Consider the following 71,896-nt stretch of genomic DNA (forward strand, 5'->3'; position numbering starts at 1 on the left):
ATAAACAAATGGGACGTAGTTACACCTATCAGCTTTTTCAAAGCAATAAAAACCATAAGCAAAACGAAAAGACAACCTATGGATTGGGAGAAAATATTTGCAAAAGATGAGACTGAACATGGCTTAACTTGTAGACTATAAAATTAGTTCATACAACTTAATAAGAAAAAAAAAAACCCAATCCAAAAATGGGCAGAACAACTAAACAAGCAATTCTCCAATGAAGATATACATATGACCAATAGTCATATGAAAAAAAGGCACAATATCACTAATACTCAGAGAAATGCAAATCAAAACTCCAATAACTTATCATCTCACACTACTCAGAATGGCCACCATTCAAACATCCACTCACCATAAATGCTGGAGAGTCTTGGAGAAAAGGGAACACTCCTACATTATTGCTGGGAATGTAGTTTGGTGAAGCCAATGTGGAAAACAGTATAGAGATTCCTCAAAAGACTAAATAAAGACTTATCATTTGATCCAGCAATTACACTCCTGGGCAAATATCCAGAGGGAACCTTAATTTCAAAAGATACCTGCACCCCAATGTTCACAGCAGCATTGTTTTCAATGGCCAAGACATAGAAGCAACCTAAACGCCCACTGACAAATGACTGGATAAAGATGTAGTATTTAGATATAAAAGAATATTACTCAGTTGTAACAAAGAACGAAATAATGCCATTTACAGCAACATGGACGGACTTGGAGATTATCACACTAAAGTGAAATAACTCAGACAGAGAAAGACAAGTATCATATGATATCACTTATATGTGGAATTTTTAAAAAAGATACAAATAAACTTATTTACAGAACAAAAACAGACTCACAGACTTAGAAAACAAACTTAGGAGTTTGGGATTAACAATTACAAACTACTATATGTAAAACAGACAAACAGCAAGGATTCACTGTAGAACACAGGGGAAAATGTTCAGTATCTTGCAACCTATAATGGAAAAGAATCTGAAAAAGAATAGACTATGTATATGTACAACTGAATCATTATGCTGTATACCTGAAACTAAGAAAACAGCTGTATATCTGAAACTAACAAAACATTGTAAATCAACCACATTTCAATTTAAAAAATGATAAGCTCTAAATAGCTGTATTCAAAGAAAATCTTCAACTCTTACCTCCTACAAAAAGCAAAATGGGAAGCTTGAGCAGGACCAAATTATACTGAATGAGAGGTTATATACCTTCTCCAGAACGTGACCCATGGTACACACCCATCGTGTTTTCCTTCAGGTAAGAATGGCCCTTACTGCCCAGGGAGCGAGTCCTGCTGGGACAAGGCCTCTGTGGCAGTGGCCTCCTTGTCACCGCTCCATCTCACCAGAAGGCCAGGGTTTTCAGAGGGGAGGGAACACAGAGCTCATACACTTCAGATATATTTCCTGAGAAAAACTGTGGAAAGATCAAATTCACCTGCAGTGCAGGAAACATGAGCACGGCTCCTAAGCAGACTGACAAGCCCGAAGCAAGACGGCCCGATGTTCACATCGGAACCAGAACAAAAACCGTCTGGCCCCAGTTAAACGATCACCATCTCACCTGCAATGATGTCAGGGATGTTTCTGTTGGGACTTGAGAGATCAAAAAAGTCAGACCAGGGAATCCGGACCTGGTGGATGTCCAGGCTCTGCCAATGGTAGAGGCGGCCCTAAGGGGGTATCACCAGCACCAACTGTTCCATTTTCAGCAGAGTCTTCAGGAGGAAGGCGATGTGGATACAGACGCCCCTACGGAGGCTGAAGCCCTTCGGAGTGTTGACATAACACAGAAGGTACCTGGCAGGGAGCAAAGGAGAGCGAGTCTTCAGGGCCAGGACTCTGCACAGGAATCCCGGCTTAGATAGAACAGATACAATGGGAATCTCTGCACAGCACATGGCCTAGACTCAAGACACGTTCAGCAGCTTCTGGTTTGTATAGTGGAGGTACTGTCCACCGATCTCTGTGTGGCCAATTATTTCGAGTCCGGGAGCACATGCAGAAGATATCTTGGCATCTGTCTATCAACGCTAAGCACCTGACTAGTACCTGAGCACCCGTTCTCCAGGGGCTCTCAACCTTCTTGGCCTAAAGACCCCTGTACACTCTTAAATAATGAGGACTTCAAAAGGCTGCTGTTTATGTAGGTTAAATCTATCAATAGTTCCTGTGTTAGAAGTTAAATAAGAACTTTAAAAAATGCTTATGAGTTCACTTAAAAATAATAACAACCTACTACATGATACCATTAATACTCTTAAGCAAAAAATAAGTATATTTTTCTAAACAAAAATCATTAATGAGAGGAATAGCAGTGATTTTAATTTCTGAAAATCTCTTTTGGACTGGTGAGAGCTTAATTCTATCTGCCTCTACATTACCTGTTTTGTGATATCACAGACCAGGTTTTCCCTGGAAAACCCCACAGGAAACTCGGGAGTGCAAGAGTGTGCAAAAGGCAGGTGACTTTCCGGCGTTCCTATGAAAACAGTCTTGCATCTCAGGGGCCTCGGACTCACTTTGATAACTGCTGCCCTACCCTAGGCGAGACTCTCCTACACAAGAGCCAGGCAAATGTCCTGGCTTCTTTAATGAGTTACCGCAGCAACACCCCTCCCTTCTCTGTGTTAATGTTTCCCACAACCTCCATTACTGCAGATGAGGATGTAATCCTCAACTGAGGCCTCTAATCCCAGAAGAGTACCAATCTTGAAAGGGAGGGCCCATCTACCATCTCTACACCCCGCACAGTCTATTTTGAGTCAAGCCCTAGATAACTGCTAATTGACACTGACCCTTGTCTTACTCCTGAGTTTTATCGAAGGAGCCAACATCTGGATGGAACTGAAATTTCCCTGCTGATATACAAGGCTGATAAACCACCCTATTCCAACATCTGATTCTGGGGCTCTTCAAAACGCGGGTAAGGCCCCGCTTCATAAAAGACGGGTCCTCCACCTGCACTTCCCAGGGGTTCTGGGAGGCCGCGGCCACGCAGGGCTACCCGGACTCGCGGTCCAAGCCCCAGAGCCCGAGGGGGAGGAAAGCCGGAGGCTGTGCCCCAGCCCTGTCCCCCCCGCCCCAACACGCTCCCCGGCACCACAGCCCTCCCCGGCCGCCACACCAACCCGGATCCCACCCCGGTCCATGTCCACTGGCCCCGCCAACGGCGCGGCTGTAAGTTTACTGTCTGTGAGACGCCGCCCCAGAAAGGATGTCGGTCGCCGACTGACGCGGCCAGAACTAGTGGCCCGGCCAAGCAAGCCGCCATCCCCAGCAGCAAACACCGCCATGGTCCCGGGCAGCTGCACACTTCCGGAGCCCGCTGCCTGCCCCAGAAGCGCACGCCGGCCCGCGAGGAGCGCGGCGTCTGTATCCATGGCAACGCCGCGGGGCCCTCCCCTAGCGCTTGCGTCTGCGTCCTCCAGAGGCTAGACGTGCGAGGGCAGAACTTTCGGAGCCAATGGGAGCCAGGACGCGGCCAGGACGGGGGTGGGGGGAGGCTTATGGGGCAGCTGGGCGGGGCCGGGGCGGGCGAGGCCGCGCGGACGTCCTCACCTGCAGGTGGCACCGGCCGGAGGCTGGGGCAGTGCTGCCACCAGTGGGCGGGGCGGCGGGGCGGCGGGGCGGGGGCACCCTCACCTGTCTCTGTGCGGGGCTCAGCCTGGGCTCCGGGGCCTCCGCTTGCACCGGAAGTGGACCCAGGCTACCGGTGGGCAAGATAGAGGACTGAGCCCAGGCAGGCACGGCTGGCCAGGTAGGGCACCTGAAGTGCAGATCCGCCGGGCCGGCTGCCGGCCTTGAATACGCCCTGCTAGGCAGTTTCCAAGAAGACGGGATCTGTCCCAAGAGGGGAGGTAGGGCAGGGTGCCAGATGCCTGGTTGGGTGCGGTCTTACAGGAGAGCCTCGTTGAGAGGGTGCAGAGCAGCCCCTGTGTTGGCGGGGCTAGGAATTTGGGGTATAGGGTGGGGATGATGTTTGCCATGCCCTGTGGTCTCCCAAAGAACTCGCACCCCCAAGCAAAGGACCCTGCTCCCTCCACCCTTCACTGCATCCCCTGCCTTCCCCAGCACCACCGCCCCTGCCCCCGGAGTGTCCCATGACCTCTCCCCACACCAGGCACTGTCCCTGTTACAGGTACTTATCTCCTGGTGGTTCCAGCCCAAGGGTGGGGGCTGTCTCTGACCAGTTAGGATGCCTGGAGCCTTTGTGTGAAACCTCAGACTATAATGCAGGCGTGCACAGAGGCCCCTCAAACAGGATTCCCTGCATTCCCTCCCCACCACGCACCCACAGCGCAGCTGCCACACCAGGCCAAGCCTGCCGGAGGACCGCTGTTCCCTCTCCTCCTGTCCCTGATCAAGAGTGCACCGCCCACACTGCTGGGTATTTAGTGGGCCTTAGAAGAGCAGCTGGTATTTTCATGGACAAATATTTGCTCTATTGGGAAGAGTTGAGTGCAAAGGGATGTAGGGTATGCCTTTTCTGTTGTCCTGGAACTGGTGACTAGGATGCAAACTTAAGTCAAAGCAGTTTTTAGAGAGAGCCGCAAAATATCTTACCCAAAGATCACTGTTCCCCTACAAAGGCAACACCACCTGGCGGGTGGGATCCTGGTCCCTCTTTCTGGAGATTGGGCTTTGCACCCTCCAGCTGGGACAGAGCCTGAAACAGCTCTGAACACGCTCCAACAGGCTTTCCCAGCACAAACTGCCTTTATTTTGAATCTGGCTGAAGGAAGCAGCTGAGAAATCTGGGTAAATCTTCCTGGGTGTAACCATGCCTTTTGTGCTGAATGAAAGAGCGGCTCTCCACATGCTTACATCTTAGAACTGAATGTGTGTCGAAGCCTTCATGCATGTAGCATGTTGGGAACAGCGTTTCATGGTGAGGGGAACTATATAACTTACATGTATATGGGGAAGTCCTCACTCCAACAGGCTTTTCCTGCACAAACTGCCTTTATTTCGAAATTGGCTCTTGCTGAGAAATCTTGGTAAGTGTTCTTAGGTGTAGCCATGCCCATTATGCTGGATGATAGAGCGGCTCTACATTTGTTCACATCTCAGAAATGAATGTGTGTTGAAGCCGTCATTCATGTAGCGTGTTGGGAACACAGAATTTCGTGGTGAGAACTATGTAAATTACATGTCTATGATGAAGAACTTGCTAGAACCGGGTATTCCAGCGCATACTGCCTTTATTTCGAAACTGGCTTCTCAGAAGCCTGTGGTCTCCACTGCAGGTCTGTCCCCAAACCCAGGGCCAGCATGGTGACTCTGCTCCCCCTGTCTATTCTGGAAGGTCTAGGTGTCCTCCATGGCCCTTCCACCATTGTTTTTTTTTGGAAAACTCCGCAGATGGAATGGGCCTGAGAACAGGAGAGCTGAATGCCAGAAGCCACAGCCCAGTGTGTGGCTCCTGGGAGGGGCATCTCCTCTCTGTGGGATCTGATCTAACCTCCCCTCTCCCCCACCCCCACCCCTCTAATCCTGCATTTCCTGATTGATCCCTGGATAATGGTCCATACCAGGAATGACCTGGGAGAGGTTTTATGAGTCTTTAAGTGGAAAAAAAAGAAAGAAATCTTTAGACAAGTTACTTAAAGTAACTTCCAGCTTTACCGGGAAAGTCCTCATTCCAATGTTTAAGGCTAGATGATAGGGTGTCAAATTGCTTAACCACTCACATCTGAGCAAGTGCTACCTCTCTCTCCAGCTCCCCGCAGCATCCACCTGTGGCAACTTGGCCAAAAAAAGGCAAGAAAGCTCTTTCCCCTCGCCAGCACCAGCGTGGCTTTGGAGTCAGTGGAGGCTGAGAGAAAGGGCCCCGCCCTGAGGTTTCGGGGGCCTCCAGCCACAGCCAGAAGAGCGGGGGTTTTCAGAGTGGCCCAGCAGGGAAACCAGGCAAGGCCACCTGGCCCAAGTCTTCCCTGCCCAGAGAGCCCCATGAACTGCTTTGGGCCACACTCCCCGTTTGGGCCCCCTGCAAAAAGGTACCACGAGAGCCACACCTGAGAAGGCAGAAGGACAGCCCTTTAGCCTGGGGTCCCAGCAGGTGTGTCCTGTGAGACCTGTGGCCACATAAGTTCCTTGTCTCTCCAGGTCACTGAAGGGACTGTGCTGGGCATCTTGGTGGTCAGGGACATGGGAACACCTCTAAACTCTGAAGAAGGACAGAGAGACTCTTCCCGGAAGCAAGGATTCCAGGGAGACACCTTGCCCAGAACTGGGGGACTGTGTCCTGTGTAGACCCCTGGGAGGCAATGTGGGGCTGTGGGGTCCTCTTCTGAGAAGGGAGCAGGTGAGTTTTCCAGGGGTGGGGTCCTGCTTTGTCCAGACATGTCCTTGTGTAAGACTCATTTACAAACACCTCCAAGTCCACCTAGGGGTGGCCCCAGAGGTGGGGGTAGAGGAGGAGAGTGAAGGGTGCAGACTTAGGGGCCCCCGAGCCACCCAGGGAGCCAAGGGTCAGTGGGAACATCTTGGGAGCCTAGTGCAGGGGTGGAGGACGAGCACTAAGAACATGCCAAGTTATGCAATAAAGTGACCTGTGACCACGAGACACAGGTGGCCGTACACCAAAAGAGGCAGATAGAAATTTAGACCCAGGATCTGAGAACCTTGAGAGGGGCTGGAGGGTCCCAGGAACCCTCAGGAAAAGCTCTTCTAGGGGCACAGACATCCCAATACACACATTTCTCATGGAAGCTTTTTGGGGTGCAGAGTGAGTTACCAGGATCCTGAACTTAGTATGGAATCCCACCCCCTTGTTCATCACGGTTCCTGGCAATAAATTGCTGTCATTTGTCCCTGGACATGCACAGGGGAGCTGACTGCTGTGGGGGTCACTGCAGGACTAGAATCTTCTGGTGTGTGCTCTGTGACCACAGAAACCCAGGGGGATTTCTCAACGGGAGAACCTGGAGACCATGCCTGCAAGGACCACCCTCATGGGATGGCCAAGGAGCTCGTGGTACCCAGGCCACCAAGTGACGAAGTTGTGGGGTTGCCTGTGGTATCCTGGGGGCATGTAGATTTCTGAGGTCAGCACGTGGGCCCAGCACTGCTGGATGGTCTGCACAAAGAGGGGCCTGCCCTCCTGATGATGGCTCTTAACACCTGCAGGGAAACTGCTCTCAGGGCTCCTGGAGGTCCATATTGAGAGTGTCCTGCCAGCCTTGTGGGGTCACCTTCCCCTGATGCAGAAGCAGACCTCTCTCCCTTGAGGCCCAGGGGACACCTGGCTCAGGTCCCACCTGTGTGCCCTGGACACGCAGAGCCCCAGAGCTCTGGCACAGCCTGGGGTGTGGTCGTGTCCGGGCAAGAAAGGCCCTGGGAAGGGGCTCATTCAAGGGCAGAGGCCACTCTGCAGGGATGCTGGACCTGGCAGCAATGCACTGCTTCAGTACTCCCTTGGGTTGGGTTTCCAAGCTGTGGGATGGAAGGGCCTCTCCTTCCTGCGGTGCTGTCGGGGGAACTAGATCCATCGTCAAGGTCAGCCCTGAAAATGGAGGCTGCGCTACCTCCATTCCTGGAAAGAAAATCAGTCCCCTCCAGTCCAGGTGATTCAGAAAGTCATTCAGCAATGTTCGGGGCCCCCACTTTAGGGTTTGAATTAGAGCTAAGTGGCTTAGGAGGCCAGATCCCTGTCCGTGGCTCCAGGAGCAGGCTTTCTGCTGGGGGACAGGATCCTCACAAACACCTGTGTCTTTGTGGGACACTCCCCTCTGACAAGCTGGGAGGCAGGGTGCAGTTGTGGGAAATCGTGTTTACATGAGCAGAGGGCCACCATGTGGTGGGGGCACAGGAGACTGTGAGAATGAGTCCCACAGCCTTTCTGGAATCAAAAAACTGGCAAATGTGAAAAAGTGCATAATTTGTTTTATTGAACAGGCTGCTTATGTACGTTTGGAGGACCAGGTTCAACGACTCAGCATCCCTCCAGGACAATATCCTCAAGAGAAGAACAGACAGAGCAGGAGGAGATCTGGGGTTTCTCCCAGGAATGAGGTGGAACAGGGATTTCTGCAGATTTTCAAGGAGTCCCCGACCACTGAGCATGGGGTTACAGCCCCACGAGACCCCTGTCATGTTTGGCTTGGGCTCTGGCTCTGGCCTGCTCATGTATTCTTCCAGCAGAGTTCCAGAAACTCAGAGGGTGGACTTAGAGGGGCTGCGTTTGGAACCTAGTGAGGAGGTGGAGGGTCCTTTATATTGAGTCCCTTCATCCTAATCACCGTAGCTGAAGCCCAACACCCCCCAGGCCTCCATGGTTGCCGTGGAGGGAGAACAAGCCTGGCAGGCGACCTAGGGGTCCCACTACTGTGTCCTTCCCTTGTCTTCGTTCCCTTTCACCGCGGAAGGTGTGATTGTCTCATGTCATGGTGGTCTCCACAATGTCCCTCCCAGTAATCTCTCTTCTCCATCAGGTGGGGTTCCCAACCCCGCTCAGCCTTCTCTGCATGGATGCTGAAGGACCAGGCTCACCTGAAGTTCTGAGCTTCAGCAGTAAGGTGGAAACAAAGAAACCAATGAAAACAAAGAAGCAAGTGATTGTGGCAAAGCTCCCCACCACAGAGAAGCTGCCCTGAGTGGAAGGGAGAGTGTGGGCATGCCCGTTTGTTTCCTGTCTCCCAGTGCTCTTAGCTTTCTTATTGCCTACCTGCATGGTTACAACAAAATGATCTGCAAAACTGAAAATATTTACTCTCTCGCTTTTACAGAAAAGGCTGGCCAGCCTCTGGTCCGGTACCAGGCAAGAGATTGGAGTTACTTTCCAGTTTGGAAACATCTTGGCAGGCCCAGGTTTGCAAAGGTCTTTAAGAGTAGTTACGGAGTTTTGCTTTAAACTTTTTTACGGCTGTATATACTTGTGAGATGTGGTTGTGATGTGTAATTCTGAGTCGGGATTTTCTCAAACTGTTTCTCACTTCTTATACCAGACATTCCTAAATTCCAAGTGGAACTGCATATTAAGGAAGCCATGGAATTTAGCAAAAGGATATAGATCTCATTTCCTTTTAAGCATCGATGTACCTCCATCATGGCAGTATTTGTTATGTGTTATTAATAGGGGAACTAAGTAGTAAACAGATTAATAGAAAATAGGGGATTTTAGGTACACAGGTTCATCTTTTCAACATTGTTTGTAATATTTGCAGTTTAAGATGACCATTCCTGAGAAATAGGCAGCCTCTTAGAATGAAATAGCATTTCCTCTGAACCATAATTAATTTTTATTTTGTAGACAGCAGGAAGGGTAATAACACATCACACATTTGGGGACATCAAAGAGAAAATGTAACTTTCTGGGAGCGCACTCCCCCGCCTCCCCCTGCCCTTTTTACTGTCCCATTCTCCCTGGAAGGCTCTTTCTTATCTTCTGCTCATGGCTCCAGTAACTCTTTCTTCCTCCTCGTTCCTCAGCTGGTAAGGTTAGTTTTCTACTTTGAACAAGCAAACAAGCCAACAGAAGAGAAATTTCACAAGCAACTCCCAGCACATCCGCTCGCCTTCTGATGCCTGTGACCTCACTCTCGGTGCCCCACCGCTTATTAAAAGTGGCATCGAAAGCCAGTTCCTCCAAAAGTCCCCGAGGCCCCATCCCTCCCATCTTCTCTGGGTTGTCACTCCCAAAACCATCCTCTCTTTCACTGCCTCATCTATTTTGTTCTCCTGCTAGTTGGCACCATCAGTATATAAACGTCCATCCTCTTAAACAAACAACACTCCTTGACCCTAATTCACCCCCACCAATTGCCACCCTGTGTCTTTGCAGCAAATCTTTAAGGAGTTGTTTAAACTCACTGTCTGCATCTTCTCTTGAGCCATCCCCTTTTACACCCACTCTGGCTTTTCGCCTGATCCCTCGCTCTATGGAAACTGCCCTGTCAAGGCCATCAGTGACCCCATGTTGCTAAATATAGTGGTCAATTTTGACTCATCATGCTTGGCCCCTCGGCAGCATTTGACCCAGCTCTTCCATCCCTCCTACCCCGTGTTCCTGCTTCACTCAACCTCCAGCCGATTGCTCTGTCTGTTTCTGCTTTTGGCCTGCTGGCTGGTCCTTTGCCAATGTCTCCTGTTTTTTCCAAACATATACTGTGGGTGTTCCCCAGGGTGGGTTCCTGGGCCTCTCCTCTCTCCTCTGCTATTCCTTTGGTGGAAGCAACCCAGCCTTGGAAATTGGCATGCCATCAATTTCTCGATTTCTCCAAATTCCCTGATTTCCCCTTTCCATCTGAGCCTTTATCCCTGAGGCTCACATTCTTTTCCTTTCATTCATCTTGCTTTCTCATTCATACATATGTTCTACTATGTAATTACTTTTCCAAATTTTGAATCAGTACATATATATCATGTAAAATGCTCAAATATGTATTATTTCCACTAAGATGCTAATTCTACCTTAGAACATTTCTGCACTTCTGTATTTATGTGAAAAAAGCGAATAGTATTTCTACAAGCCTCATAGTTAAACACTGTGTTAGTTTGGGGCTATTATGTAACATGAAATAATGGTACATGAACATAGTCGTTTTTCATTTATTTTTATGTAACACCGAGATGAGGTTTTTGCCCTGAAGACTGGTTTTATTGAAGTTTTACCTACGTTACGGACAGTCAGTTTATGTGAAAGCCCTCATTTCTCCCCTTTTTTGATATATGTTCCATTTGGCTATATATAAAATATACCTTGGCATGAAACAAAATTCCCAAATCATTCACATAATACAATTAATATGTTTAAATTATATTTTTTAGATGTTAAAAAGAAAAAGAAAACAGATTCCTCTACCTATTAGGCTCTTCTGTGGCAATATGTAATACACCCCTTAACCATGACATTGAAGAACTGAGATGATACCAGCCTCTTTCCACCTGCTCAGCCCCACCTTTTCCCATCCCCTGTGGATGGAGAGGACATCCCTCCGATTGTCCAGGCCCAGATGTTGGAACCATGTCCTTTCTCTCTCTTTCTTTTACACTCACAGACAGCAAATCCAGCTTGTTAGAAAATTCTGGATATTCTGTCTTAATTAAATACCTGCTCTCTGCTCCCCGCCCTCCTAAGAGCCACCTTCAGCCCTTCCTGGATACCAATAGCCTCCTGTTTCCATCTTTGCTTTCCTACAATCTCTCATCCACACAGAGTCAGAGGGAGCCTGTAAAAACATACATTGGGGGTGGTGAGTGTAGCTCAGTGGTAGGCCGCATGCTTAGCATGCTTGAGATCCTGGGTTCAATCACCAGCACATTCATTAAAATAAATAAATTACCTCCCCCCAAAAAACACAAACACAAAAGCATAAGTTGGACTACATCACCCCTCCCCTCAAAACTCACTAAACGGGTCACCATGTCATTAGGAGCCAAAGTCGTCACAAAGGCCTCAGGACCCGGCGTGTTCTGCCTCTCTGCCCACACTCTCCCCCTCACTCTGGGGGCCTCTGGCTCCGGCTCTTCCTTCTTCCTCCGGATCTATTCTGCTTCAAGTTCATTACTCCGTGAGATCTGCCAGGATTGCCTTATTCCCTCCTGCCTGCCTCCCACCCCACCGCCATCATCCGAGTTTGCTCATATCACACTTTTTAAAAAATTTTTCCAAACTCTTGCTACCCCAACATGCTGCCTGTTTCCTCTGCTAAAATTCTGAGCCCCCAGTGATGGGGAGTCATGTCTATTTTGTTGACTGATAAAGCCCGAGAGCCTTGGGAACTGTCTAGTTAGGAGATTCCCGTACGTAGTAGGAGCTTATACAAATTTGCTGAATGAATGTAGGTGCCCTGGTCCAATCCGATGGAGCACTTCTGTGATGTGCTCAAAGAATAACTCTCCTTTCCACCTGAGAGGGAGTGACAACTTCCTTGGTGATTAAAGGCAAGAATTTTTTGCTTTATGCTGTTAACCTTAGGCGGGGAGACTGGGGGATCTTCATATATATTTTTAAATTTGGTTTACTCTGCAGTTGGTCTTTGGTCTCTGTATAATTTTGAGAAAATCTTTATGAGTGATCATTCTTTGATCATATTGAACAGGTTCCAGGGGGAAGGACCAAGCCTGTCCCATCAGCCATCCTATGTGTCATCTCCTGGGACCCAGTGGATGCTCAGTATGTAAGTGAACCGACAGGAGTGAGTGAAGAGATGGGAGCATCTCATTATTGTGGCGGCTCTCTGTCCAATGCCTTGAGATTTGGGGAAGGGTTTACGAGTGCAGAAGGGAGAGGTCAGGTCCTCTGTGCTTTTCCTGAGTGCCCTGGCCTTACCCATTCCCCCAGCCCCCTCTGGGCAGCCAAGCCAAGGAGCTGGGCCACCAGTGGTTGTGCTGATCAATAATCCACCTTCACCCAAGTCCGGGGGTAGGTACACATTGTTGTAGTCACTGGAGTCAGGTCCTTGGAGGAATTCCTCACCGAACTATGTTTTGGACCTTTTATTTTTCTCTAGAACCTCCAGCTGAAGAAGATTGTCTTAGACACATGAAAGTTGAGGACACCTTCTGTCCCCTCGCAACCCAAGTGGGGCTGGGAGTCTGCTGTTTCTATAGCCGGTGGGCTCATGTTGATTTGGGCATCCCTGTGCCTGAATTCCTGCAGTACACACGGTGGTAAGGTTGGGGGTGCATGGCAGGGAGGGAAGCGGGTTGGGAGACTGTACAGCTGGGCTGATGTTAACCTGGGGTGAGCGGGAGCTTGCTGATGCATGGCATCTCGGGGCAGGGAACTCTCCACACTCAAGAGGGGTTCCCACTCCCGCAGGGGCCCTTTGATCAGGGTGCTGGGCTGTCAGGGGACCACAGGGGTCCCAGTGAGGATTAGGGTGCCTTCAGGCAATGGGAAGTGTGGGGTCCAGCGGCAATTTAATTAACTGTGCACCCAAACCCAGCCCCCACCTATTTCAGCCTGTTTCCTAATCTGCAAAACTGGAATGCTATTAAACATCTCGCGGGGTCGTTGATGGGCTGGGACAGACTAGACAGTCAGGAGCTGGAATTCCTCTGTCCCCTGATTGTTTGCCTTCTTTCTGACTATTTGCTCTCACAAGCTCAGTCTCTCTGTCTCTCGCTCTTTCACTTCTAACTTTCTCTCATGCTCTGGTTTCATTTGATTTCCAACCACCGACCCTCCCCTCCGCCAATCCCCAGATGAGTGAACTTGATTTCTATGTGTCAGTTCCAAATTCCCAGGAAAGATGCTCTGTCACCCTCTGGATCTGTTGTCCAACCCATGAGTTGTGGCCAGAGGAGCGAGGCCCTCTGGGACCAGCAGATATTCTCTGCCCAGCCCGCAGCCACCACTGTGGGAGCACATAGCTCTCCGTGGAGGAAGCACTGGCTGTGACCTTGTGTCACTAAGTGTGAATTTATGTCTTCTCTTGAAACACCTTCATTCTCCTAAACAAAGATGAAAATTAAACACTCCCGGGATTTGTGTCATGGAACACTCAGGCTAATGGGGCTGGAATCTCTGCTGCATTTAAGGGGCTACAGTGAATCCCCAACGAGAGCCTGCAAAAGGAACAGCACCGGCCCCACCCGGCACTTAGGGCGCTGAGTCTGCGTGACGGTGAGCCAGGCTTCTGACCACAGCTCAGGGGTCTGGTCTGACCAGTTAGCCTTTGAAACCAACCAGCTTTGGATTCCTCAATCCCACCCTGAGGTTTTACCTGAACCATCAGCTTCTGTATCTCTGAAGACAGATGCTGAGGACCCTTCACGTAAGCCGTTTGCACAGCCCTGTTCAGGCCTTTGTGCTGCACGGTCTGCCCGGCGAGCTGACCGAGGTTGGTATTTTACTGATGTTAGAAGTAGTCTGGTTTCCCGATGTACTGTTTCACTGAGCAAGCAACAGAAGCCACTTCTCGCTGATAAAAGCAGAAAAGGGACATAATGAAAAGATACTGGGAGGGTGTGTGGAGTGGCCAGGACCAGAGCCAACCCAGGAGCTGTAGGAGGTGTTATGGAGCCCCAGGCACCAGGCTGGGAGGGGTGCTACCGGGCCCCCTGCCACCCCAGAAGGGACCCCCTCCACCCGACCCTCCACCTCACTCACTGCAGGTTCATGTCCCGGCAGGGCCAGGTCACACTGAAGCCACCAGCACACACCTCAGTTGGGGAGCTGGCCCTGTCTGAGCTGCGGGCGTGCCTGGTGTGGGGAGAGGCCCAGTTAGAGGAAGGCAGTTCCCCTACTGTTCCGAGTTAAGGTGCAAGTCAGTGCCCATCACTCAGGAGAGCCAGGCTGGACGGACCTCATTGTGGTGACTAGGCTGTCTGAGTTCACTTATTACTTTCTACGTTTGAAGGCCCTAGAGGGAGAAAAAGTGAAGGTTCTAGTACTTATTTTGTGTTTCCCACATACCAGGTGTGGTAAGCAAGCCACTTCAGACAAGGCCCAGAGCAACCACGTAAATAGGCCACAGAGCAAGTCATGCAGTCAGGCCTCTGTGGTCCCGAAACCCGTGTCCCCATCGGCTCCATAGTTACCAGTGGAAACTAGGCGGATTTATGGGACTGTGTGCTCCTGTGGGGGCTGGGATATGTGTGTTTAAGTCCACATCTTCAGAAACTCGGCTAGAACCACAGACACTGATTGCACAGAGGCAGAGGAAGGGAGGATTCCAGCCTCTGGTCCAGCTCGTGTGGAGCTCAGAAGTTCTTCCTCCTTTCCTGAAAACAACACCAGATCTGAGGGAGCTGCAAACCCACTGCTCTTCTTAGATCCCAGAAAACTGAGGGGGAAAGCTGCTCCCAACCCAGAGAGGTTGCAAAGGGAACAGCGGGCAGGCTTGGAGAGTCACAGCTCCCAAGGCAGAACCAGCTTTTGTAAGAACCCCGGGGGCAGGCAGATTTAACAGGTCCCTGAGGCCAGCAGGAGGCTCAGTGTGGGGATATCAGAGTGTGACAACTCCAGGGGGCCAGTCAGAGGGGCCCCATGCTCTTTTTCATGTATTTTACATCCAGGACCGTGTCCTGTTCTCAGAATGAAGGTCAGAGGATAACTCCTCATGCTTCCTGCCTGGAAAGGAGAAAATAACTGTATTGAAATACACCCAGAACATTCTGTTTCATTGGGGGAAGCTGTTTTTTGTTTGTTTGTTTGTTTGTTTAATGAGAAATAATTTTACCAGAGCCTAACCAACCTGGGAGAAGGGAAATCCCTTCTGTGTCACCCAAATTGGGGTGGGGGGAAAGAGACACACTTGTGGAGGTCACAGCTCAGGGCACAGGCTCAATGAGAACTAATCACAGGACTGCAGATGCCCTGCTCTGTCCCGCTCCCCCAACACCTTACCTCCATGTCAGTAGGGCCCGTGTGTAATAACAGGAATAATACTAACAGAAGTAAATGTCTCAGGAGTGTCTAGGGAAAACCCAAAGACAGCGGGGAGATGAAAACAAGGACACACAGGCTGTTTTAGCCTCTCACACAATTAGCTGTAGCAAACTACACACAGCCCAGCCCCAGTAGATAAACAGACAACCTCACAGAAGAAATTATTTATTTTGGTTCTCTTACCCAGTGCATTCCATGGTGCATCCTCGCCTAGAATTGAGTGGAAGCAAGTCCATCTCAGAAGGGACATAACTGAAGAGGGATGGCTTCCCAGACTCTGAGGGACAGAGACAGCACCAGCCTGGGTTAGAGAAAGGTGAGGGGTGGGGTAGGGTGTGGGCTGCCTTCTTCCCCGAATAAGGAACCTTCCTGAGGCCAGCACAGTAGGAGGGAGGGCCATGGGGTGGAAGCAGCCAGACTTCATCCTGAGAACTGATGGGATGCCTCAAAGGGACCATTCAGGTGCCCAAACTGGGCCCTGAGTGTGGGAGCCAGTCGGTCTGACTCAGAGCCCAGGACTGAGGTGGGCGCACAGCAGGCCGGTCTTACTTGGCCGGATCCATTTCACTTCTCCGAAGCCCTGTGTAAAACATGAAGCATGGACGGCCTGATGAGCACAGCTCTGACCTCAAGACCGGTTTCAACTCCTCTCTTTCCAGAGAACAGAATCTCTGAACTCGTCCTGGGTGACCGCACAGAGATCACCTTAGTGGCCCAGGCTAGTGACCGGGAACATGTACCTTCCTGCAGGCAACCCCTGACGTCCACTGATGCATCATATACTGGCAAAGAGTGAGTCCCTGTGCATTGGTCTAACAGCAGAGACTCTGCCAAAGGCCCAAGAAGTGGTGTGTGGGACATGCAGGGGTGCAGGAGTGTAAGCAGTGCAAAAGTGTAACTGGTGACAGGGGTGCAGGGGCTGTGGAGGGCGCAGGAATTTCAGGGGATGTGGGGGTGGAGGGGTGCAGAATTGCAGAGTGTAGCAGGGGTTCAGAGGTGCAGGGAGTGTAGGGATGCAGGGAGGTGCTCAGAGACGTGGCCAGGATTAGAAGGCAAGTGCACATCCTTACAGTCAGCCTGACCCAGGCAGGCTATTGCAATGCTTTGGGGCGGCGGCAGCGGCGGTGGGGGTGGCCGTTGGGAGGCTGCCCGGGCAAACCGGTCTATTTATTCTCTTCCCTGCAGCCTGGCCTGGGGTGGGGATTGGCCGCCGAAGATTCGCCAGATGTTGCACTCCAGGTAAGCTTGCTCCTGGTAGGTGGGGCGGTTAGGTCAGCGGGCGGCGGCAGCGGCAGAGGGGCGGAGCGGGGCTACCCCTGGCGAACGGGTGGAATAGCTGCCTTGTCCTGGCTGCTGGGCCTGGGAGCGGCCTCTGCTTCCCCAGGTCGCCGGACACGCCTGTCCCACTCAGCTTGCTGAGTGCGGAGTGGGGGCGGGGCCGTTAAGTTGCGGGGCCCACGGCGGTAGGGGGGCTGCCGCTGGGGAGCCGGTCAATTCGCTCCGCTCTCCCCGGCGGCGGAGCCAGGGGCGGCTTCTACTGCCCTAGAGGCGGGACGCGGGTCTCCAGATGAGCTTGCTCCTGGGAGGCGGCTGCGGAGGCGGCAGGGGCAGGGCATGTGTTCCAGGGAGCTGCTCCATTACTTCTCTCCCCTCGGCCTGGCTTGGGGGCGACCTCTGCCGCCGGAGATTTGCCTGAGGTCCGACTCCAGGTGAGCTTGCTCCTGGGAGATGGGTGCGGTGAGGTCAGGGATCTGGTAAGTTGGTGGCTGCGGGGATAGGGAGGCTGCCCCGGGGTAGCTTGTGGATTAGCTCCATGTCTGCACCACGTGGCCTGCAGGCGGCTTCTGCTGCCCCAGGTCCCGGGACACCCCTGTCCCAATTTGCCTGCTGGGGGCGGGAGGCAGGGTAGTCAGGGTGCAAGGGTGGCGGGGGTCGGAGGCCTGCAGCGGTGGAGCGGGCCCATTTACTCCCATCTTCCCCGCGGCTCGTCCTGGGGGCGGTCTCTGTTGCCCTGGGTTACGGGACACGTGTATCCTAGTCAGCTTGACCCCGGGAGGCGGGCGTGATACGTTTGGGGTGGTGGAAGCAGCGGCGCGTTTTCCCATGAAGCCGGTCCATTTGCTCCCATTTCTCCTCATGGTTTGCCCTGGGGGCGGTCCCTGTTGCTCCAAGTTCGCCGGACGTCCATCTCCAGGTCAGCCTGCTCCCTAGAGGAGGCCACTGTGAGGTCAGGGGGCAGGAGCGGTGGCTGATGCGGGGGGATGGGGATGTATTGGGGAGTTGGTAGATTGGCTCCCGTCTCCGCGATGGCCTGGTGTGGGAGTGGCCTCTCCTGACCCAGATCAGCAGACACACCTGTCCCATTCAGCCTGCTGGGGAGGGGCTCCCTGGGCGGTGCCTTTAAGGTGCGAGGGTGCTGACGTCGAGGGTAGAGGGCCTGCAGGGCGGAGCTTGTCAATTTGCCCTTCTCTTCCCTGTGGCCAATCCTGGGGTCGTCCTCTGCTGCCCAAGAAGCCCGATGCCCATCTCCAGGTCAGCTTTCTCCTGGGAGGCGGGCGCGATGAAGTCGAGGGGAAGGGGCAGCCAGCCGTCGCAGCTGCCTAATGGGGCCACTTCTCCTTTCCCCTGACCTGGCCTGGGGACGGCCTCTCCTGCCCAAGATTCGCCTGACACACCACACCAGGTCAGGTTGCTCCTGGGAGGTGGGTGTGGTGAGATCAGGGGGTGGAGAGGAGAGGGTTACTGCCTATTGCGAGCTGGAGGATAACCTCCCATCTCTCTGGAGGCCTGATGTGGGGGCGGCCTCTGCTGCCTCTCGTTCCCAGGTCACAAATCTCAGGGTCATATTGTCACGGGGGTGCGTTAAGTTGGGGGGCGGCGGGGTGATGGTGAGAGTATGGGGCCTGCCACTTGGGAGCTAGTGGTTTAGCTCCCATCTCCCCAGCAGCTTGGCCTGGGGTCAACCTCTGTTGCCCCAGGTTGCAAAGCACAGTTTCTCTGACAGCTTAGCCACCGGAGGTGGGCAGGATGTGCTGAGGGGACTGAGGCAGCCACCAATGCAGCAACGGAGGGGGCTGTCCCTGGCAAGCTGGTCAATTTGTTCCCATCTCTACCTTTGCTGCCCTAGTTTCGCAGGACGTCCTTCTCCAGTTTATCCTTCTCCTGGGAGGTGGGCTCAGTGCATGCAGCCCAAGGTCTGGGCTCTCCCCTTGGGAGGGGAAGAACTCTCTTGTTCTCCTTTGTCTTTATTCTTCAGTGAAGGGGTTACTTGGCCCAATTCTTAATCCTGAGAAAGTGTAGCCTGTGTTATGGAAGAGCTGCTGGACAGTGTGCTTTCTAGGTGGGTTTTCACATCAGCTGATGCCCCAGGCAGACAGGAAAGCTATTACTCAGAGCTTCTTAGTGTGGAGTTGGGGGATGGCCCTGCTGTCCTCACCATACTTTTTAAAAATATGTTACTTCCCTCTTTTTCCTAGGTGACATTTTAGGTTATTGGGTCACAGATTGCTGGCACACCCATCCCTGTTCTCAAACATCTTTTAAACTTGGGTGAAGTGATAAGTAGGGGAAGAAGATGATTTACTGAAAGGTAAGAATACGTAAATTTGCATTAAAGCTACCTTCTGTCAATCTTTCTCAAATGATTTTTGTCGGATTCAAAATCAACGACCTAGTGAATGTTGTACTCTTGTGTAAATCATTGATCTTTACATCACATTTGTTGAGTGGTCAACGAGATTTGTTTAGTAGATTATTCCTGAAAGGAAAAGCTCAGGCTTTTGATAATTCCTTGTCTGATGTTACCCAGGCAGTCACAGTAGAAGACACAGCTGATATAAAAGTCCCTCACCTGCCTGAACTGCAAAGCTTCTGGGATTACCGATTCCTGAAATGCAGGTGACTCTTGATGATAATCTGGGGGATGGTTTATATGATCAGATTCTTCCAGTCCTGTAAATGGGTTCCGTGGCCCCAGCCCCGGGAGAACTGGTCATAAGGGCCATATCGTGAGGGGTGGGATGGGAAGGCAAGGTGTAAGAGCTGGAATCACTGAGATTCAACACTCGCTAAACACAGACTCCAGAGCCTAGTTGTTCTGTTCTGGATTTGAGAGTTTGTTCAGACATGATTCTTGCCTTTAAGGAGTCACTGCCTGGGTGGAAGTAACCTTTACATAAATCTGAGGAGGATGGAAATTAAGTAGATGGGCTGTTATGGTTCTCAGTGTGCCTAGGCTCGCTCTTCCAGGCACTCATTGGACTAACGAGAGTCATGTTATTCACTCATTCACTGATTTATTACCCTTGAACTGATCATTTGTCCCACAGTAAGTGAAACAAGGGATCAGGAACCTGAATTTTGTCCCCTCTCCTATCACTGATTGTATCTGTCAGTCGGGCGCCCTGCGTATGCATTGTGAAATGGTGGTATTTCTTGCCCAATGGGGCTGCACTGTCAGTTCTGAGAATCAGGGGAGACACGTGGGTAGGAAAGCACCCTGACACACATGGCCCCCCCACCCCGTGAGACAGCATTGTCGATGCTCAGGTGACCCGATGTAGACCGCGCTGCTAAACCTGAGCATGGTTAGTGATCTTGGTGGCTATGAAAATACAGACTACCGGTCCCTACCTCTGGAGGCTCTGAGGGTGTGTACCCCAGAATTCTGCATTTTTAAAAGGACTTTAATTCTGGTGAAGATTATCTGAGTGTCCCACTGAGAAACACTGGTGTTCGAGGCACCAATATTGAGGATTCTCAGGGAGCGATGTCTTTTCAGGATGGTCCTAGGGCCCTCACTTGAGACTTTTGCCTTGGGTTTAATTGTATGTGAACAGAAGTGATGTCTCTCACTTCCAGTGCTTGTAAGCGTGCTCTGTGCAGGGATTTATTCTCAGTAGATGGCAAAAACTATGATTCTTCAGGTCACCGAGCTAGAGTGTGAGCGATCTTTTATTTTGGTATTCTTTATAGCAATGCAGAGTCTCCCGAGAAGAGATTCAGACTTAACAGCTTTGTGTCAGACTTTGGAAGACCGCTGGTGCCCAAGGTGTTCTCTGGCAGGGCAATGACGAACCTAGGTCCCTCTTTCCCTGCTACATCAATGAAGTGGACCACTTGGACAAGGCCAAAGCTGGTATCTCAACCATTGCCCTTGACAGTGATATTCGGCTCCAGGAAGCCTTCAGATGCAGCAGGTGGCCAGAGGAGGAGCTGAACAGGCTCATGAAATGTGACATCCCCAACTTCATCAATACAGACCAGAACTCTTCCGTTGGGGAAGATGATCTCCTGATTTTGGAACCACCGATTGTTCTAGAAAATAAGCCATTTGCTCAGACCTCACACAAAGACTTGAATTGAGAAACGTGCTTTGTCAAGTGTCTTTCTGAAGATGTGAAGTCTGTCTTTGTATGGCAGGAATTGCCCTTTCACAAAATTGTATGTGTTTGTGTCTGAGAGAGGGAAATGGAGACAGACAGAAAGACAGAGACAGAAGAGAGCCCCCTCAGAAGAGAGCTAGTTAAGGTGAGTTTTTGTGCCTTTAAAAAAAAATTTGGGGTTTTGGGGGGAACAAAGTATTTACACTGTTTCATTCTCCTACTTGGAAACCTGGCCCCATCCTCAGTGTCAGTGGCCTTGAATGGGGTTGGCACGGTGCGTTTCATCTGGCGCTGTCACTACCACGCTCTGCCTTTAGCATGTTGCTTTGCCTGTCAGGGCTGCCACCCTTTTAACCTTAAGGCTAGGAGTCTGGGGTAGATGATCCATCTCAGCTCTGCTGTTTTGAAAATTCCTGATGGCAGCATAAACCAGGCCCTACCTCCTGTCTCTTGCTGGGGCACCCCTCAGGTCTGTGCCTTCTACTCAACCCTTTACTGAGCCCAGTTCTATCAGAAGCCCAAGTGCCTACCGGGATGGAAGGAGACTTGTCTCTCGTGGTCACGGTGGCCGACATTTCCATTGGTTGTGCTGAAACAGCTCTTTTGAGATCCCCTGGCCACCCTTGCTCAAACCTGAGGACAACACTGTCGTTTCTTTCCTAGGAGGAGGATCAATGCATGGTGCACTTTATGACAATCCTGTCCCCAGGAATGCACGGAAGTTTTTCAGCTGAGTGAGGGGAGGTGCCTCTGTGTCCCTGTGTCCCTGTATATCTGTCTGCTCACACTACCCTGCCACCGGCTACTGAGCAAGAAAAGTGCTATTCACCATGCTGTGTGTTTTGCAGATGTGTAGGTGATGGTCGTCTGGCTCGTGTGTGTGGGCTTGGAGCTGGGATGTTGAAGGGCTTATAAATACCTCATCAACATGTATTCAAGGTGGCCTGGTGCCACACGGACTTGATTCATGAAGGCAGCAAGCCTGAACACTGGTTTCGAAACAACTTGGTTTTGATCAGTCACACTGCATGCATGACTCACTGCTAATCTCTGGGTGGTTTTTTCATTTTAGATTTATTCACCCAGTGTCTTACTTAAGCTGAAAAATACTTTTATTTCACCAGAATATTCTCTGATTCTTTGTTTTCACACATCCAGTTTTTTAATTCCTTTAAAAATTTTCTGTGTTTATAATGCCTCCTGATTTCTATCATTTCTAGTTTCCCTGTGGCCTGAGCCATGCACCAGATTTTATGTAGGAACTGTTCCACCAAAAGGAATCCCCTTGCTATAATATCTTTTGAGGAAAATATTATTCTTTAAGACCCTAACACTAATTCGTAGAACAAAGCATGGAACATTTCTTGTAGTTAATACATGTTCATGCAAAAAGAAACTTGATATTTTCATTGAAGAATGTTGATTTTAATAACTTTTACTAATGTGAATATTATTATTCATAATTTAAGTAACCAAATAAAACCACAGTTATTTATTATGAAGATTGAAAACTATTTACATGGTCTCTCAATTAGAAGACTGAAGTGTATTTAAAAATGGAAAAATACCCATGATGACACCATCTTTTTTATTAACTAAATATCAAGAGCTGTGCAGGGTTATGATTTGACCACCTGCAAGCTGTCAAGTTAGCATGAGGTAGTTTGTGGATGCTGCCAGAAGACAGGAGACTCCCCCAGGATCAGAGACTAAGGACTTCCTGCCAGCACAGCAGACAGCCAGTGGTTCATGTTCATGTTGGTTCCTGAGTTCCTTTCCTATTGCTGTTGTAACAAAGGACCACAGACTCAGTGGTTTAAAGCAATACACATTCATCTTCTCACTCTTCTAGGGTGCAGAAGTGCAAAGTCAATGTCAGTGGACTAAAACCAACGTGTGGCCAAGGCTATGTTCCACACCGAGGCTCTTGGGAGGGATTCATCTTCCTACCTTTCCCAGCTTGCATAGGTGCTCATACTCCTTGGCCCAGGGCCCTGTGTCACTGTGACTTCTGCTGCCACTTCACATCTCTGTCTCTGACCAATCTGCCTCTCTCCTCTAAGGACCTCCGTGATGACGTTTGCTTTCCCACAGTGATCTGCCATCCCAAGGTCCTTGACAGTCACACCTGCAGAGTCCCTTTTGCCATGCACAGTGACATATTCCCAGGTTCTAGGGATCAGACCGTGGACATATTGGGGGCCATTATTCTGCAAAGTTCTTCCCTTTGGCTCCACTGGTTCTTGTCCATCCCACATGCAAAATGCATCCACCTCATCCCAACACCCTCCAGAGTCTCATTTACTACACCATCAACTCAAAGTCCAACATGTAGTCTATGTATTATCAGCTCAAAAGCCTAAATATTTTCATCCTCATCGCCTAAGTCAGGCATGAGTGAGACCCTGGGTGTGATCTTCTCTGCTCAAAATCCTGCAATGGCTTCTCATTTCACACAGTGAAGAAGCGAGAGTCCTTATGGTGACCTTACAGGTTTCCTCCCCCTCCCCAAGCTGAGCTCATCTCCGGTTTTCTCCCTGGCTCACTCTGCTCCAGCAACACTGGCCTCCCTGCTGGCCCTTGGGGACATCAGACTTGCACCCACAGGCCTGTTGCCCTGGCCGGTCTCTGTCAAACTCATATGCTGAAGTCCTAACCGCCAGGACTACAGAACATGACCCCATTTGGTAATAGGGTTGTTGCAGAGGTCATTGGTTAAGAAGAGGTCATTAGGGTGGGCCTTAATCCAGTATGACTTGTGTCCTGATAAAAAGGGGCAATGTGGACACAGAGATACGTGTACATGGGAGATGACGTGATGAAATGTGGAGAGAAGACTGTCGTCTCCAAGCCAAGGAGAGAGGCCTGGACCAGCCTCTCCCTCCCAGCCCTCAGGAGGAACCAGCCCTGCTGACACCCTGCCTGCAGACTCCCCACCCCCAGGGCTGTGAGACAGTGAGCCTCTGTAGTTCCCGTCACCCAGTGTGCGGTGCTGTGTTAGAGGAAGCTCAGCAACTAGCACCCCCTTCTCAAGGTCCTCAGTGAGGCCTGCTCTGGCCATCTCATTTTAAACTGGAAACTGCCTTCCCCTTGTCTCTGCCCCAGAAACCCCCTCTCCCTGATCATATTATTTCTATCACCTTCTAGAATACCATATATTTCACATGACTGTCACGACTGTAGTTTATGTTCTGCTCTTCCTCAGTCCTACAGGGACAAGGATCCTTATTTGTTCACTGACGGACCTCAGGTGTCTTGACCAGTACCCGTGGCACAGCAGTCAATACAAATTGGCCGGATGGAAGGAGGGATCGTTCCTTACATTCACAGGTGAGTGAACGAAGATTCCGGGGGATTGAGTGTTTTGCTCAGGCACAGAGCTGGTAAGTGTCAGGCCAAGGTGGGTTTCAGGTACCTATGAACCTGTGGGAGTCTTGAGTGATTCCCTTTCCATTGATTAGTATTTCTCAGGTGTCTCGTTTTCTGGCTCTAACTTTTGACTTCTTTCTGGTATTCTTCTAAGCTTTCAACCAGTTGTAAGTTTTAATTCTGCTTTGTCTCAGGTAAACAAATGAAATCTGTAAATCTTTTAACTCATTATTTCATCTAAATACATTGTGATTAGTGATGATGTATTTCTGGCATCTTGTTTTGTGATTTCTATTTGCTTTGCGCTGCTTTTCTTCTGCCGGTTATATCCCTTGCAGTCATGGTTAAGAGCATGGCGTGTAGAGGCAGCCTATCTGAGCTTGGTTCCCTCCCTTGCTAACCATGTAACCAGGATATGTAATCCCTTTGAGACTCACTTTCTTCATATACAAAAAGTGGTACTATCCACCTCAAAGACTGTAAGCATTAAGTGATAAAATGGATGGAGAACTTAGAATAGTGACCGGCGTATTTTGCATTCTTCATTTTGACTTCTTTATTTTTATTCTCTTTTTAAACAATTACTTTAGAGATTACTGTTGAATTTTAATGAACACCCTAGATATTGAAGATTAAAATGTTACTTAACCCATACATTGAATTTTATATACCAAATGATATCTGTAGTTTGTTTCCATAAGTTCTGTTTAGCTCTATAAAAAAATTGATCTGCTTTCTTTTACATGATGTCCTGATTGTTCATTATGTTACATAAGATTCATTTTATCTTTTAATGATTCAGTCATACTTATTTTATGCTCTCTCTTAGATTATTTCATAATTTTAGGCTCTGGAATATTAATCATCCTGTGTTTTACGGTGAGCTCTTTCTTCCCTGTGGCATTTATTTTCTTCTGTTTATAGTTGTGTGTCTGTGTGTGTGTAGAGTTGTGGGAGTTTCTCTATAGTGAGTACAATTTTTTTCCTATGATTGTCCCTTACATCCTGGTTTATAAAGTTTCCCTAGAGAACAATTTTGTGTTGCTTATCCTAAGGCTCCAGGTGATATGTTCAACCTTGAATTATATTTTTCAGTTTGGGAATTCCGGAATCTTAAGTGGAGTATAAATATGGATTCCACATTCATATAAAGCAGGGGCGTGGAGATTAGATTTTTTTAAGGGAGATTTTGTTTTTCCCTAGAGAACAGGCTGTTTCACCCCTTTCCTGCGTGCACAGGTGGAGAACTTTGAGTCTTCCTTTCAGTGAAGAGTCAAGTCGTCCAATATGTCTTATGCAGAGGTTTCTATAAAGGAAGACTTCTACATCTGGTATGGACCCTTTTTCTTAATGGACATTGTATCCCTATTTATGTGCAGATGAAAACCTCTTCCCTCCAGGGTGCTGTGGCATCAGCTCACAAGATTACCATTTTTGCGTTAAGTGTCCTCTTTTTATTGTCTCCTGGGAACTTCTCTCTCCATAGTTATCTCTGTGTTACTTTTGTTGTTGTATTTTATACGGCATTACTGAAAGTTTTACTTAAAAGGGATCCTAATTAGCTCTGTTTACCTGTTTCCAGAGCTGAAAGCTTCAGTTCTAGAGTATCTGTTTGATTTTTCTTAAAAATACATTCCAATATATTTCTCTGGTGAAAGTCTTGACCCTGTTATCTGTTCTCCCATCATTTCCTTATTTTCTTGATTATATTAAAAGTGTTTTATAGCCTTTATTGGTAACTCTGATGCTTACATCACCTGGGGGTTTGCATCCTTTGTCTAATATTTCTTATTCTCATTTTATCCATCATATAGTCTTGACATGTTGCATGTCTAGAAATTCTTTATTACATGGCAGACACTGCAAATGAAAAATCCATATCTTATCTTCTGTAAGAGGTTTTCTACCTTCCCGTTAGGCAGACAGGGTGAGAGACTGATCATCTCACTCCAATAAGGCCCTGAGTTGCGTCGACAAAAGTGCCTTTTTTCTTAAGACAGCTTTGAGGTATACTTGGCAAAATAATTTTCACAGATTTAAAGTGTACAACTTAATGCGTTTTGACATAAGTATATCCCCAAGGAACCATGACCACATTCAAGACAGTGAACATACCCATCACCCACAAAACTCTTCTCCTGCATTTTGTTGTCCCTCCCTCCCTCCCCGTCTATTCCCCTGGAAACCATTGATCTGCTTTCTATCACAACATACTGGTTTGCATTCTCAAGATCGTTGTATGAATGGATTCATGCAGTATCTACTCTATGTTGTCTAACTTCTTTCATTCAGTGTAATTATTTTGAGAGTCATATGTGTTGCTGTATTAATAGCTTATTTTTCTCATAGCAGAGTATTGCTTAATGCTGAGTTTTTCCTGAAGAGTTTATTGCGAACAGTGTTTGGTTAGACCATCCTTTGTTTCTCCATTTACTTCTTGATGGATGCGTGGGTTATTTCCAACTTGAGCTATTATAAATAATATTGCAGTGAATATTTGGTTACAAGTCTTTTTATGGACATACACTTTTATTTTCTAAAGCATCAGATGAGAAATATCTGGGTTAAATGGTAGATAGGTGTTTACCTTTTTTAAGGAAACTGTTAAACAGTTTTCCAAAATGGTTGTGCTATTGTAAATTCCTCGTGGTATGTATCAGTTCTGGTTGCTCTACTTCCTTGCCAGCACTTTGTAAGGTCGATCTTTCTAATCGTATACATTCTAGTATATATGTGAACTAGTATCTCACTGTGATTGTTAAAAGCATTTCTATAATGACTAATGGCATCTTTAATCAGCATCTTTTCATATGCTTATTATCCATCTGGATATCTTTATTGAAGTGTGTTTTCTGGCCTCATTCATTCATTCAGGTGTTTGCATTATTATTGTGTTTTGAAATGTTTTTATTCTGGATCAGACACAAAGAGAGACCTTTACCAGACATATGATCTGCAAATAGCTTCTGTCTATAGCTTGTCTTTTCATTTGCTTAGCAGTGTTTAGAAGAGCTTTGAAGAGTCTTCATTTCTGTAAAGTTCACTCGATCAGTTACTTTTTAAAATAGATGATACTTTTGGTGTCATAGCAAAGAAATATTTGCCAAACCCAAGGCCATAAAGCTTAAGCCTATGCTTTTTCTACTAGCTGTTTTATAGTTTTAGATTTCTTATTAAAATCTATGATCCACTTTGAGTTAATTTTTGTATATTTTGTGAGGTGTGGATCAAAGTTCATTTTTTTTTTTTGCATATCACTGTCTAACAATTCCCTCACTAATTGTTGAAAAGATCCTTTTCTCCACTGCATCCTTTTTGAGAATCAATTGTCTATATAAGTGTTTGTTTAGTTCTGAAATTTCTATTCTGTTCCATTATTCTATTTTCCTGTTTTACACCAACAGCATACATTCTGATTACTGTAGCTTTATAAAATAAAGTCTGAAAATTAGATAGTGTAAGTCTTCCAACTTTGTTTTTCTTGTTCAAAGTTGTTTTGGATATTTGGGATCCTTTGCATTTTTATATGAATTTTACAATCAGTTTCTAAATTCCTTACATCCTGTTCTACCAAAATTCCACCCATGTCTTTGGCCATCTCCAAAGCCGCATTTTCAGAAGTCTCTCTAGATCCCAGGTGAAAGGAATTTGTCTTTCTTCTGGCTCCATTCACATTTCATATTATTTGATTACATTTATTCATATTTGGCTGTATGTACTTGTCTGATCTTTCCAGCCATATGGTAAATCTCTCAAAATTAGGAATCTTGACTTGGTTCCCTATATCTGCTGAGAAAACTAGTTCTATGCTTTGCAGCAGTGAGCCCTGCAGTAAGAGGTATCTGCAGCACACATCTAGCTCATTGCTTGCATATTGTCAAGAAATCCTGCAGATTTAGAATTGTTTATTGATTGTTGTCTCCAAGACGTCTCAGTCTTTTTTATTTCTATTGTTACTGTTGCAGTTTCAAAGAGCAATGGCTAATTATTTTCCAAATATCAAAACATACTGTAATTGAGTTGTGATGTAAATTATGTGCTGCTGTGTCTTAAAAACCTCCTTAGTGTTCACAGGCTCCTTCACTCATGGAAATTTTGGGAGAATGACATATCCTTAGAGATAGCACTGCTGACTTTGGTGACCAGAGAAGCAGTATCTGAACTCACTCCTGCTGTTTTTCTAGTGTCCCATCTAGCCCTCCTCCAGCCCTCCATGGGGGGACATGCAGTTCTGCCCTTGAAAAGCCTGTTGCTTCTCAAGAAGACTTCCCTATGAAACATAATCATGTCCTTCTTTTGGGGACATTCAGTCCAGAGATTTGGCGGCAGGGGAAAATGTTTAGTCTGCTTTTGGTAGAGCCTAAACTCTTCCATAATTATTAGAAGCAAATCCAATGAGGAAACTGTGTTGGCATCTAACAAATCAGCATAAATGTCTGATGAGGCAGATCAGCTTCCCCATCCCACTCAGGCGTCATGTTGATGTGACACTCAACTTGGCTAAAATTTTCTCCTCTGTGCAACGTAAGTTTCAAGACATTATGAATGGCTTTTTGTTTTTCTTCCTTGGTCTTTCCACATTCACTGTGTCTGGTGAGATTATATGAATCCTGCTTATTTTCAGCCCAGCAATTACCCTTTTTAAAGGATCACGTGTTTAAAAGGCTAGTGGACAATTTGTTAGAAGATAGAATTCCTTAGATTTTGGTCCTGGAGTTGAATCTTGGTTAGGGGTGAATGAAAATTCCCATTAAAATTTTAAATTCAGTGTTACAAAGTTTTAAAAATAGTTAAATATTAGTCAACTTCATTAAACACTTTAGCAGTTATTTACTTTTAAGCCGGTTTCTGGGGCAATTTTTTAAATGATTCCCTCTCTTTATTGATTCCCTCTTTATCAGAATCCTTGAGAGGCCCTTGTCATCACTGTCAGTATCATCATCATCATCATCATGGAACTGATTCCTCTGGACGATTCTAGGAAAATAAAGAGATCGGTGCAGTTATGTGTAGGTCAGTGTGTGCATATACAATAAGAACAGTTATCAGACATTAGATGCAAGAAATCCACTTTATTTAGAGAAGAATGTGGTCATGAAATCCTGATGTGGTGAATGAAGGTAGCAGTGGGAACAGAATAGTCAGTGAAAAGGAGGAGGAAGTGAGCGAAGCGGGGAGCATAGATCCTTGGTTAGCCGATCATCAAATTGGTGAGAATGAGGGGAGTGTGTTGGCAGAATCATGTCCCTCCCCCGCCACAGGTTAGCCAACTGTGACATGTTTCTGTACATGGTAAAAGGGATGACAGATTATATTAGGAGAAAAATCTTAGAGGATTTCTGTCTTCTAAATTGTCTATTAGCCTTTTAAACCCGTGATACATTATTAAAGATTAGTGGAGGGCCACAAATAAAAAGGATTCATATAATCTCACCACACATACTGAATGTAGAAAGACTAAGAAAGAAAAACAAAAAGTCATTCATAAGTGCCTTGAACCTTAAATTGCTCATGAGAGGAAATGTCACACAAGGTGAATGTCACAGCCACATACATAATGCCTGAGTGGGAGGGGAGAAGGGGATCCTGAGATGAGACAATAGGGTGAGTAGCCTGGATTGTCCAGGTGGGCCCAATGTAATCACAAGGGTCCTTAAAATGGAGGACATAGCCCAGCTGAGTTTAAACTCAGAGGGAGGTGTAGCCATGGAGCAGTGTTCAGAAAGGCTGCTGGCCATGAAAATGGAGGAAGTCGTGGGGCACAAGCTAAGGAAGTTGGGTAACCTCTGAAAGCTAGAAAAAAAACCAAAAACAAGGAAACATTCTCTTCTAGATCCTCTAGAAGGAAGGAACCCTGCTGTTAAGTTGAATTTAGCTCAATGAGAACTGTGTTGGATCTCTGACCTCCACAGCCATAAGGTGATAAATCTGTGCTGGTTTAAGTTGTTAAGCTTATGGAAATTTGTTACAGTGGTAATAGAAAAATAACATAGTGGGCGGTAGTGTAAGGGATTAAAGGTCTAGGCTGGGGTGTGGAGAGGATTCTGACATTTATACTGAAAAACAACCAGGTGCAGTGGGAAGGTGTCTTAAGGAAGACCTACCTGGCAGGGCTGTTAAGACGACTGTTTGGAGTGAGGAGAGCATTGGATTAGAGGAATCAATTAAATCTCTACCAGAAAAATAAGGAGTAAAATAACAGGGCTTCAGTGTTAGTGGATGCAGGAATGGAAATGTGCAGAGGGATATAAACATTACTTTGATATTAGCTCCAGGTTTGATGACTGCATGTTGGGGAGAGTTAGCCGATGTGTGGGCTGAATGTTTGCATCCCCTCAAAATCCATATGTCAAAACCCCATCTCCCAGGGTGATGGTATGGGAGGCGGGGCCTTTGGGAGGTGATTACTAGGATAAAGTGAAGTCATGAGAGTAGAGCCCTCATGAATGGGATTAGTGCCGTTATAAAGGGTCCCAGATTGCTTGCTTCTCTCTGCTCTCTGGCCCATGAAGATAGAGGGAAGACAGCCATCTTCGAGCCATGAAGGCTATTCTCTCCCAGATACATTGACCTCAGTCTCCAAAACTTAAGGAACATGCTGGTTGTTTAAGCCACCTGACCCACGGTAATTTGTTACAGCATCCCAGACTGACGAAGACAGGGGAGAATGCCTCTGAGTTTGGCACTGATTGCCTGGAGAATGCTGAAACCCAGGGAAGTGGGCAGCACAGACGTTTACCCATTTAATCCTGGCAACGCGGTACGAGATAGAGTCTACATATTTCTCGCTATTTAAAAGGGAAGGAAAAAGAGGCACAAATAACAACAACAACAACAACAACAATAATTTTTCCAAGATTCACACAGAACCCCCTGGAGGCAGAGTGAGAATTTATACTCAGGCAGGCTGACCCCAGAGCCCCTGCTCATAACTACTAAGTCAGATCACCTTGCTTATGTGGATCAATTTTTTTCAAGTGTGATATGAGGGTACTGTGTCCAGTAACTTATAATTTCAAAATACCTCACTGTAAGGGAATCATTAGTCGCAGGCTTTGCAAACCACAGAAAGCTAGACATACAAAAATAACTCGTTAGGGCAAGATAACCAATAATGTTTTTAAATATTATACTTGCTGAACTTTTGCAATAAAATGTGTATTTATAATTCTGTCTGGCTACAGAATAACTTCATAATCCTGAATGTGGCTGGTGGCTCCCATGGTGGGCAGCACGGGCCTAGAGAATTTAAGTGACTTGTGCAGCCTCGCCCAGGAAGCTTGTGGTGGGATCAGAGCTATAGGCTGGGACTTTTCCTTCCTATCCAACAAGTCCCTTATGGAGGCTTAGAAGCTTCTCCTTTGGTGCTCAGCTGTCTATCCGTACATATGACATCTTGTCAGGTGTCCCAGCCTGCTCCTGAACATCAGCCAGAACCCACTTCTGCTCTTTTCTGGCCAGGTAATACATTCTAGCAACTTCCATTGACTTCTTGGCATCAGTTCTTACCTGGAAGGGTAGTGGCTAGAGATGTAAATGTGTCCACATGGCAGGGTTTTCATACACATAGCAGGAGTTGTCAAGAGAAGAAAACGTCAGGAAGACGAGTGGAAGCAGGTCATTTAAAATACCAAGTGGGTACTTTCAATGTATGTTTGTCTTTCCAAGTCCATACTTGTTCTGCTTGTGCATTACAGGCCAGTAAATCGGGAGAGCAGGTTTTGCGGCAAGAAACAGCAACTTTAATTTGGAAAGCCAGATGAGAAGATGGAAGTCAAATGTCCTGGAAAACCATCTCCCAAAGTCAGAATTCAGGATCTTTTTATATTAAAAAGGGGAAGCAGGAATGCTTGGTTGTTGCAAACTTCTTTTATGAATTCTTTGTTGTTAGAATCTTTTGTTCTTGCAGCTCTTCACCTGGGTCAGATCCGTGTAAACCTCCAACAAACAAATGTTATTTCTATTTTGTAACTTGTTATCTTTATACGAATGGAAAAGTGTTAATTTCCTTTAAAGTCAGAGCCTTGAGGATAGGGTCTCCTGTATATTTCAGGCTTTAGGCAACATTGTTTTACAAAAGGTGCAGAACGAACAAGACTAAACCTAGGAAAAAGGGCACAGGTTTAAAGTCAAACGAACAGATCTAATATGGAGTAAGATTTGTTCTTTCCTATTTCAGTAGTGCCATGTAGAAGGCACTTTGGGCAGCTTTTTGTAGGGTCCTGGAGGCTTTCTCTCTCAGCCTCTGGGCTCCTCTATGGTAAACCCTTCACAGCTGTCTGGCCTGCTGGAAAACCACTCCGACTGTTTTGCCCGGAAGATGTGTTCGGTTTATAACTCATATCTACTCCTTGGAAAACAACTCAAGAAAAACTCAGTTGGTTTTCCACCAGCCCTTGGCAAGGTTGAGGGATAGCATGTTATTATTTTATAAAATAAATTAAAAATAAAAATAAAAATAATAATAATAAAAGAAGTCTTAAAAAAGCACTGGGCACATAGGAGAGAGTCAATAAATGTTTCCTGGCTTAAATTAACAGTGATGGCTCAGTGAATCCATGGCTGTTGTATTTGCTGTGCTAGTTACTCCTTTGCTCCATTTCAATTTTTTTTAACTGAAAAAGAAATACATGCATATGGTTAAAAAAATTCAAACAGAGCACAAAAATACACAAGTGAAAGAAGTTTTCCCTCATCCTCTGTTCTTTCAGCCCTCCCTGGAGATGCCACTGTTTACTATTCTTTTTGTGCTTTTCCAGATATGCTTTGCATATTCCCACCTATGTATGCAAATTCCTTTAAACGTTTACTTATTTTTAACTTATAGGGGTTTAAATCCTCAAGGGCTTTCTGCCCGGGTAATAGAAAAGAACAAATCTGACTCCATACTAGAACTTTTCCTTTGACTTTAACCCTGTATTCTGTCTCCTAGGCTTCATCTTGCTTGTGAAACAATGTTGCCTAGAGCCTGAAATATACAGGAGAGCCTATTCTGAAGGCTCTGACCTTTAAGGATATTTAACACTTTTTCATTCATAAAAAGATAACAAGTTGCAGAATAGAAAATAACGTTTGTTTTGCTGGAGGTTTACAGAGATTTGACTCAGGCGGATAGCTGCAAGAACAAAGGATTTTAAAAAAAAGAATTCCTACACCAAGAATTTGCTGCAACCAAGCACGTAGGAAAGAAGCCTGAATTCTGACTTGGGGAGATGGTTTTCCAGGACATTACTTTGCCATCAAGGTCTACAGAAACTTGGTATTCCATGCCCCAACACCTGGTCTCCCAACTTACTGGCCTGTCCTGCACTGAGGAGAATGAATTTGGACTCAGTAACACTCCTATCTACCCAGCAAGCTGGGCACTGGAAATGAGGACAGCTCTCCCACACCCAGGGACCTACTGTGAGCCCTTGATGGTTCCCCTAGGGTGGGGTGTGGTTTAATCAGGCGGGATGGGGACTATGCACCTACACTCAGGCAGTATGCTCCCTCTGGGGCTCTGATTTTATACCTCCCGCTCCCCGCCAGCTCAAAACCTGGGATAGTGGAGATAAGGCAGAGATCTTGCCTGCCTGTTTCCCAGCGTGTAAAAGGGGAATATGTACTCTTCCCAGGGTAGTTCTGAGCGACAACACCCTCGGGTGCTTGGTTCCCAGAGCAACAGGAAACACTTCTCCGCGTGGGGGCAACGGACGTGATCCCATAGGGGTTCTGCAGAGGCCTCGAATGAAGGGCTGGACCAGGGAGATAAAATTTGAGCTGCGGGCCTTGAAGTGTTAGAGAAGGGTGCAGAGGCAGGACTGCTGCCTGTTTCGGGGTGCCGCCGGAGGTAAAGCTTATTCTCTCCATCTCTGCTACTCCCCTCCCCTCTCCAGATCCCTCCGTTCTCTCTGCACCTCCTGTCCATCTACCTCCCTCCACTTTTCCCCTCCTCCCTTCCTCCTCCCATTTTCTCCCTCCCTCACTTCCCCAGCTTCTCTCGCAGAAACCAGAGGGTCGCTGGCACGACTGCGCATGCGTAGTCGGTGCCAGCTGGACCGCGGGTTGGAAGCTCCAGCTCAGAGTCGGATCGGCCCCAAAGGCTTCTCAATTCTGTCGCCCGTTAGGCCTTTGGCTTCTGCCCGGGGCCGGGACCTCCGGCAGTGGAAGTGCAAGGTAGGGGCTCCCGGGAAATGTTCAGGCTGCTGGGGGAGGGTGGTCCGCGTGTCAGAGCCCGCGAGGGCGCGAATCAACGTGTGTTCAGCTGAATTGCTCTGGCAAGGCCCCTCTGCCCCAGTGCCTCCGTCACACCTGTCCAGGGCCAGGTGTGCACCTGCCGCCTCTCGCCCCAGCCGGGCTCCCCTCAGTCCGCGGCTGGCGTCCCCTTCCCCTCTCCCGCCTGCGAGAACTCTCCTCCCGGGCTTCCTCTCCTCGGCCGCCGACCCGTCCCCACCACTGGGCGGGCTGTGTCCCGCGCGGGCGGGGTCTGCGGACCCGGACGGGGGCGGGCGGCTGGGGCTGGCCTCCGAGCGGGGCTGCCGCACGCGTCCCCCACCCAGCTCTCCCTGCCCCACGACCCCGGGGCTGCCCTCCTCTCCCTTTCCCGCTCCCTGCGGACCAGGTCAGTGGCGTGGGCGCTGCTCCCTGGGCTGAGAGCCTCAGGTTGTAAATACCAGCCTCTCCTGGTGGAGTTGGCAAAAGGGAGCGTCAGTGCTAAGGGAGCTTCCGTCTCCTCCCTCAGTGTTTCTGCCCCAGGTAATTTCCTTGAACAATTTCAGGTGTTATGATGGCGGTGCTTGATGATGTCACGTGTTTTTATAGTGCGAGGGATTATAGTGGTGAAAGCAGGGCTTGGTTCAGCTAAAAATGAGCTGAAGGCATGAGGCTGTGACATCCTCCAGGCTTCCCTCTCCCAGGGTGAAACGTGTGACCGTAGATTTTAGAAAGATAGTTACAGTCCCTAACTAGCCCAGCCCAGCTAGTGTGTGTTAACAGGAACAGCACCACCAGAGGCGTTGGAGACCCAGGGACATTGCAGTCCTAAAGAGCTCCTGGCACAGTTTGGTTTGTTTTGGCTTTTTGTTTTTCTTAAATTGTGTGGCACACTAGTTGTATAGAGGGGAAAATAATTGTCAAGAAATATTTTTTTTCATATAACAGCTTTATTGTGATTTTGTTCACACACCATGAAGTCCATCCATTTAAATTGTACAATTCAGCAGCTTTTAGCATATTCACAGTGCTGCAACCATTATTATTCCAGAACGTTTTTTATCACTTCAGAAAGAACAGTGGAAATCAATGACCTATCCACCCTTCCCCAGTGGTGTTTCTAAAGAAGTTTCTTGGCTGTTCCTGACCATAAATTAACTCGTTACATTCCATGAAAAATCTGGTAGGAATTCTAATAAGAATTACATTGAATCTGTCTATAAAAACAGGAATAATTAATGTCTTTATGGCATAAACTTCTTCTACTGATGAATATATCTGAGACCCTAAATTTTCATCTGTCCAGAGCCTGGCCCATGGGAAGTCCTCACAAATTGTTGGGCTTGTGAATGATGAGATTCTATACATTCTTAGTTGCAACTGTAGCTTTTCACAGAAGAGAAAAGTAACCTCAGTGAAGCCAAGTGACACTCTGATGGTCAGAAAGGGTGACAGTCAGTGCTGGAGTGATCCAGTGGACTTGGTGCTTGCCACCAGAATTCTCCACCACCTACAGCTAAGGGGATTACAGTGTTCTTTTATTTTTTTAATGACTTGCTTTTATTTTTCTAATTATTTTTTATTGAAGTGTAGTTAACTTACAATGTTAGTTTCAGGTGTACAGGAGAGATTCAGTTATAAACAGATGCATATGTATATACATAAGTTTTAGATTGTTTTTAGTACAACTCATTACAAGAACTTGAATATAGTTCCCTGTGCTATATAGCAGGTCCTTGTCATTTATTTTATATTTATTAATGTGTATCTGTTAATCCCCCCTTTCCTGCCTGCTAAACACAGTTTGTTTCTATGTCCATGAGTCCATTTCTAGCAGCATCGTTTTTCCTAGTTAATATATGCTGCTTGGCGGCTTTCAGTTTCAGTAATTCCATCTTATCTGTGGGCGTTTTACTTCTGGTGGGCCTGTATGTGGTTTTCACACGTGGTAACAGAGATCTGTATTTGGGAGAACTCCAGGCCTCCTGTAGTCCCTGGTACAGCTCACCCACTGAGCTGATGCTTGAACTGGGAAAAAAACACAGTAAATGTTAGAATTTCCACTATGATTGAGACTTCAAAGTTTCTATAACCTCTCTAGCCCACCTTAATTTTGGCTGCACCCATACTGGGTAAGTTGATGGAACTCCATGTTATGGTGATGTAGAGACAGGGCCTTGTATGCTTCTTCTCTTTCCTTTTTCTAACACTCATTCTCCTGGGCCTCCCAGATCTTCCCACAGTGGTGCCCAGGGCTGGCTTGGTGCTGCACTCAGGCAATATTTGTTAATAAGGCCCTTTCCTCATCTCTTCTCAGCGTCCGTTTCCTTCTCTGCACAATGAGACCATAGACTAGGTAAGTGCTTTTCAGTTTCTTTTAAAGCCATGTTTCCTTTGAGAAACAGAAAATGCAAATCTCTCCTCCCATCCCAACTGTTTAGATTTTGATACGTCCTCCAAGGAGTGACAAAGTTCTTTGTGGAAAACTGATGTGATTGTGATTCCAGGTGGCACAGAAAAGACTCTTCAGAGATTTATTGCAGGGAAAGGGCAGGAAAGGGGCAGTATGTCACACTTTCTAGTGTGAGCAGTGGAGAAGGGGATTGGGTTTAAATACGGTGTCTGATGTGGCCTCTCTCTAATCTTGCACAATGTGATAAACTTCTCTCCCTCAGTTTCTTCATGTGTCAAGTTGGGGTGATAGTATTTTAGGGTTTTTGTGAAACATTATACACATAATCCATTTGTGTCTCTTTAGAAACAAGAGCTGCTAGGGCGTCAGTGATTTCTTTGAAAAAAAAAAATCTTGTCCATAGCACTTTGTCTGTGTGTATTTTGAAGTTCCTGGAGGGTGAGTGTTGAAACTAAAGTCCAACGTCGGACAGGTGGCCCTTGGTTCTCTGTGCCCCAGATTGCCCCCTCCTCCCCAGTCCTCTTCCTCAGTCCAGGATGAAGTTCCCTTGTAGATTTACACAGAGGTCTTGTGGAAATGGCTTTTCATTTTATTGTTTCACAAAGGAGGGCTGCCATCATGATCTCTGTGGTCAGGTTTTGGTGAACTGAAGGCTATGAAATTGGGGGTTTCTATTTAATAAAAAGAAAAATAAATTACAAATACAAACTTAGACCTAGGTTGGTGAGAAGGGCTCTTGGAAGTGGGGACCACTAGATTTGTTAGCTTCAGTTGCAGTGGCCTCTGGCCACGAGGACCCATCCTCGTGCTCTGAATTTGGAGGGACAAGTGGATTCAGTGGGAAATTTAACTGAGTGTATCTCATGGTCTAGGGATTGTTCTATTTGTGCTGTGTGTTCCTTATTTGAGACAGTGAGCTCATTTAACCTCAGTATCCTCTTTAAAATATTAGACTTTTAATTTTGTGATGTAATGGAGATTCCCATGTAGTTGTAAGAGATAATATGGAGAGGGCCTATGAACTCTTTGCCCAGTTTTCCTTAATGGTTCGATCTTGCAAAATTCGGGTACAATTCATTACTGACTCACTAACCCTTTGAAGTTTGTGTTATTGCCTTCATTTCTATTCACGATTAAACTGGGACTTAGAGAAGCACACAGGCCTGCCCAGGTCACCCACATGGTTAGTGCAGAGTCGGGTGAACTTGGGCTTGGGATTTCTAGGCAGTACCACTATGATGGTCTATAGCAGGGAGCAGCATTCACTTTGCTTGTTTATTCATTCATTCAACAAACATTTATTGAGTAACCTCTGTGGGTCAGATGCTTTCATAGGGTTATCTGATTCCTCAGCAGTAATGAGAATCAGGTTAAGTTTTCTTTTTTTTAATCTGAGAAAATTAGATGTGAGAAGTTATAACCCCCACCAAAGGTAATATAGCTCATAAAGGAGCGATAGTGAATTTCTACAGTCCCCCCTTTTTATGCAGGTGGTACCCTAGGCATTTTAATTTGCAAACTTGCGTAATCCAGGTATATTCTTGTAAGGCAAGGATTTTTTTTTTAATTGAAGTATAGTCAAGTTTACAATGTTGTGTCAATTGCAAGATGTTTTTTGAAATTTGAATTAAAAATATTTTTTGAGGAGGGTAAGTATGATTGTTTATTTGTTTCATTTTTGAAAATGAGGTACTGGGGTTTGAACCCAGGACCTCGTACATGGTAAGCACCTGCTCTACCACTGAACTGTACCCTCCTCCCCAAGGCAAGTTTTCTTACCCATTATTCTGCAGCTTAGGAGTTCAAACAAATTGGAATTGAAATCCTGATGTTTAGATCCCACTGTGGTTCTTTTCTCTATATTCTACTTAAAGGGGTTTGGAAAGCTGTTCCTTTGTTCATTTCTTTATTCAGCAGTTTTGAGCACTGACTTTGCATCAGGGTCTGGCTAGGTACTTGGAAACAGAAAACAAGAAATGACACTGCTGTGCAGGCGCAGCAAGCCTAGACCAAAAGCTGGGTAATGTGATCCGAGCTACAATAGCCATGTGCAGACGCTGAGGACAAACTGTACCCCCGGCTTTGCTTGGGCTTCCCTTGCCTTCTGGCTGGTACACACGAGGTCACCGCAACCCAGAGGGGCGCACAGCCCACAGCAGAGTATGTATATCGATCTCCTCTCACCTCTCTGCAGGGACTGCAACATGAGCACCCCTGACTACGTGCAGTGCGCTGAGAACGACCAGATTCTCCCCGTGATGGTAAAAGCCGTTGGGATCATCTCAGAGGAGAATTTTTTTGCATCTATAAGCGAATCTCCTTGGTGAGCCAGATCAGCCCGTGCGGCTCCCAGTGGGCACTCTGTATCCACTATAGGCACCACTATGCGCCCGAGAATGAGTGGAGAAACTTCCAGACACATTGCAAGGTCGTGGGCCTTGTCACCATTACCGACTGCCTCTCGGCCAAGGCCTTCGAGAAGCTCCACGTGCAGAGGAGCTGTATGGCACCTCGTTAATGACTCTCAGCTCTTTGTCTTTGTGCTGTATGGGGAGGTGGCCGAGCAGACGCGCACCGACGTGGCCTTCAATCTACGAGGCCTGCAGGCTGGTGGAGAAGAGGATCGAGGACTTCACTGAGTCACTCTTCATCATTCTGAATTCCAAGTGGCTGGATAGGGCCCCCAACAAGTCTGGAGACAAGATCCCCCTCCTCTGCACCTTGTTGGAGAAGGAGGACTTCATGGGACTGGACACAGAGAGCAGGTAAGCCTACCTGTAGGACCGGCCGCCCTGGCTGTGTGCCGGATTGCTTCCCTACATCCAGGAAGGGATCAGCAAGGAAGAAGGCTGTCTTGTAGCCAAGGGTGGAGGAAGGTGCAGCCCGCTGATTTACAGACATTTCAAAGTGAATCCACCTTTGTTTCAGAGAGATCCTTTTAGGGTTAGTGTGGACACTTCCTCCCGTTTTTCAGCCAGGACCACTGTGGGACCCCTGGAGTTTCTGTCCAATAGAGTAGCAACAGCCACTGATGCTAGGAGCGCTGAGGAGGAGGCTGGTCTGAGCTGACATGTGCTGTAGGTCAAATGCACATCAGACGTTGAGGCTTGTCTAGAAAAAGGAATGTATTCTATCTTGTTACTTTCTATATTGATTACATGTCAAAATAATAGTATTTTACATACAGTAGAATAAGTAAGATCTGTTCTTAAAATCAGTTTCTAATATTTGTTTTTTTGTTTGTTTGTTTAATTTTTAAATGTGGCAACTGGGAAACTTTCTTTACATGGATCTCATCTCATTTCTGTTGGGCAGCCTATCCTGGGACAGTCTCATTCCTTTGCTTATAGATGAGATGCTGAATCCCGAGACGCAGAACGAGGCGCTGGTTGAGCTGCAGCTGGAGCCAGTGTCTGCTGCCTCCCAGGCCCAGCACCTGCAAGGCTCAGGCCCTCTCTCCCTGCCCGACAGCCACCATGCCAGGTTAGGACATCAGAAACACCGCCAGGGACTTCCGAATGAACTCCTTATGCAGGGAAAGTTGTGTCACGGAGTATAGGACAGAGCAGGGAAAGGTTCCTGCTCACTTTGCCCCTGTGATTAGGTCAAAGGCCTCACTTTGCCTCGGAAGTGCAGACGAGCTCTTCTGGGCAGCCTACCCCCTCACCCTCTGCTCTGTTTCCCATGTGTCTATCGTGTTGTCCCTCGGGCAGTAAAGGTTGAGATGCCTTTGCCGAGAGGTGGTTCCACTTTGCTGGGGAGAGTGAGGGAAGTTGTATCCCCCCGGCCTACGGCCTCGGGCTTTGAGTTTGGGGAGCGCTCATGGCGGTCCCAAAGGTGACGGTCGGAGAACCTGGCACGTACTGCTGGGCCCGCTGTGGAGGCGGTGCTCTGTGATTCTTGAACATACCTAAGATCAGATCCTACTTTCTGTTTGTTGGTCAGTTGGAGGAGAAGATTCCAGAGAATTGATAAAAAGAATGTCCAGACCAGCCCTGTGAGTGAGAGGCACAGGGGACCCGAGTCCCACCTGCGTGTGGTGTCTGGCGAACTCTGGATGAATTTTCAGTTCCTCCCCGGACATGCCTCTGTGGCTTAAGGAAGGGGCAAGGCATGTCGTGGCCATGATCTGTACTTGTCCTCACAGGGCCCTGTGATCTACATGTCCGCACTCCCCTTCTGCTCCTTGGAGATTAGGTGGCAGGTTTAGGAGCCTGGGCACTGCTGAAGGCACAGCTGCCAGCACCGGGCTTCTCCCAGACTGACTCCGTTCACCTCACCTGTCACCTCCTGCTGAGCCCCCAGGCATTAGTCAAGGTAGGTACATCGGTGCAACGTAAGCAGGGACCACCTTATCCCCCTGCACACACTGGTGGGTGAGCAGTGGAAGCCTGGAGCCCTGCCCCAACCCCCTGGACAGTGCTTCCTCTTTTGTCATAAGAGGCACTGGTGACATTTTTGCTCAGCAACTGCTTGGCTCTGAGTCTGTAGACCCACCAGAGAATGCCAGCTTGTTTTTGCATTTTGAAGTCTGCCCTTGGGATTTGGCAGAGTAGCTGGATGTGTGCTTACCCCATAGTGGTTGACACTATCCCCATTGTTTACCCAGAACCTCGTGTACCAGGCATGGCTCTCGGCATCAAAATACAGCAGCGCATTAAACCTCCCTCCAGGTGGGTCTCTCTGTTTTGGTACAATAAGCGCCCAGCCAGCATCTGAACGTCAGTGAGATAACGCGGCCAGTGAGCTCGGGTCAAGCACGTTCTTCTCCAGTCAGTTTTACTCCATTGTTGCTTTTACTATTCCACAGTCATTAATTTATATAGCAATGCTTTGGTGCAGGATCAGAGCCTAATTCTCTCCTGCTACTCTTGGTGGCAGTGATTAAAACTGTCCAGCCTGAAATGCGACAACATCTTGTAGCTCAAAAGCTATCTAGATGCATGTAGGTGGAGTTTAGGTTAGGGGAGCTGATCACGTTGGTGGCCCCGGCAGCGCCTCTCCCCACAGTCTCCTGCCTTCCCTGGAGCAGGAGGTTAGCGTGGGTCTCACCGTCCCCGCGTCCCTGGCCTCACACACTCAACTAAGCTCTTGTACAGGCTGTCAAAGTCATTTTTGTTCTTCTGTGTTTCTAATTTTCGCTTGTTCCTCTTTACCTTTTTCTTTTTTTCCTTCTTCTCTTGTACTGCCCAGTGAGGATGTTGTTACGTCTGAAAAAGGTGGGCTGTGCACACCCTGCATTGGAAATAGCCAGATCGCCCACCGTACTGTCTACATCACTTTAAAAAGCAAAAACTTAACAGCTGACTTGATTCATGTATTATCCTAGTCATCTATTTATTTTGTAATTTTTTGGAATATTTGCTTTCTTAGCACATTACCCACTGGTGTTTGATGCCTGTTAAAATCCTTGCTTTGAGGAACCTGTTTAGTCCTCCTTATATTTGGTGACAAATGCGCCCTTATTAAATTTGTTTGTTTTCAAGAAGTGAGATGTGAATTGATTTAGGCTGCTGCTGAGGGATTCTTTTCATGGAGTATTTAAATTGGAAAGTCAAAGTCTGCAGCATCTTGCTTGATTCGGCTTTTACACAAACGTGCTCGGCATGTGGTTCCTGGCTGTCGCTGTGTGACGTGCGTGACGGCGTTTCCAGGCCGGCGGTCACTGGTGAGGAAGTGGCCGGCTCGGGGGTGAGCAGCTGCAGGGGACGCTGTTTGAGGAAGCAGTCACTTTTTTTTTTGCATTCAACTTCCCCGTGCCATTTAGTTAACTTTGCCTTCATAAAGGAGCAGTATCGTGTGTAAAATCCATGCCACTCTTTTGTTCCCTTTACGAGGCTGGTTTCTTTGAGTATCAGGACTACATAGCCTTCTCCGAAGAGGCTGGCTCACCTGGTGGACAAATGGAGCGCTAAAGGGGATCGAAGGCTCCACTCTGTTTCAGCCAGTGGGCATTCATAGCCGGGTCTGTGGTTTGCCTCAGCAGCCGTGCTGGCCTCCCTGCACCGGCCTTTATTTTAACCCATGTTGGCAGTAAATAGCTGACTCCGTGTCTGTTGCAGCTGATGTCCACCACTGACGGCCGTGTCGTTAGTTTGTGGTAGTGAGACACCAACACCTCAGTCAGCCATGGAGGAAGATGCTTTGGCCGACCTAGGACGTTGCATTCTCACCCCCACCATGGTTCATCTCACCCGGGGGAAGGGTTTGGCCACCACCATCATGCTGACCATGAGGCCTTGTTTCTTCTTTCATACTCTGGTCCAAATGTCGACTCTGCGTTTTTCACTGACTTGGTCTCGTTTGAGACAGGCCAGAATTTCTGAATGAGTCCATCACATTCTGGGTGGGGAACAGAACAGAAGTAATTGTCGCAAGTTGAATGAGTTTAGGCTGTCTGGGTTGGCAAATGCAGGCTGGGATCTGTGATGACTGGGCTGTGCCCTGGACACAGGCCTTTCCTGTGGCTCCTGAGAGCCCAGGGGTCGGAGTGAGAACATCCTTGCCTGGGCTCCTCCATCCTCTTTTGCTCATTGGCAGCTGTGTCTGCTCACTAGGAGCTCCCCAAGACCTCGGGCCCTTCAAAGCTCAGACCACGGACAAACCTTGAGTCCCTTCTCCTGGGCCTCCTTTGTGAGAATCCAGTGCCTCCTGAGGTGACCCTTGCCAGGAGATGCCTCCCCCTCCAGGGAGCACCCTTCAGAGGACTGTGACTCACTGCACACTGCTGTGAGCTTGTGGGGTTCCGGCCGTGGTCCCTGCAGAACCAGACTTGAGATGGGCTTAGCGACGGAAATAACAAGACTGATTCCAGGGCAGGGCCGGGGGGAGGGAACAGGGGAAATTTAATGTGACCTCAAACACCTAGATGTGTGCTGGGGCTGTTACTAAATTGGGAAGCCTGGGAGATACCTGCCAGGAATCGAATTCCAGAGTAAATGGTGGACATGAGGCATTTTTTAGATGCCATTTGTCATCCAAGTTAGGACTTCAAAGAGGCACTCGGGTCTATGAGCCTGGGGATCAGGTGAAGGTGCCGGAATAGCGATACACGTTGGGATTCGTCCTTCTTAGCTGGTGTTCACAGCCTTACATGTGGGTTAGCACTTCTCCAGAGGTGCAGACTGAGGGTGGGGGAGGGCAGGGCTGTGCCTCGGTTGGAGGAAAGCCCAGATCATGCAGCTTTGGTGTGTCAGTCAGCGGCGTTTGGGATTTTCACAGCAATGCCATTTATCCTTAAGGGGCCGGGTGGTCGGCAGGGCCAGCCAGGAAGAAATCTGAAGGGAGGTTCGTGGCCACGTGTGTGTCTTGGGACGTTGCAGAGTCTGCAGGGTCCTGGAGGGTAGACTACTCAGAAGCTGGACTTGGAGTGGGGAGTGGGGAGAAGGTAGTCACACTTAACTTTTGAGGGAGGGAGGGAGGCCTAGGGAGTCCCCACCCTACCGGACTCGATTTCCCATGAGCAGAAGGCAATCATACAGGATCTGAGATGAAAAGGGATGGGTGCTGGGAGGGGAGCCAAAGTGGAGAATGGTGCTTGGACTGTTCTAGAATAGTCTCCCTGTATAATAGAGTTAAAACAACCCAGACTCTAAAGAATATTGATAGTAACTGGGGAGGAGGCAGTTTTTCTGGCCTCCTAAGGGTAAGTTATATATCTGGGGATACACAGAAGAAAAGGGCAGTCTCTTGCTGGGGCTTGATCCTTACCAGAGGCAACAGTGCAAGTTTAAAGGGAGACAAGGGCAGCGGAGGGAAACTAGCCAGGCCCCGTTTCAGGTACCAGGCAGCCGCCCTACTTTCGTGTTGCATTCAAATCCATGCCTCCCAGGTGTGCGGTGGCAGCCCCGTTTTGCAGATTGGGAAGCCTTCTCAGAGGGGTTAAGGAATTGTTCCGTTTAGTGGCTAGTAAATGCTGTAGCAGGATTCAAGCATGGCCTTGTCAGACTTCAAGGGCATGTTCTCTCTACTAATTCCTGTTGTACCTGGAATGGTGAAGTGAGTCAGTTTCGGAGCCTTTCAGAAAAAGTACGATTTAAGTGCCTCAGGACTGTTTCACAAAGCTCAGCGTTCTTTGATGGTTTGGAAGCACTGCAGTGCTTTACACCCTACAGATGTAAGGTTTTACTCCTTTGACGATAACGTGGTTGCAAATGACGTACAGGTGCAAAACCAGACTTAGCAGCTTCTGAAGGGAAACTCTCCAGTTCTCCCTTGATAGGCTGTCTTCCACGGGATGTAACTCTGCTGCAGCTTAGGCCTGAGGATTTCGTATGGAGTGAGGGTTTGATAACCAATGTTAACATAAAACGATCAGATGGAGAAAATCGATGTTGGCAATTTATTTTTGGGTTTCATTAGAAAAGATGCATTGTTGGTTAATAGCCCATATAACGTATGAAATTGAGTACAGAACATTGCATTTCTTACTTTCTACTTACAAATGTGTTCTATTGTAAGGTTGTCTGCTTTGAAAATTCAGCTCAGACACTAGGGCCCCTGTCAGTGTGTTGGTGTGATTGCATTTACACAGTGCATGTAATCTGGGCTTCCACAACCCCAAACACTGCAGTGCAGAATCATGGGCTGTAGCAATCACTTAGTTACGCAAATACTTCTGAAACTATATGATTCCAAAAAAAAAAAAAAGAGAGAGAGAGATTGCCTTTATCAAAGTTCCTTTGGAATTTAACAGCATACTGTTGTTGAGCAGCTCTGGCTTGCTTTATATATGAATATATACATTTCTTTGCATGTAACTTGGTTCTTGGACTAAAACACCAAGCTCTTGCTTTCCATGAGCCACAAAAATCGTAGCCAAATGACACATGTATGAAACATTTTATTCTTTTTTTCTGAGAAAGGATCCTTAAATTTGGGACTTGGGCTCTAATTATGCTTTTTGCTCTTCCCACCCCTCATCATCTCACTCCTTTTTCCCACGTGGCCTCCAAGATGTCATGGTCTCAAAGGAGTGGGTGGACAAACACCAGTTGGTTGCCATGCAGTGCTGCTGTAGAAGAAGCCCAGCCACAAGCTAAAGGGTATTATCAGAGAGGACTTCCTGGAATAAATGGGCCCTACATTCAGTTCTGAGGACAGACTAAGAGTCAGCCAGGAGAAGGAGTCAAGAATGTGGCTCATGTGGCAAGTGTAGCCCGGGCAGAGGCCTGGAGGCTTGTGGTTGGGGACTCGTGGAGACTGCCCTCTGTGGTCCAGGGTGGAGGGTGCCCTGCTGGGGAGGACACTGGAAAGGGCCTGGGAGGAGGGCTTTGGAGGATCTTGGGTTTTACTAAAACTGACACAGGAAGCAGTGAAGGCTGTCAGCAGGAAGTGACCCTCAGGAAAGGTACTTCTGGTTTTGCTTCTGATATTCTACAGAAAGAAGGGCCGGGATGGGTGAAAGCAGGTATGTCTCTCCCTTTGAGACCCACCCCGTCATTCATTTATTTATAACACGTGCACTTCTGAGTGTCTAGGGTAGAGAGGGTGGACCTACATTAGTAAGCAAAATGCATTAGCTTCTTGGGAGCTTAGCAGTGTCAGAAGTTGACTTAGCCTAGAATGTTCTAGGAACAGAGGAACAAAGTGGGGAGGTTGGAGGGAGGGAAGGCTTCCTTGACAAACAGTCAAAATGAGCCTGGAGGCAAGTGGGAATTAGGAGCAGGTCAGGGGGCCCCTGAGGTCACTGGGGACCTGGGTACTGAGGTGAGGCTGGGCAAGCAGGGTCAGGGGTGGGGCTAGAACTTTACCAGGGAGCCACTGAAGGGTTTGAAGTGGGGTTGATGTAATCAATTTTGTGCTATGGGAAGGCTGCCCTGGCTCTCTGTGTGTGTGTGTGTAGCGGGGAAGAGGAGGAGGGTGCCACCAACTGGCGGGGTCATTAGAAGACTATTCTCAGGCTGGGAGACGACCAGTGGGAGAGGTGTGTCTGGGCTGCTTGGGGACGGCAGGGGCAGTGTGTATGCCAGATTTCCTTATGGGGCGGGCTTGTTAGCGGGGCCACTCTAGCGATACCTTGTGGCTGGAAGAAAACAGATGGAGGCCGCCAGGTGGACTTTCTTCTCTCCTTCCCTGCCTTGTGTGATGATCTTAGCTCAGCCAACATATGGAACAGAAGAGCTAAGTTCCAGAGTAGCCCAGGATTTTATTGCACTCGTTCGAGTGAGATCAGATAGGACGTAAGTTTGTGTTCATATCTGCATGTTCACTTAGCTAGAAACGTCCCGTGTTTTGGATTTCCATAGGGGTTTTTATTCTTGATAAAAATTGCTTTCTTGGTGAGAGGAAATTTAACACAGCTGTGGTTTTTCTCAAAAAGAAATCATACCTTTTAAGAAATATAATATTCAAAAGAATCGGAATATTTAAAAATGATAAAGTAAGGTTTTGGTGTAGTTTCTTTGGTTTCTGAGTTAATGTGGAGTTAGAGCCTTTGCATTACTTAATAGCACATACTTGTCAGTATTTAAATAGCTGTTAGTTGGCGCACCAGGCCCCACCTCTCAAAGAATCGCTAAAGTTTGCTCTGAAATAGTGAAGTCATAAAGCTATTATTTGCAGAAGCCAAACAGTTGGTTTATAATCTGCAGCATAACTCCCTTTATAAAATAATAATAGGATCAACATTAAGAAAGTGGAAGATAATTGATTTTCTTTTAAAGCTGAAACATAAACTTTCTTGTGCTAATGTTGCAACTGGAAATTTTGAAAAGAAAAATCCTACTCTAATAACATCTACGTGGAATACATATATGCCTTTCACGTTTGTAAAGTAACTGCGCAGTGGTTTTTGAAGTCAGGACCATTACACCACAGATACTGGCAGTGACGGTTGCTGGTTTTCAATGGAAGAACATAAATTTGCCTTCTTAGCTTTTTAATTTTTTTGTAGTGAGTGGGTTGAGTAGTGCTTTGTCAGTATGATTTTGGGGCAATTTGGGGGCAGAAGTCATGCACCAGCAGTGAGATATTTCCATGCATTTTACTTTCTGGACATCAACAGGGCACATCTGGGGTTGGTACCTGCAGGCTGGGATGCTGCAGGACTCCCTGATCCATCACCGTTATGTCCTGGAGCTGCTGCGGTCAGTGAATTGTTTTCTGTGTCTTGGAGGTAAGGTGGTCTGATGCAGATGATCAGATGTGTACTTAAAGTACTATTACTTGAAATAAGAGAAACCTAGAAAACTGGCTCTAACAATAAAGGATAAGGGAGAATTGTCTGAGCTGCTTGAAGTGGGGAGTCTTCTCAGGTGACTCCCTCACAGTGATCCCTTTCAATATCCGCCCCAGCCCTGCACGGTAGACCTGCTGAAGCAAGCAAGCACTTTGCTCAGAAACGCAGTGAATTTCCTTGTGCCACTGTTGGTTGGCTTTTTTTTTTTGAAAGCACATCTTGCCCTTTGCTTAAATGCCATCCCTGCCAGTCACCTCTTACACTCATTCTTCTGGACCTGGAACATACATAGCTGCTGAATGGATGAACAGAATGTAGTATCTCCATGTAGTGGAACATTATTCAGACGTAAGAGTGAATTAAAAAAAATAATAAAAGCGAAGATGAAAAAGGCCTCCTGCTCTGGGAAGTCCACCCTGACTGTTCAACCCGCCCTTTTCCCTTTGAAACACAATCCCTTATACTCCACTCTACTCTTTTTGATAGTACTTACCACCTTCAAATAAACTTGAACGTTTTCAAAAAAAAAAATAAAAGACAGAGATGCTGATACCACTTCAACATGGACGAGTCTTTATAACAGCATGATAAGTGAAAGGAACCAGACACAAACGGCCACATATTGTTGATTTCAGTGATCTGAAATGCCAAGAAAAGGCACGTGCAGAGGCAGAGAGCAGGTGATGGTTGCAAGGGGCTGGGTGGAGGGGTGTTAGGGAGTGACTGTTAGTGACAGGTGGTTTCTTCTGGGGTGATGAAGTGTTCTGGAAATAGATGGTGGAGAGGGCTGCACAACCGTGAGTGCGCAGAAGGCAGCTGAGCGCTGTCTCTGGGAGTGCCTGTTTTTGGGGCGGCTTTATTTTGTTCTCATCCTGCAATGTGAAGGGTCATCTTCTGCTGTGGCCGTTCTACTCCTGTGAGTGGTGAGGCTCAGAGACTTTACAGAGTCATGTTTCTTTTTTCCCCCTTGCTGAGTGTAGGCAAAAAAAGTTTAAGCCTGAGAAAGTGCTCCATCTGCAGATATGTCTTTCGGGTTTGTATGGTGTAAAAATCTTGAGAGCTTTTTAATCTTTGAGGACAGTCTGTGGGGGGAAACAGCCCGTGAAGCCTGGGTGAGACCTTGAAAATCTGTGCTTCCCTCCCTGACATGGGTGGGGATTTCACCCCCATTCAGGCAGTGAAGGTCCCAGACCCGTGAGCAGACTTGACAATCGTGAATATTTACGTGTATCCGCTGCTTCATCTTGGATATTAATTTCAAGCTGAGTCAGTTTGTGGCGGCAGCCTCATCCTACATCAGGAATTAATAGTATCTGCTCTTTGAGGTGAAGATCTGACAGACTTGATTATTTAACAGTCTCGAATTGATATCTCAGATTCCTTTGTCAAAAGCAAAACAGCAGAAATACAGACATCCTTTAATAACAATGTGACGTGAAACGGGTTTAGTCTCTATGCCTCAGTGGCCTTATCTGCGGGTGGAGATGATAACAGTGCTTCCCTCAGATGGTGAGGGGGGAGTGAGAAGCACAATGGAGTCCTTACACGAGATGCTCATGAATGACCGAATTTAGTGCTCTCAGCCTGGTGAGGTCTCAGGGGCAGAGATGTCAGAACAGAGCAGTCCTAGCCGGAGCTTGATCCACATTGGCAGCTGTTACGATCAGTATCACCACTGTGGGTTTTCAGGTAGTTTTAAGACTTGGTAATATGAATTCATGAATAATGTTAGAAGACTAGACATCTCAGATCCAATTTACATAGTTCTTAAGATTTCCTCTGAGAAATGGATGGTTTCTTCCCCATCTTAAACCTGAGATGAGTCTCTAAAAAAATTCTCTATTCCTCCATCTTTTTGCTTTAATTCTCCATTTCTTAAAAACAAAGTTTTTAAATGGAGTTAATGGGGACTGAACTGAGGGCCTCATTCTTGCTAAGCACATACTCTCCCAAATGAGGTATAATCTCCCTCCTGATTTTTTTTAAAATTTACTTTCTTCGTATTCAGAGGTCAGAGGCCTCTAATTCTTTATCTGGAGACTTGTCCATGAACCAGTAAATCTATAATTAATGGACAAAACTTAGTTTATTAAAAAAATCCATATAATATTCTGCAATCCACCCAAAAGGAAATGCTGATTGACTTAAAATGTTTCTCCTTTAAGGTGATTTCTCCTGTTTGGTCTAGCTTAATTTGTTAACAGCCATCCTCATCATCATAATGACCAAACTCGCTGTGAGTGGACACCTACCTAAGGCTAAAATGCTTTCCTCATGTTTTCCTTCATAGCAGGTGTTTGAGGGTAGGTATCAGTGTCTCCTTTTTTGCAGCTGAGGGATTGAGAGATGGGCCAGCTTGTCCCAAATCACACGCAGCTGGCGGTGGCTAGCTCGGTGCTGGAATCCAGGCTGCACAGGATGCATTCTCAATTTCTCCTCTTATCAGCCTCCCGTTGAGTGGTTACCCGAACCCCTGTGAGTCCATAAATGATCGATTTTAGCGATCTCAGCCTGATGAGGCCTTCAAAGGAGAGACACCAGTGAGAATGTGAGATAGAGTGACATAAATTAAAATTGTACATTTCACAAATGTTTTATTCTCAGGTAATGACTTAAAAAGGTAATTTTTTTTATTTTAGTGCTTTGTAAGCACTAGAAACAAAACCTTTAAAATAATTATTGTGCAAAAGAGAAGTTGGCTTTGAAAGTCGAACCTTTGCTAATGATGTTACATGTTTTTCTCTAGTGGTGCTTATTGACTGAAAAATTTACAAAGACTGAAATAGTTTTATGTAGTCTTAATATGGAAGAAAAGATTGTCAGTGAGTATTGTAAATAAAATCCTGACTCTTTTCTTTCCTGATGATGAATATGTTAGTTGTTTTCATGGCTTAAGTACATTTCGTCATTTGTGAAATTTGAGTAATATGGTTTACCTTGTCTGACTGTGAGAGTTAGACGCCTTGTATACAAATCACCCAAGAGGTGCTTAATAAAACTGTGCTGTCACAATGACAGATATTTTAGAGGGATCAACTCTGAATACTAAATAGTGTCACTTATTTCTGATGCATATTCAATATGTATATATATGATATATGTGAATATGCCTTAAACTAACAAGGATTCAGTTTTTTTTTTAGTGCAGTATGAAGTTTTAATGAAATCTGTATCATTCTAGTGAGACAGGGACTAGTTAAATTGCCTTAAGCAGACGACATTGAAGATTATTTACACAGAATGTGTATTGTTACAACTCCGAATTCATGTTGCCGTGTAACCATCCACTCAGACTTTTAAATTCGTGGGATTCTGACCAGAACCATTAAGTTTAGAAAAATCCACATTGATCATTTTCAGGGAATAAGCTTCTCTATTTAGTGATTAAAGAAAATTTTGATTTTTTTTCTGCACTCTTAACAGGTTTTAAAATATAAAATTTTTATTTGAAATGTCACTCTTTTAATAGAGAGAATTAAGCTCATGCTGTTTTAATATGTAAATAAATGTTTTTGTTTTTCAACAAACGTGTTATTTCCTGGCTCTTTGAGAAATATTTTGCAAGATACTTAGATTACCTACTGTTGGAAAAATACAGACTTGACTTTTATGAATATTGGCATAGTACAGATCTGTTGGTTTATTCTACAGTGCAAGACATGAGGCCTAGGAGAGATTTGCTGCTGATTGCCAGGAGGAAAGATCTAAGATCTCAGTCTCCCCTCCTGTTAAATTAAGTAGCTGGACTGAATTCTTTCCTCTTCTAGGATGAGTTTCCATGAGCCTATGTCTTTTTTTTATATTCAGGAGTATTAGCAATATCATATTAAATACTGAATACCCCTCCCTTCCCCCCGAAGCAAAGTGTAGTGTGTGCTAAATAAGCTTTTAGTTATCTGATTCTTCTTTCTCACCCTACAGGCAATTTTTGTGTTGCACCTTTCCAGGCAACCTGGAAGGTCTTTTTAGCGATAGGTGGCGCTATTGCACTTTCTAACCGTCTTAATTTTCCTGTTTGTAAAAGAAGGCTTAAACAAATTTATTTTATTTTGATTTCTTTGCTTAATGCTTCAGAATAGCCCAATGTCCATTATGTCTGTCTACCTGGAAAAATTATTCTGCTTATATCTTAGTTTTATTCTGTCATCTCGCTGTGAACATTTTAGACTTGCTGTGCAAAGAATGGCAAAATCGGACTTTTCTTCCAGTGTTAGAAACCAGTGAGCCGGGATTTTATAAAACAGCTAGAAGCGGCCTCTGGAGCAACTTAAAGGTAAAAAGTGTGTTGAGTTCACTGAGTATTGACCCTGCCGCTGTGTGTTAATTGGTGGTAGGAGATTTGGTGCATATACGAAGGGGTGAAGTGCTTTGACTTGGGTTTGCGTGCACGCGCTGCCACTGAGCCACGTGAGCCTGAGTCAGTTTCTTCTGAGTTTTTCCCTTGCATGTGATTTGGGGATGCTCGTATCTGCTTTGTAGAATTGTGAGAATTAGTAATTATGTAAAGTGTTTACCACAGTGGGTATGTCAAGAGGGCTCTTAAACTTAGATGCTGTTTTTTTTGTGTGAAGCCATCATTTGAGAGTCTTTGGCAACTATTAAGAAACAGGAAAATAAGAAAAGCTGGTTTTATGATGAAAGATATTTGAGGAGGTTTCATAATTCCTATACCTATAATTTAGCATCACCAGAGTCAGAAATGTTACACAGTCGCCATGAACCAACGTTAAGCCACAGAATTTTTTGTTACTTCATATATGTCTGGGCCTCAGGGGATCCAAGTTATACACATGTTGTCTCCAGCAGCCAACTGAGAGATGACACAAAAGACAAGGCAGGTGATAAATGTCTTCTTTGTTACTGATGAAGCCACATTCTCCATGAACTTCAGGGCTGTGGGAAAATGCGTGTCATGATACTGTGTCACAGAATTAGAGACTCACCCTGTCCCAGCTTTCTCTGGGCCACAGTGAGCCTTCCCTTGAGAGGCCCTGCCCCTTCATGCACAGGGCTGTCCTGCCATGGAGCTGAGCATCCTGGGTGCTTCCAAATGGTGGTCAACACTGGAGGGAAAGGAAGGGTTTCACATGCCCTGCTTGTCTCCCCAGACTCACACATCACTCTGTTAGTGTGACGAGGTCTAGCTGTGGGCCAGAGGTCAGGGGTGTGAAGGGAGAAGTACTCTCTATGGCCCAGAGGAGTGGGAAGAGGCATCCCCTCCTTCAGTTTAAACAGGTGGTGGGATGGAAAAGAAGGGTGCACCCCAAGTGTTTATAAAAGGAGAAATAAGGATTTCCTTTGTGACTTAGTCTAGCCAGGAAACACAGAAGACGATTAGAAAGGAGACTTGTAAACCACTGTATTTTTAAGTTGACATTTGTTGAGAACCAAAAATGTGCTACATTCTTTTCTGAGGGTTTTACAGAAATGAATCATTCAATCTTCTCAACAAGCGAGTAAGGAAGGTTTGATTGTTATCCCAGGTTTACAGTGTGGAAATTGAGGCACACAGAGGGTAAGTAAGTTTGCCATGGTCACAGAGTTAGTAACTGGCAGAGCTGGTATTTAAACCCTGGCTGTTTGGTTTTGAGGCTCCCAGAGATGGGCTTTGGGTGTTTAGATGTATCTACGTCCCTGGATTTCTGTACGTCTGTGCATCAGTTAGCCCAGAAAGGACAGAGAAGGGAGAGTTACACAGGGGCTCAAAGTCGTGTCTCGGCCACTGTCCACGAAGAGTGCACCGTGATTGCCGTTAATTGTTTTCCAGGCAGAAGATCTGTTTGTATAACAGAAATTTAGTCCATTGAGTTAATCTAGAAACCCTTCCTGCTCTGCTTCTGTCCACGCTTGCCATGTGACTGCCCGGGATTTGGCCGTTGAGGAGAAAATGTACTCATGGTTGAACTCTGATATCGCAGGCTGGTTCATAGTTTCACGTCTTCTGTTACATTAAGTTAAGTTTCTGGTTTTCTTGCATCAATGTCTCATGCGTTTGGTTAATGTGAAACCAGTCCATGGGAGCCCAGGGGTAATGACGGTATAATTTCTTAGAACGTTGTGGCACTTCTAGCCGTGCAGACCTGACTGGAGGATGTCCGCCTTCCTCACTGATTTCCCGCAAGAAAACGGTCGTCTCCAACCCCCGGATATGAGGCTGGGAGCTCTCTGAGTAGGCCAGTCAGAGTCCAAGTCCAGCAATCAGAAAATGATGAAGTACCTGGAAGTGGGTTTAATAGAAGTAAGGGGCTTCCAGGCAGTCCGATGGGTTGTTCGAATAATTTGGTGAAAAGCTGTCCACTGTCTGTGGTTTAGCTGCTTCTTTGCTGTTGAAAAGTCTGGATTAGATGAAGGGATTTTAAAAAGCAGAAAGGAGTGATTTCAGGTGGTACATCCACACCGGGCAGATGTGATTGGTGACCGCCTGTGTGAGGCATATACAGAATCTTACAAACTTCATAAAACAGTTTTAAAAGCTCTGCCATCTGAGTGCACTTAATATGGGGTCCAGTTTATCACTGGTCGTGCTGTGAGGGCAAGTAACTGATGATGGCAGAAAGAATATGGAGGCATCAAAAAGGTCTCAGTCATGTTCCCTCTATAAAGGATGTGGCACAGTGTAATATATTTGAGCTGGTTTTTCACTGAACAATTTTTAGTGTTTTCTGGGACTCCCCAGTTCCCCAAGGTTCCATGCAGCTGGGTGTCCCCTAAGTGCAGCTCTGTCAGCGCTTGCCCTGGGGTGACGTGGTGTCACGGGGAGCAGGGCAGTCAGCGTCCCCTGCTCCTCCGAGCTCTGTCTCCTCATCCGCAGTGCCGGGTTTCTCATCCGTGTCTACTTAGCAGGGTTGATGAGAATCACACGTGATGGTTATCAGGTGTGATTTGTGGTTGTCTCTGTGATTGGTATATAGTCAATAATTGATAGAAACACTTGTTTTTTTTATTGTAATTACGGCTCCTCGATTGCAGTGGTTTTTAGTCTACTTTTTATAACTATATTCTTATTTTTAAATATGACCTTATTTCTATTTATTTTTTTGGAGGTACTGGGGACTGAAGCCAGGACATTGTGCATGGTAAGCAGGTGGTCTACAAGTGAGTAACACCCACCCTCCTTGTCTGCACTTAAAAATAAATATTGCAGTACACAAAATAGATCTTAAACACCATCATGGGACCTAGTCTCTGTATAGGCAATTGAACACTTATACTATATCAATAAGAATATATGTTGTTTGGACATACATTTCTGAATCTGTTAATGTGCTTAAAGATGATCACAGCTAGTGATAAACACGAGACTTGGATCCAGTACTTCTTAGGGTCTGTTTTGCCATCAAGGAAAATTACATTCTACAGAGAAGGCTAATTGGGTCTCTTTGATATTTGGATGGTTTAGCAGATGATTAAGGCTTTCAAAAGCTGACAGTTTTGTATTTTAAACAAACTACAAAGTTATCTTCTAGAAGTTGTAAGTCCTAAGCTTGTGAAGTGCCCAGTAATCCAGGGAGAATTTGTCTGTGTCTGTGTGAATGACTGTGTGTGTGATTTCAGGAAGGTAGAAATAAGTTCCATATAGACTTCTGATATATTTCTCCTCTACTTTAAAATGTAGGCTTATATTTACACAAATAACTTGATATTCTTTTGTCATTTGGCATATTGGTGGAAATAAGTCATTCTCATACTTATTTCAGAAGGGTTGGGAAGCATGAGCTAAGAAAACGGGAGGAGAAAGAGGCAGGGAGGCACTTCACACTTCATGCATAATATGAGAAACAGTAACTTTTCTTTTCTCTTTTCTTCTAAAGCAAACTGGCACTGAATTGTAACCTGCTATTACTCAGAATTGCTTTTCTGATCAGATACAAGTGCCTCAGATTTTTCAAGGCAACATGAATGATGAAATGTGTTTTAGCAGTTATCTTTAAATGTAGTTTTATTTTTCAAGTAAAAGGCTATAGACTGTTCTTTCTTCCAGCGTTACACGAAGTTCTCATTGATCCAGGTACATGATTTATGTGCTTAGTTTCTGTGGGTTTTTTTGGTTTTTTTTCAGTGCTTGTTTCATTGTGGTGTGAATGAATGTTTAAAATTTCTGGATTTTGATCTTTAGAACATGCTGATTTATCAGAACTTTTAAAAACCTGATTGTTCTTTCATCCTTGTTTGGTAGGGCACCCTATTGGTTACTGTTGTCTGTTAAAGAGGGAAATTTTTCCTCTAGCCTGCAGATCATTAAGTGAGTGGTTTGCAGTGTGCCTTTAAATTTCATTGAGTGTGTTGAACATGATTGTCCAGTGAATTTTGAATTGACTCACATTAATGACTTTGTTTCTTTGGCTTTTGCTCCTCTCCACAAGAGTTTGAATTCTCTGTTGCATTTTGTATACGTGTTCTTCACAGGGGAAGAAATTTTGCATTTTTTACAGAGGTGGGTTTTCGTAACCCCTCTGAATGCATTCTGTAATTGATACAACAAAAATCTGTTATTGCAGTGCTTAATAATTTGATAAACTAGTTTTTGGCTTAATCAGAAACAATGACAGAGTGATAATAAAAAATAGGAAAACCTTCCTTCCTTTGAAGAATAAAAATCAGGTGGTCAGGCTCACCCATGCTTTGTGCCAGACACACTTACTCTCATGTCATTGTGTATCATGATTCGGAGATGGAGTTGTTTCAGGTTTATAGATTTTTCTTTAAACATTTGTGTTGAATTCTTTCTCGAGGCTGATGTATCCTGTTGGGTTTGTTGAAAGTTTAGAAGGGAAACAAATGCGTTTTTTTTGGTTTCGGGAGGTCTGAGTTGCTTATGATAAAAAGCTGAGTGTGGGCTGGGAAACAAAGTGACACTCCCTCTCCTCCCAGTTGAAATTGATGAACAATGAAATCAATTAAGTGTATCGGTATTTGACCAATAGAAGTTAGCGAGCCCAAACTGGCTAGTTATGCCCAAAGTTAGTACTGAATTCACCTGCAGAATTAAGTGCTTTACCAAGAAGCAGCAGCTTAGAGCAATCAGAAAAATCAGTAAAATGATGAGATATAAAATGAATATAATATCTTTTATTTCTGAAACGTTTCTACGTTAAGTTGTGTAGAGCTAAAATTAAGTTTCAAGCACCAGGAGTTAAGAATGTGGGTGGTTCTGTATGATCGTTATTCAGGGATGTGCCTAGACCCTGCTAGAGTGGCTGAAGCTGGCAGGAAAAGGCCTAGAGCCAGGATTTGTCATTCTAGGGTGTCCTCCAAAATGGTTCCATGTGGGAGCCCATGATTGGGTTAAGAAATTTTAACAGACACCAGCCTCCTGTCAACTTTAAGAAGAAAAAAATATTCTTAGTAACTGCTTTTCAAACAAGCGCCTGTGCATCCTTACTGCTGTCTCCTTGCCTTAAATAGCAGAGACAATGCTTTGCTTGCGAAGTTGAGGTTTTAGATAGCACTCAGCTCATTGCAAAGCAATGACCTAGGCCCTCAGCTATAAACGCTGGGCTTGTGTACAGTTAGATAGTCTATTATCCCCAAAACAAGGACCTAGCTGCTCTGGTGGTCTGCTGTGTAATTGACATATCTAAAGAATACATCTTACTCCCCTCACCCCATGACTTCCCTAAAGATACACTAAGCCTTTGTACTCATGTTGGATTCTACAATCTCTGTCTGATCCCTTCTTTCCCCAGGTTTCTCTTTACTATCAACACTGTAGCTGTTAATGACTTTTTACTTTGATTATACACAATAAATATGGGAGCATTTGAGATGTTCGTGGATTTGGCTCCCTACTCCCTCTCTATTTCTTGACTATTTCCACAGAGTCTTGAGTAATCATTCCGTGTCGGTAAGACTTCTGCCAGCCAGAACCCACAGTTCCAGGTGAGAACGATGCAGGCTTTATCTCTCCTACCCGAGGGAGAGAGAGAAGAGAATTGAGATATGCTCCCCTAGTGGTCCCTTCCTGCCCCAGGAGACTACAGTTCACCTGCAGCCTTCTAGCCTCTGCTCAGAGGGCCTCTGTCCCAGGACTGACCGCAGCCTTTTCTTCCTTTGTCAACATTTCCTGTGCCTTTCCGAAGTTGGTCTCTTCTCTGAATTCAACCCTGGCAGATGTGATGGTGGTCAGCGTGCTGGTGGGCAGTCACATGGGGACTTCCGGGAGCCATGCTGTTTCCTCAGTCTCTCATTCAGGGTTACAGAACAGTCGAGCCCCGAAGGAAGCCCATTCACGTGAGGTCAACAGAGTATTTCATCACTTTCATTTTATTTTTAAATTTTCAGTGGAGAAATAATTTGTAGCAAACTGTTCCAGGTATTCGGCCGCCTGCTTTCCTCACCACCTTTTCCTTGTTGCCTCTGGTGCTTGTTTTAAGAACCAGGTTTCTTCTCTGATCATTTCTAGCAGCTGGGCTTGCTAAATCCTTGATCTGCATTTGAAGCAGAAGGCTTCTTGGTGATGTCAAACTGATTTTCCAATTTCTGAATATTTCGTGTACACTCAGCAACAGTTTCAAGTGAATTTCTATTGTCCAATTTCGGTTAACTCACATTTGCTGATCTCCTGCTTTCATGCTGAGGGCAGTTTCTTCTTCCTGTATTAAAAGTTAGCAATTTGCATTTACTATTTGAAGGTACTGGCCATAGGTTCTTTTTCCTTAACAGTTTTAATACAATTCACCCATTAACATGTGAAGCACTTTTTACTCTATGCCCAGAATTATGCATCTAAGTCAATCTCAGAACATTTTCATCCCCCAACAGGAAGCCCCATATGCACAAGCAGTCATTCCCATTTTCCCCACCCTCCCCCAGCCCCAGGGAGCCACTTTTCTCTCTCTGTGGATTTACCTGTGCTGAACATTTAATGTAAATCGAGTCACTTCATGTAAGTGGAAGAGTCTATTGTGACTGACTTCTTTCACACTGAGTAACGTGTTCAATGTTTGTCCACGTTGTGGCCTGGGTCAGTACTCTATGCTTTGCTATTGCTGAATAATATTCCACTGTATGGCTGAGACCCTCTGTTTACCCATTCATCACGTGATAGACATTTGGGTTGTTTCTGTTTTTTGACTCTGACTAGTAATGGAGCCGTGAATATTCCTGTAGGAGTTTTTATGTGGACATTTGTTTTCAGTTCTCTTACGTGTGTGCCCAGAGAGCAGAATTGCTGGGTCATTCATAAACCAAATGTTCAACTCTCTGAGGACCTGCCAGGCTGTTTTCTAAAGTGGCCACGCTGTGTTACATCCTCACCAGCAAGGGCTGCGTGCTCCGCTTCCTCTGTGTCCTCATTTGTGCTTGTTACACTTTTTTTTTTATAACCTATTGTAGTGAGTGTGAAGCAGTTTCCCCTAGTGGTTTTGACTTGATTTCCTTTACAGCTAATGATATTGAACACCATTTGATTGTGCTTATTGGCCATTAGTAAATTTTCTTTGAAAAATACATTTTCAGATCCTTTATTCACTTTTTAATTGAGTTTCCTTTTTATTGTTGAGTTCTAGGGGTTTTTTTTTATTTGAAGATACAAATTCCTAATCAGATAAATGATTTTAAAAAATTTTCTCCTGTCTATTGTTTTTTCACTTTCTGGATGGTGTCCTTTGAAGCAAAGTTTTACATTTTGATGAACTCCAATTTATCACTGTTTTCTTTGTTCCTTTTGCTTTTGGGGTATTATATAAAATCTGAGGTATTTTATTTAAACTTTTATATATAAAATAACTTAATTCTTAGGACCATTCTAGCAGACAGGTCCTGTTTTTGTCCCCAGTCTATGGATAGGAGACTGTGATGCAGAAAATTTCACTGACATATCAGTGTCACAGCTCAGTGACAGGGAGCTCAGACCCTCATGTTTGTCCCCAGCATCTGTGTTCTTCACAACCATGCTCCACTTCTTCCTGGAATCGTTATTGAAAAAGTCTTTCCTTTTTTGATTTCTTGTTAGTTTGTTTTCTCATTGGGGACCTCATCACCTCATTTTCCTTTCAGATATCAGTGTAGGTTTATTTTAGGTCTCATGTAGGCAGAAGCATTGCTGACATTTAACTTCCTTATTACTCACTCTCCAGTGATGATTGTTGCTAATTGACTTAATCAAGTCATCCTTAAGTCTTTCCTGCTCATGACACTAAAAACAGAGTCATGACTTACAGAATGCTCAAAGAAAAAAGTACTTGAGTGTTTTATTTTTCTAACCAATCAAATAAAAACCACGGTGTTGACACAGATTATAAGGTTTCCAGAATAGGGTCACTGTCTTCCTTGGGTTTCATTTGTTTGGTCACAGTGTCTGGATAGTGCCATGCTGTCCAGCAGTTTTGTTAGGATACGGTGCTCGTAAATCATTGTAAGGACAGAATTTTGACAACAGACTGTGTTGTTTATTTCACGAGGGAAAAGATCATATAGAAATACTGCTCAGATCCATTTTAAAATTAAGCTTGGAATTTTGAGAAGAATTCAAGAAAACATACACAGCTCTTTTTCCCAAATTTTAGATCTATCTTAGATACATTATGTTTACATAGCAGAGTAACTTATCAACTAGATTTGACAAGAGGAGTGTATTATTGATTATTTGTTTTAGTTGAAATATTCTAACTTTCATAAAGTAATCAGTGCCCATAAATGAACAAATATGTTTGTATTATTTTTCAACATAGGACCAGACTTCCTATGTTTCTATATAATATATATGACTGTGTGTTTTAATCTGTCTGTCAGTGTTTTCATAGTTTTTCAGCAATGTTGTAACTTTAGAATTCTTCTGAGAAAATCACCCGTGATTCTAGTGCAGTTTGTACAGTGCATCCTGTCTTTTGCATGGGATTCCACTGTCCCCTCAGTGAGGACTTTCCTCTCCTATTGAGTTAGTAGCAGAGTTAAAGGAACTGTGATTTCTAGGCCTTCGCTTTCCATGTGTTTGCCTTTGGCTGTCAATCACGATTTTCCCTTTCTTGAGTTTTCATTGTTCCATTAGAATTTTTGAAAATAACTATTAATATGTTGCATCGGTCTCCCTAGAAACTTGATGTGTTTGTGCTTTTCAGTTTTCAATTTATGAAACATGTAAATGCTCTCTTGTTTTTAAGTAGTACTTTTTCACTAGATATTTGTTTATCTCTTTATAGTTAAAATATTTTTTCCCAATGAATGAATCGGTGTGCATGTTTTAAAAGATACCTTACTTTTTATTGTTCTTATTGTAACAGTTATATTCATTTTAGAGAATTTAGAAAATAAGGATAAACACAATAATAACTTAAAAATGGCCTCTAACCTCACCTGGAGATACTGTTGTAAGGTTTGAAATTGAGAATTACAAGTCCTCTCAACTTGTTCTTCTTTTTCAAGTATATTTTGGTTACTGAAACCCTAGAATTCCCATATGAATTGTAGCAGAACTAGACAGTTCCTGCAGTGGAGCCCGCTGGGATTGTGATCGAAACCACGTTGTATGTATGAATCGCTCTGGGGAGCATTGCCATCCCAAGAGCGCTGTCTTCTGATCCATGAATGTGCGTGGTGTCTCTGTCCAGGTATTTAGGTCTTCTTTAATTTTTTTCAACAATGTTTTGAGTTTACAGAGCATTATTTTACTTTATTTTTCTTTGCCTTTATACTGAGGACAAGTGTGCAAGGTACCGGGATCAGAAGTGTATTTCAGCCCCGCGACTTGCTGCCACGATGAACGCTGCACTCTTGCTTGGCCCTCTGTAAAATCTTGCACAAAATAGGACGTCAGTAACTCTCTCGAATGAATGATAATATGATTGTTGATTGATGTTTGAGGGTCCTTGTTATGATGTCTTTTTCCCAGCCTTTCCCCTCTTCTTAACTATGCCCTTTCTCTTCCTTTCCTCCAGCCTGGTTTTCAGCCTGCCTGTGGCATTGATTTTCCCTCCCTGAAGATTCTTCCTTTCACTGGTTCAGGATAATGTTACATATGGGCTGTAGAAACATGCTAGATGACAAGAAAGAGCAAGTCCATTTCATGCTAGCATTTTTAGATTGTGTTATTCTTTTTTCGATTGAAATTAAATCAGGCTGACCCCCTGAGCCCTCCCATGAGCTCTTTCCGCCTTCCTACAAGTGATAATGCTCTTGTTGCTGCATGTTCCCTGCCCCAGCCTTGGTTTTGGAGTTGAGTAAGTCACCATCAGTGAAGCCCTCTCTTTAAAAGTTGAAGAGAATATTTGCTCCTTCTCTCTCATTGGGGACTTGGATGAAATGAGTTACCAGATAAAGAATGGGCCCCACCTCATTCTGAACCCGCTCTTTCCGTTCTTTTCTCCAGGGGAAAAGAGTACAATTCAACAGTATAAAGATTGATTGCGAGCTAATGAGATAGACAAGACAACCGATCATTTATTAAATACCCTTTCATGCTAGAAACAAATGTATTATACACACAAACAGCACACAAAGTACGGTAGTACCATGGTTACAAACGTGGGTCCGAGTTCGAGTCCTGCTCTGGAGTGACCAGTCCTGGGAGATGGAGAAATGGTAGGTCGGCTTAGCCTCTCCAGGACTGGTTTTCTGTCCTGCAGAGACGGGGCTCACTAGGCGTCCCCCCTGTAGAGGTGCTGTGGGGTGTAAATGATGCGCGTGGGCAGCCCGAGCACAGCTGCTCGTTCCTCGTAAGTGTAGGATCGCATAGCTTTTGCTGTGACGGCTTTATGACCGCCCCGTGTAGACTCTCAGTGCTCCGAAGGGATGCCTTGTGGTTTGGAGATGGGATTCTCACTTCTGTAAATACCCAAGGATAGTGTTATTGGGCCCCGCTGATTTGAATCTCTTCTTTAGAAAATACATAATGTAGATATATTTTTCAAGCATGCGTGCTTTTTTTCTTTTACTATTTAAAATTCTACCCTCTCATCTCTTGGTGTGACTTTTCATGGAATCCAGGAAACAGCCCTAAGCTACCTGCCTCTTCACACTTCTCCGTGGTGGTTTCCTTCCCTGACTAGAAGAGGCTTTTGCATAGGAAATTTTATTTGTTCCCCTTTTCTTGGAGTCTCTCTGTCTGTCTGCCCATCTCTCACCTCTCAATCTGTCCATTTATCGACCCACTGATTCTTCTGACATGTTCCAAAAAGCGTTTCAGGCAGCTTACAGAAGAACAGATACCAAATAAACAGGTGAGAAAATGAGGTCAAGTTCATACAGTGAAGCTAGGAGGCGAATCTTTATGACGGTTGTAGGCGTGAGACACACTCCTCTTCCCTGTGACTTACAAGATAGACAGCAAGAGTGTGCCTAAGGCTCCCAGCAGACACAGGGAAACAGGGTTTGTGGGAGATGCTCATTGACCGGGAAATAAAGAAGTGGCTGAGCTACTTAGGCTTAGAAGAATATTTTGAATGTCTTCCAAAATCAGAGTATTGCATCTTTTCTTTTGTGAGAGTTCTACATATAGTTGGCTACATTCTATACCTGGAAGTTTCTCCAAAACTGCTTCCCACGTGAGTCCCATGGCTCGGGAATGGGGTGGTTCTGCTCATTGACGGGGGTTGGCCAGAAACAGAAAATGAGAGCCTCAAAGGAGCCTGGGATTTGTCAGTTATGTTTTGTCACTGCTGTAGAGTTCAAAAAATGCTTTCACAGTTTCTCTCCATCTGAGGCAGCAGCGTGCTCTCTTACCAGCATCAGGAGCTCAGGGCCACGGGATGGTGGGGGCTGACTGCACTGCCGTCAAGACAGCTGAGCTAGTCACTGCAGGTGTGGTTCTTTTACATACGGCATTTCATGTTCTTTACTAGAATTTTTCAACAGGAAGTTAATTAACTGAGTTAATTAACATTAAATAAATATGATCTTTATTGAAAAGACATTTATAGGCAGAATATAAGCTGTGTAGACTTTAAAAACCGTTTCATTACTGAAATTTCATTTGGGAAGATACACAGTTTATGTTACATATGCCTCTCTTAAAGTAACAAAGAAACCAGACAGGAAAGGCAGAGGATGGTTTCTGTTCTTCCTCTCGGCTTGCAGGTGCCCTCACGCCCAGTAGCATCAATCCAGACACCAGCACTGACACTGGCCGTGCTCAGAACTACCTCATCCCTGAAGACACTGCTGACAAATAGAAGGGGGCAGCGCCCTGTTAGAGCAGGTGCTGTCACTCTGTGGGTCCTTATGTAACTGTGTGGTGTTAATCAGGATCGCCCGTTGTACATTGTGTGACGCTGCTGTCTTGTCTCCTACTTACTTGTTTCTCTAAGTATTCATGTATTATTCTCCAATGTGTGGTACTACACACCTGAAAATGCTTTTTTCAGATGAAAAAGAATGTGCATTTAAAATAATAAGTCTGAAAAAGGGGGCAAAGTTGCTATCCTGGTCCCACTATTCAAAGATAATAATTAACACGTTAACGTCTTTTTTCTGTTATTTTCTTCAGTGTGTATCACCTCTGTCATAAAAAACCAGAGAGCACTCTGTGCCTGTTTAATGTGTGGACACCTCCATTTTCCATTTGGCTTATTATATGTTTTTCTACAGTATTCTATCTCCAATGGAATGATTTTTGATGACCAGTATAGCATTCTGTCTTGTGGAGTCATCGTCCATTTTACTTCGGACTGAAATAAACTTTTAAATTCCAAGTATACTTAACTGAAATACTAAAAAGAGAACTGTGGTGGTACAGGAAGGCCCCTACCTCCTTTCCCCTTATTTCCTGAGAGTAAAAGCTGTTGAAAATTTGGTATATATATTTCATGACCCTTATGCCTATGACATACATATATACACACATATGAGAATTCTATATATACGTGTGTGTATATATGCTTTATTTAAATATGAGACCATACTATATGTTTTTCTGCTGCTCGCTTTATTCACTCAGGTGTATATCATACACGTCCTCCCACTCCAGACTCACCCAGTCCTTTCAGAAAGAGTGGAGGGTTCTCCTGTAGTGCAGGTGTGGTCTCTTGTCCACGGACACCTTTGGTGGGAGAATGCTGTGGACAAGGCCCTGGACCACGGCAAAACGCTGGCTCCCTCAGTGCTCGCAGGTCCCTGTGATTTACCGCATCATTGTCTTGATGGTGGACACTTAAGTTTTCTCCATTTTCCACTGTCAGAAAGGATGTTTGACTGGCATCCTTCTTGTACAGACATTCCTGTGATTTTGTATGTGTATTCCTTTAGTTAAGGCTTCTGGAAATTTAGTCCCTGGATGTGACATTTACATTCATCACAGACTCCTTTCAAGTGACTCTAGAAATTCCTTCTCCAGTGAGGAATGAAAAGATCTACAATTACTTATGTAACCAATTCTCTATTGCTGGATATGATTTCACTTCAGTTTTTCTTCCCACCATTGTAAACAGTGCTGTGTAAATGCCCTGATGGGTACATCTTTTTGGACTGAATTTGTTTTTTCCTAAAGGAAACAATTCCTAGAAGTGGTGTTGAGTCAGTATGTACGTAAGTTTTTCAGAGTTTACATATCCATTGACATGTCGTCCTCCGAAAATGTCGCTCATGGTTTGTCCTTCCACAAATGGACACTAGCTAGAATATGTATTAAAATATTTGCCAATATGATGAGCAAAAGTGCTTTTTCATTGTTTTAGTTTGCATTTGATGACCAATGAGGTATTGAGCATTTTTTACTCATTAGCCATTTGACTTTTTTAAAATTAATGATACCTTTTTTTCCATTGCACACATTTAAGTGAAGGAGCTTCTTGTTGCTTTGTGACAGCTCTCTGTATGTTATGAACATTAACCCCTTGTCTTCATCAACATGTATCACAAAGCTTTTTCTTGTCATTTCTTGCCTTTCATTTTGTTCAGGAGGTTTTTTATTTTGGTTGTGTCTCAAAATATTCATATGATAGTAAATGTCTTCCTTATGGGTTTTATCTTTGACATTATTCTTCGAAATAATTTCTTATAATGGAATAAATTTCTTCTGTAGGTTTTTTTTAATCTCTAACATGGAGATGATAATAGTACTTGTTAATGTAAGGGTAAGTTGAGTTGATAAGAGCAAAGTGTTGTATTTGCTGTTATTAGTACTTTTTAATATTTATATCACTGTCTGTAATTTATCTTCTGCTCCTTATGACAGGAATAGGATTTATTCTTTCCAGGTGATTCTCTGATTGTCCCAGGACAATTATTGAAGTCATGCTTTTCTCTTTGATTTGAAATCCCACCTGTACAAAATACTTATGTACACTAGAGTCTCTTTTTGAGCTCATGGTTCCTTTCTGTCAATCTGCCTTTCTTACTCCAGCACCATATGTTATATATTGTAAAAATTTATTTAATAATTGGCAGTCTGAATTTTTTTTGATTATTTTATTCCATCCTAAATTTTCTTGTCTAGAATTATGACTTTATTATTCCTGAAGAATTCCAAAATATTTTGTTCAAGTTAAAAAAAAATCAGATTGGCGTTTTCATGGGAATTTTTAGTAAGTTTTGTATTATTCTAATGAGAACTTACATCTTTACAAAACTGCCTTCCTCCATGCAATTTGTTGTTGTCTCTACATTCACACCTCTTACTTTACCCCTCAGTAGAATCCTGAAGTTTCTCCATTTAGAACATGGCCATTATTTTTGAATTTATTCCAGATTATTGTTTATGTTTTTGTCAATTTTGTGAGAATTTTTTGCTATTATATTTTTAAATGCTTAAATCTGACATTTAGAAAGGAAGATTAGGTTTGTAAATACTCACTTTGTAACTTGTCATTTAAAATTGTAAGTATTAAGTACTTGTTCCAGAATCCTTTCTTTTTTGTTTTTAAAAATTTGTGTCCAAGATTCTCAAAATGGTCTTAGCTAAGTAGTATAGGTGGGGAGACAAATGGAGAGAGGTTGTGAGGCTCATGTACAAACTGTGAGCAGTTTCATGGCTACCTTTAGGCTGGAGAAGCCACAGAAGAGACCAGGTTAGACCAGGGATGGCTTTGTATGCACTTGAAAGCAAGCTTTCCTGCCTGTATGGTGAAGCCTGGTGGGTGTGGCAGGTAGATGATCAAGGTCTGATCAAGGTCATTGGCTGCACACAGCACTGTGTCTGTGAGAACTGGTGACCATTGCCATGGGAAATGCTTGGTGCCAGGAACACTGCAGAGGAGCTGGGGAGCCTGTGTGTTAAGGATTTTCCAGTCCTGGGAGTGGGAAGATCAGACTGCATTCAGATCTGAGTTTGAATTCATCCTCTTTAGTTTACTGGTCCTCTGACTTTTGTCAAGTTATACATCCTGTTTGAACTCCTGTCTCTCAAAACAGGAGAATTACGGCCTGCTGCTAGAGTGTTTGATCAGGGTAAATGATTTGTGTCTATAAGATGCCACGTACAGTCACAAGCTCAGTAAGAATTGGGCTGTTGCCTCTTCTTCTGCAACTCAGTGCTCGATAAGTCATCAGGGGAAAGCGAGTCCCTAATTTATATGTGGTGCAAGGAAGAACAAAACTAACGTCTTGCCTTTCCCTGGCAGTATTCTTACTTCTTTGCTTCATGTACCTCTTTCCTCCTTTACTCTTCTCTTTCACCTCCTCCACCAAGTTCCTGAGAATCTCTCAGAACACCAGATTCAAATTACTTTAAATGTTGGCTCATCCCCCTGAAATGACAGTGACAAAAAAAGCTGTACACATCCCACACTTGATTGTATTTGATTTACACACACACACACACACACACACACATCAGGCTACCTCCCATTTGCTGAGGGAGAAGGACCACTTTTTCTGAGTTTTCATTTACTGAGCGTGAGAGCAAAGTCTCTTGAGCAGAATTTCGCCTGGCTTCGTGCATGGTTTTTTAAATTGGATTTCTGCTTTGTGTCCATAGAAATATTCTCCTCTTAGAAGAGAGGAAGTGGAGACATAGATATTCTGCTGAGATATTGGTGTCATCATATTTGAGTTTTAAGGGACTTAAGACAGCTTAGAGTGGTAACTTTTTATGGGTGAGAATCCATGATGGTGTAACTTGGACAAGAACCTGGGTCTCCTGCCATCATGTCCACGTGGGCGAAGAGGCAACTGGTTGGGGGATGGCAGGGATCCTTCTTGCTTGAGTTCCAGGGTCTTGTTAGTTTTCATTGCTCAGCTGCCTTTAGTTTATGTTCATGTGCCCTCTCATGGGAAGGTCACTCTGTACTGATAGACTGAGTTTCTAATCAGCAAAAAGCTCTGGACCCACTCATATTTTCCAGAGTTTTTCTTCTGACCTGCTGACACTTTATATAAATGAGACCTAACAAACTGGATATAAAATCCTTATTGTTATTGTTTTCCCTCAAGTTCCATAGGAATGGGGTTCTGTCTCAGGCTGTCTAAGGCTAGATCTGAACAAATATAGGGTGATAGGCTGTGCTGCTGGACCATCCCCAGTCGAATTGGTTTTCCACCTTAGTTTTTAGAATCAGGCAGATGAGTTCAAATCTTGTCTTTACCAGTTATTAGCTTTGTGACCTTGGGGAAGTAACTTTATTTTTTTGAGTTCCAATTTTCTTTATCTGTAAATAAGTTCTGTATTTATTTTATGGTTTTTGTTTTAGAATTGATGAGCTAATTCCCTCATTTATACCTAAAGTACTTATCGCGTGGTTGTATGATGGTTCCTTGGTAGTTGATTACTAAGGCACTCGGCAGTGAGAAAGGGGGTGGGGACCCCTGGATCAAAGAGCTTATATTCCAGGATATGCTTGTAAAAGACTGGATTGCAGTGGATTTTTAGTAAATGTCCATTCCTTTCCTAATCCCCATTGATTGTGTATATATCTTTATACTAATATATGAACAATTTGTTTTTGTAATTTAAATCTTTGTAGTATTTAAAGAATGTAATTATAACAAAAATACGTGAAATAAAATGATTTGACTATTATTTTCCTTTCAATAGGCAAAACAAAATAAAATAGAAAAGAAAAGAAAAAGTATTGAAGGAGTAAAAATAATTTTATTTCCGTGGAATTAACTCCCTATATTATATTTTTCCGTTGTGTTGTTAAACAGCATATAAAATTGACAGGTTGTGACTTCAGTGTTGATAGCTAGGTGAGTAAACTTTCTTTTTGTGGTTGTCTTTGATGAATTATTTGCACTAGATCATAAATGATGTACATGTTACATATTGGAAACAAGGAAACAGTGGATAAATACTACCTCCAATGCACTCATTTTGTTACCGAGTCCAAACTCGTTCTGCTTGCCACATGACAGGCCAATAAACTGGGGGATGAGGTGTTGGAGCAAGGAATAGTGACTTTACTTGCAACGCTGGCAGACCCAGAAGACGGCAGACTGATATCCTCGAGATCCATCTTCCCCAAGTCAGAATTCAATCTCCTTTTATAATAAAAAGGGGCTGGGTTGTGGTTGGTTGTTGCATACTTCTTGCTGCATGAATTGTTTGTCCTCTGAATCCGCTGTTCTTGCAGGTGTCCATGTGGATCAAATCATGGTGCCCCTGTAAAACCTCCAAAAAAAAAAAGGTTATTCTCTATTTTGCAACATGCCATCTCTACAGAAGTGCAGATGAGCTAACATTTTTAAAGATCAGGGCCAGGAGAATAGGCTTTCCTGTAGATTTCAGGCTAAAGGCAACTTTCTTTTACAAATGGTGCAGATCTACCAAGTCTGAGCCTAGAAAACAGGGCACAGGTTTAAAGCCAAAGGAATAGATCAAACATAGGGTCAAAATTGTTCTTTTTTATTACAATTCCCTTTTCAGCTTCATAGATAATTTTAGTAAGAAACATGAGCAATTTTTTATTTTTGCTTCTTAATAACCGATAAGTGGGCCAACAATATTTTTGTGAGCAGGGATGCTGTGCGGGCCCTGGTGTGACAGCAAACTCTTGTTGGGGTGGCCGACCCTGCAACATGTCTGATGCCCCGTGAGTGTTGGTGAGGGTCCCCCTAGACAGGGGCTCTCTTCAGGAACCAGCATATGGGCATTGTCCTCTGGAGACTTCTTTTTCGGCTGCAGGAAATTTTTTCAGATACTGTGATTGAAAAATCACTCCAGCTGGGGATAGTTAGGGGAAAAAGGAAAAGGAAAAGTGTTTGAGTAGAGTAGAAGAGTAGGACATAAGATCACGGATCCTGAGTGCTTGGCAGCGGGACCTCGGGAGAGAGGGGAGCACAGGTGGTGAGGGGCCTGGCTCCGGAACCAGCTCCTGTACCTGTCCCCGCACCCAAGCCACATAGGTTTTAATTTACCTGGGCCACCTCTCTGGGCTGTATGTCACCCTGTGCAGAACCTTGAGAATCGAAGGTAAGGGGTGGGCAGCACTCACCTAGGGGGTCACTGAGGACTTCGTTCAAGTCCACAGTGCCTTTCTGGTCATGTGTCTTCACTTGTCCTTTATCTCAGGATCTGAGGAGGAGGAACAAGGAACTCAGGGAAGGATCCAGGAAGATATCCGACTGTGTTAAGAGAGGACAGAAAATGTGAAACGGGGAGTGAGGACACTTGCAGCAAAGTAAAATGACTTCACAACTATTACTTCAGAGCTGCAGGTGTAAGAGAGCCTAAGCCTGTCTCAGAGTGCAGAGGACAAGCAGAAAGGAACGGCAAAATTTCCACTGACAATTGAAATTTTGTTAAATAGCCTGATACTGTTGTTTGCATCACTTGAATGAATGCAGGCATATTTCTTTGGGCAATTACAAGTTCACTCAAACCCACCAGCCCCTCTTGCCCCCATGAGGGATGGGCTTTCTCAAGCACAGTGCCCCTCCTGCTTGGGTGGGCCACGCTGCGTGTCCTCGCCTGGGGCCGGGCTGCTGCAGGGCACTGAGTCCCCGACGCATGGCCTGTGATACACGACTGGAACATCTCTGCTCTTGACTGGGGGCCTCCGTTTCCCCTGCAGTGTAAGAATGCCGGTGACTGAGTTAGAAGCATGCTTCCAAGCTGTCCGTGTCCTCGGCATCCAGAAGCGGAGCCTGGAAGCTTCTGAGTTTCTCCAGGATGCGGTCTACTTTCACCTTCGGCAGGTGAGTGCATGTCCTTACACAAGTGGAGGAATTACTGCACTTTTCCTGGAACTTTCTCACCACTAGTCCATCTGATTTATCTGTGCTAGGATTCAGTATGGCCTGCTAAAGAATCTGGAGTGAGATCTTGAAACCCTGATGAAGAGGATTATTTATTTCATTTCTCTATATGATAGTCTTTTACTTTTAAAATTCAGAATGATCCTTTCAGGAAATTTTGGTGGGGTTGGAGAATCAACTTTGCTGTTAACATCTTTGCTACCTGTTGCTTTATGCCTCTCACCAGTCTTCTGTCACTTGTGAGGCAGTTTCATTTGTGATTCTGCCCGGGTTGTTCATGTTATAAAATATAAATTCTATAAAAGTACAGTCTCTTTTACTCCGAAGACATTCCACATATACTCCTTTAATCTGGGTGTGGTTTTAAGAAGACAGAATCATTAGAACATATAATTGCAAGTTGCTAGTGCAAAATCCCCAAATCAATAGTCTAGCTAAACATCTAAAATCTTTCTAATCTACCTTGGATTTGTATGGCTAAGTGAAGCAGTTTGCTAAGAACACAAGACCAGGTTTAGAATATAGGCTGGTGTAGCTCAGCAGGTCCTCCCAAGCTGATGCTCTGCCAGAAGGTGGGGCCGAGGGAAAAGGGTATGTCCTGCCCTCCCTGAGCTGACAATTTTATAGCAAAGACCTTCAGCAGGTGAAGAAATTGGGGTTTCTTCTAAGAACAGTGAGTTTGAAAAGAGTCCCAAAAGCACGGGAGTGGCACAATCCCATTTGTCTCAAGTAGGGGAGAGTGGCTGTGGGGCCACTTGGGAGACTCGTGAGTCCAGGTGCGCAGTGTTGGTGGCTTCCACTAGAGCGGTGGGACGGTCATTGGGTAAAAGCGAACAGATTGAAGGCACGTTTAGATGGTAAAAAGTAAAGGATGAATTCTGTCTGTGAATGTAGGATGGAGTAAGGCCCAGTTTTCTGTGTGAATTAATGAGGTAAATGATGCTC

The 71,896-nt window shown here is 45.2% G+C and overlaps 2 long non-coding RNA genes across 2 annotated transcripts; both read left to right on the top strand.

Annotated features, from left to right (window-relative positions):
• The first annotated feature begins 17,390 nt into the window (after positions 1-17,390).
• LOC140693906 (uncharacterized) lies at positions 17,391-20,461 on the top strand. Its single transcript, XR_012069610.1, has 5 exons — positions 17,391-17,542; positions 17,860-18,031; positions 18,825-18,937; positions 19,157-19,245; positions 20,323-20,461. It is a non-coding gene; the product is annotated as an uncharacterized lncRNA (long non-coding RNA).
• Positions 20,462-20,617: 156 nt separating this feature from the next.
• On the top strand, positions 20,618-23,999 carry LOC140693907 (uncharacterized). Its single transcript, XR_012069611.1, has 3 exons — positions 20,618-20,877; positions 21,396-21,584; positions 23,938-23,999. It is a non-coding gene; the product is annotated as an uncharacterized lncRNA (long non-coding RNA).
• The last annotated feature ends 47,897 nt before the right edge of the window (positions 24,000-71,896 follow it).

This window comes from Vicugna pacos, unplaced genomic scaffold, assembly GCF_048564905.1.
Source record: "Vicugna pacos unplaced genomic scaffold, VicPac4 scaffold_20, whole genome shotgun sequence".
NCBI classification, from domain to species: Eukaryota; Metazoa; Chordata; class Mammalia; order Artiodactyla; family Camelidae; genus Vicugna; species Vicugna pacos.